Source organism: Rattus rattus, chromosome 7 (assembly GCF_011064425.1).
Source record: "Rattus rattus isolate New Zealand chromosome 7, Rrattus_CSIRO_v1, whole genome shotgun sequence".
Classification (NCBI taxonomy): Eukaryota; Metazoa; Chordata; class Mammalia; order Rodentia; family Muridae; genus Rattus; species Rattus rattus.
Genome location: NC_046160.1, coordinates 129,822,362 through 129,894,450, shown reverse-complemented (window position 1 = coordinate 129,894,450; position 72,089 = coordinate 129,822,362).

Below are 72,089 nucleotides of genomic sequence, written 5' to 3'. Positions count from 1 at the left end.
GGCTGCCAGGGAATCACAGTTCCCCCTGAATAAAGATTTCAGATTCCTCCACCTATCATCAGGACCAATGGTGGCGGCAGCCTCTAAGGACACTGCTGCTATCTTCTGATTGGTGGCTGGGGGTGTGCTTCATCTGCTTCCACTGCCGTGTTCAGAACGAGGAGCTTCTGGAAGGGTCAGTCCCAGTGGGGGAGCCCACCCTGCACAGCGGCCCACAAGACATGAAGCAGATGGTGCATCTGCTGGAGGGCTGTGGCCCTTGGACACCAAGATTCTCAGGAGTAAAACGAGACCTCGGGTAGCCACTGCCAGATGACTCCACGGACGGCTGGCATCTAGGATCCTGGGATAACAGAACTACTCCTCACGCAGGGGTATATCCTAACAGTCTTTCTGTCTTTCTGTCCCCAGTCTTGGAATCCGTGTGACACCTGATTTCCTCAGTCAAACTGCAGGTACTCTGTCCTGCTCCTGAAAACACCTAAAATACATCCCAGAAGAGAAACTGAGGCTCGAGCGGGTAGGCCCTCAAGGGCAAGGCAAGGCCAGATTTTTTTTTTTTTTTTTTTGGTTCTTTTTTTTCGGAGCTGGGGACCGAACCCAGGGCCTTGCGCTTCCTAGGTAAGCGCTCTACCGCTGAGCTAAATCCCCAGCCCCGCAAGGCCAGATTTTACAAAGGCAGAGCCCTCCAGGAGATGTGGCATGAAAAGTGGGCCTGGAAGTCAAGGCTGCCCCCCAGAGCGTTTCCCCTTCCATACCTGGGGTTCCCTTCATGCAGACCAAGATGGCTCTGGGATTGAGTACTGGTTCTGATGCTACCCAAGCCCAAAGCGTCTAGGCTAAAGCCCACCTGAGCCCAGGGACGCACAGGCTGGCTCAGGCAATGTTGCACAGCACAAACTCAGTTGCTATGTAATTAACTCGGAATGTAATGAGCAATAAAAATACAATTATACTCCTGTAATACATTAAGCCTCCGTGCTTTCTTAAACCACTTAAAAGGCCTCGTGCTCACTGCAGAGAGGGAGCACACAAGAGGCGGGGGCGGGGGTGGGGGCAGGGGGAGGGTGCTTCGCAAGGGCTTTCAGACACAGTCTCTATCCAAGAGACCATGGAGGGCCTGAGGGCACCCAGACTGATTCGGAGACTCCGTGGAGGGCCACACTTGCAGAAGAGATGGATTCCCAGGAGTCTGGGGATGCCTCTGAGGGAATTCCTCCTGAGATGAAGCGCAAGGGCTAGGGGCATTGCATAGGCCAGGTAACTAGGCACTCAGAAGCTCACCCACCCACATGCAGAAATGTCCACAGAAGCAGCCAAACGGTGTGACGGCTGGGTCTGGACAGGCTTGGTGAACAAGAAAGATGAGCTGCTCTGTTGTAGAAAGAGCTAGATTGACTGTGAGGGAACTCAGAAACACAGGGTCCTCAGGGTCACACAGCACAAAGCCCATCCACCTGAACGAAGTCCCGATTAGCAGAGTCCCTGGGGCCTGGAATGGTTGGTGGCTGCCAACCCTGTCCTCAGGGTTAGAAGTGACTGCTCTTCAGGGTGACCAAAAAAAAAAAAAAAAAGACAAAAAGACACGAACTGCTCTATGGTGCTGGCTCCCCGTGAGCTTCCCGGGCAGTGTGTACCATGAAGATCTTGCCTGAATGAAACTATCTACAAAATGCTGGAGGATGTGGCTCCTGCAGAGCCAGCCTTCACCTGCCAGGGCCCCTAGTGTCCCTCCTACTGGCCAGACTCCCTCATCCTGCCCGACTCCTTATCATCAAGCAAGCTTACGAGAGGGGGCACAGGACGCTGTTCTTCCTCGCCAAGCCTCAGTTTCCCCAACAGGAAGGGAGGGTCCTGCAGGCTGGTTGTTCAGGCAGAGCCTACTGAGCCATGGCATCATGGTGACGTTGGGATACCATCGTGACAAGGGGCTAGGACCGTACACCATTGCTCCTTACCTGTCCCCAAAATGAGTTCAGACCACTGGAGCGATCGCCCCGCAACTCCTCTGACAAGCTTCCCTGCCCCCTATGAGACTTTAGGGAGACAACCAGACAGATCAGCAGGGGAAGCCGGAGAGCCCAGACTTGATGGGGGCGAGGCGGTGCCCAACTGGGTCACAGAACCTTGGCTGAGAGGGCTCCAGAAGACACGGAGCCTACACTCCATGTGGCCGGTGCCATGAGACACGATATTGATGAAGACAGACACACCAGAAAGCCCCATCCCCAAGGTCATTGCTACAGGCGCATTGTGCCGTGCGGATTTATCGCTGTGTGCAGACAGGATTTTAATTACCACATTTTAAGAGGTGTCATTATCTCTACCACAAGCTCTGCAAAAATACGGAAGCCCATCGACAGGCCTGACGGTGCAGACCCCTGGGACGGAAACCTCATGCATCAACAGGTCTTCTGCCTGTCCAGGCTGCCTGGGGCCTTTCCGCCTCTGTAAGGGAGGAGTGGGAAAAGGAAGCCATCCACTAATGGAAACTTCTGCTTGTATGCTCCTGGCAGTGGGGGGCTCAATGTGACCAGCCTCTGACCACCGGAGCCCTCTGCATCATGCGGGCTGCAGCGTATCTTCCCCTACCTCCTCATCCCCTTCCATCCCAGCCACAGCTAAACATTCTCAGAGAAGGGACCCTTCCCTCCGCTTTTCATCGGGTGAACCTGGGGAGCTCCCCAGTTCTCACCTCCCTTCTCTGAACACACCCTCCTGCCTGCAGGACTTGCCTCCCATGCTCCAGCTCTCCGTTCCTAAGGATTTAGCTGTGGTCTGGGCAGTGGTGGTCTGGGATCTGTGGGAGGCTGAGGGGTAGCTCCTAGACATACAGAAAAAGGAAGTGTGGGAGTGGGACTGAGGTCTGCCCCACATCTCCACCCTTCTCCTGTTAAAGCAGGTCCAGGCAGGTTGACCTCCACAGGGCTGGCCTTCAGATCCCCCCAGCACCACCTCCCATATCTTTTTATTTGCAATTAAAGATTATCCTTGACAAACGTCCCTTGTAAAAAGCTCTCACTAATTTAAAATCCCTTTTTTTTTCTCCCTGAACTTTAACGTTCCAGAGCCTGATGAATTCTGAAAGACACAGGCAGCTCTCAAGAGGAGGGGGACAAAGATGGGAATGGGCTGAGCTCAGGGGTTCTCTCCCAACGCCCTCCCCACTCCCCCAGAACCCCGCTGCCAAGAAAGCACTGCCATGTTTCCTCACCTGACCACCAGCTGGGAAGGATGGAGAACCAGGGGTCCACAGGCCTGCAGCTGGATGGCCAGCTTGGGAAGCATGGGGAAGGAGGTGCTTCCCAAGGAACATCAAGGATCCAGAGAGGATTCTAGGCAGCTCCAGGTCTGCTTCAGCCCTGGTTTATGACCTGAGGCAGGAGCAGGAGCCGAGTTGGGGGAACAGATTTTCACTGTCTTCTGGTTCACACAGCCTCAGGAAATAAACAGCACCCCTCACCAAAACAGAGGTGGCTATGCCACAGGACGGGACAGAGTTGGAGTATTTCTTACCAGAGTGGCCAACCGAGGTAGGCTTCCTCTGCAAATCCTGGGGTCTATAAGCAGGCCCTGGGTTCTCCTCTTGGTCTCTGGGGTTTTGCACACAGTCCTAAGTGAATGTTTCTCTTTGCTGTGATAATGTATTTCTTTTAGTTTAGAAGTTACATTTTATCGCAGAGGAAGCAAAGGCAGAAGCTCGAAACAGTAACCAATGGAGGAATTCTGCTTCCTGGCTTACTTCTAGGTTTACCAGGGGCTACCTTTTTTACACAGCCTAGGCTCACCTGCCTAGGGTGGTACCAGCCACAGTGGGCTGGTCCCTTCTGCAGCTTGGTGCTGCAGGCATGTGGCACTCTGAGTGCACAGAAGGGAAAGGCCAGTTTCTTGGTGTCCCCTATGGGAAGGCATCCACCCCAGTTGACCTTTCCTTAAGCCCAAATACAAAACAAAGTCCTTCTGGGGCAGCAGCCACTACACCAGCTACCCAGCACCACTGTGAAAGAAGCCCAAGTCACTGAGAGAGGGGCACAGAAGGCCCTCAGAAGGCCAAGGATGCCACCCAGACTGGAGAGATGTTCACAGTGTGCCTCATACGTTGGGAGAAGAAAAATACCATGCAGCATCCGGATCTTGGCTCACTTCTTAGCTGAATCCCGATTTACCCAGAGGCCTTGGCACTGTGCTGGCCTCCCCTGGAAAGCAGACTCGTTTGGCATCCTAGAAAGCAACTCAGCCAAAGAAATGTTCGCACCAACCTTAGCCAGCAGGACTGAGAGTGGCAGTGAGGTAGGTCCAGGTCCTGGAGCAGTAGATGGGGTGGAGGAGGCATGCGTGTGCTCAGTGCTGGAGGACAAAGGGACGGGATGGCTCAGGAGCTGTGGTGGGCCACCTGACAGGGCACTGTCACTAGCAGCCCCCACCCCCATGCAGCACAAGCTCTTGGTTCACTGACGATTGATCCAGGAGTTCAGGCGGGGCCTTGGCAAAGGGTCCCGGGATATGGGAGAGGTGCACCCTGGACCCTCAGGCAGCCCGCTTAACTGGGCCTCCGTGTTGACACCTCTCGGGATCAACAGAGACATAGGCCACAGATGCTTCTAAAGGGGTCAAAAGAAGGGGAGCACGATCTCTTGCAGCCACACAGGCGTCTTCTGATTTACAGCCTAGAATGATACCCCACCCCACCACCACCTCCCCATCCCCGCAAGCTAGAGAAACGGAAAGGAGTAGGATCCCAGCCCAGAGAGTATTCATGTTGTAATCTATGACAACTCTTCTCAGACAGCCAGGAAGCTCGGGCCACCTTCCTAAGCAGCAAGAGAATCGGGGCACAAGGGAGGTGAAGATGAGCTAACGTAGAGACCAGGACTTCTCTGATCTGCCCTCTCACCTGGTTTCACAGCGTCCATTTTAGACCCAAGAAACCCAGGCGAGCCCTGTCCCTCCCACCTGAACCCCAAAGAAGACTCACAAAGGCATTCTTCTTTGTGTCTCAGCTACAGAGCCCCAATAGGAGATGTGGGGGACGCCCTGAGCTCTGCCACTGTGATGTCCTTCCTTGGGGTTCTCTGCTCCCAGCAGGAAGGTACTCCAGCCAAGCTTACTGCAACCCTGGTAGGGGGCAGAGCCCAAAAGTGAAGGTGCAGTAGAACATCTCTGACTCCCCAACACTCAGGGCCCAGCAAAGGGCTCCCTGTAGGTTTGTATCCTGGAGCGTGAACACATGTCCCACATCCAGAGCTCCGACATCACACACGGCCAGGCCCTTCCTCCCACATCAAATTTCCCCACTCTGAAAGATGAGTGAACCTTACCTACTTCAGCCTGTCTTCTGTGACTGCCGTAGAGTCCTGTGGTCTGCAAAATGACCAACAGAAGCAGGTCCTGGGTCACCGTCTGAAGCTGTAAGCCCACAGCAGAAGACCATATCCGGTGGTCAGGCACAGAACTCTGGGGAGGGAAGGCAGGGGTGATCTCACCTGTGCTCGATCAAGAGCCCACACAGAGAAAACCAGATACCAGCATTTCTCTGTTTATGAGAACTCTTAGTCACTTCTTAAAGGTCCCCGACCCATCGGCAATTAAATGTAGTGTGAGTTTTGGAGGACTTTCAGTCACGTTGTGCCTTGCTAGCACTTACCTGTCTGGGCTCAGGTGTCTCCATAGCTCCCTCTCCCCTCTCTCCACAAACCCCTGGCAAGTGAGGCATCAGGGGTGCACAGGACAGTGTTGCAACTTGCCCACGGTCACACAGCCTGCAAAAGCAAGGTCTGAGTGCTCTCTAGCCTGACTCTGCCTCTCCATTCCCAATGTCCCACCAGGCTGCATGACCCCACAGTTACATAATGGGGCACTGGTGTATCCCAGAGTCCCCAAGAAATTGTGGAGTGCCTCACTTTTCATTATTACTAAAACTCGTTCCTCATGGGCCATAGCAAGCTGTCTGAGCTTGTCCTGTTGTCCTATTGTCACAGTTTGCCCCATTGAGAGAGAACCATAAAGAATCAGGGTCCCTCTGGCTACCATGTCAGCTGGGTCCCTTCACCAAACCATGGAGTCCCTTTAGCAGACAGCTTCATGTCCTGGGGCAGGGGGAGCTTCCTCAAGCACCCCAGGGCAGAATAGCTCTGTTTCCTCTGCAGCCTCACCAATGTAGGACAGGGTCCAGGGTGCTTGAATCCACCCACCTGTCCCAGAAGGAAGACAAGAGACTAAGACTCAGACCTCATGGCCCTGTGCCTGTCAGAATTAGCTAGATTTCCAGCTAAAAGAAAACATCCAGAGAGAGGAGGGAAGGGGCACATTCCTCCCATAGCTCCCTGCCCCCACACCTCTAGGCTCTCCTTACCTGGGTATCTCTATTACTGACCTTGAAGCCCACCTCCCCTCCTCCTCTGACCTTGAAACCATCTCTACAGGCTATGAGCACTGAACTAGCCATGTGGCTCTGAAAGGACAGGCTGTCCTTGGGCATCCCCAGGGACAGGGCAGGACTCTCAGGCCTGCTGCAGTGGACCCTTGAATAGACTGGAACAGAACAGTTTGCAGAGCTAGCCCACCTCTCCCCTCCCCTCTTCTGCCTTCCTCTTCCTTCTGCTCCACACAGAGCAAGGAGCAGGAAGGGGAAGCCTAGCGGGCACTAGGAGTCCTCAGATAAGGGCCAGCGTCCAGAAGACCGGCTTCACAGCTGGGTACCAGCAGACAGGGCTCACCCTTGAAGAGGCATTGAGGAAAGCAGCATTGGCTATAGAAGCAGAAGAGAGTGCTCGAAGAGGGCTGGTCAGGGCTCTTCTTTGGATCAGGGCACTTTAAACACATCCTAATTTTCCCCTGGGTGGGAGCTAGTTCCCTCGGTCCTATTCCAACCACCAGTGCCCAGAAGAGCCATCCAGGCCTTACCCAGAGCTCCCCAGAAAGCTCCCTATAGTCCCAGTCCTGCCATACCCCTAACCATAAACTTAACAACCCTAACCCAGATCCTGGGCCTCAGTCATCTTAACGTCAAGGGTAAACTAGGGGCAAGCAGGCCATCCTGTATTTTCAAAGTGGCCACACTGTGGACAACCATGCACTGTAGCCCTGATGACCTGGTCCATCCTGCCCGTGACTGGACTCTCCAATGAGAAGCATGATGGGCTGCTACATGGTATAGAATTTTACCTTTCTAGAACATTCTCTCCACATAGAAGAAAGAACCATCCCCAGGTGGACGTGACTCCAGGTAGGGGACAGGCTCTACGTTGTAAGAATCCAGGTTCATTCCATTCCCACTTGGAGGGGTGTATGGTCCAGAGATGAGACACCACCCTCCATCTAGTTTAAAGCAAGGGTTTGTGGGTGACACAGCTCGGCGTGCAAATCCTCTGCTGCAAAGCCATGAGGAACACTCGCACCCACAAACCCTAACACAACAGCACAGGTCTGCGATCCCAGCGCCAGGGAAACGGAGGCAGGAGGATGGCTGGGACTCCCTGGCCAAACAGCCGGGCTGAATGAGAAAGCTTCAGGCGTGGTGAGAGACCCTGTCCCCAAACGTCAGCTGGGAATTAAGATGATGCCCGTGTTGTGCATGTGTATTTACACATACATGCACACATGCAGACAGGTACACACTCACACAGCACATGTCAAGCTCCTACCTCTGACTCCTCACTGTGTCCCAGGCCAGAGGCAGCCACCCCACCCCATGTGAGAGGCCCATCCTTGGGTGTGGGGCCATGGGCCAGGCCAGCTGTCTGAGCCCCTCCACCAGCTCTGTACACTCCCAGACGTCCCTAAGCTCCTTTGTCTGTAGCCAACCTCCTCAGAGGCAGAGAGCATTTTTTTTAATTTGCTTTGCAAATAACCATGAATTAAAAACCATATATATCTATTTTTAAAAACCTTGTCTTTTGCTTCCGTAATTAAATTTCCACAAGATATTTTTCCCTAGGAAAATTCAATTAGGTTTTAATTTTAGTCATCTAAGAAGCACTGGTGCTCTGAGTATTTGATTTTTAATTTAAGCCCTTGATAGGGCATTCCAATTAAAACCCTCAGGCGGGCGCTGTAGCATGACCGAGCCATCGAAGGGCAGGCAGACCCCAGTGGCCAGGCCAGTTGGGATAGATAGCATCTGAGGAAATCAGAATGACCAGTGGCGACTCGGACATGCTGGCCGTGCATGTGGTCCCTTTGCCCAAGTGACCCCACAAACGTCCTGTAGGGCAATAAAAGGCCGGCCAGGTAAGGGGTCTGAGCCAATGACACAATCAGGAAAGTGTTTGCTTTGCTAGCATGCACACACACATGCACGTTTTTAAAACGCTGGAGATGGAACAGGAACTGGAAATGAGTCCTCAGATCCAAGGGCCACAAACCCTGAAGACCAGCATCAATGACCCGCATGCTTTTTATCCTCTGATCCCTTTGTGCTCTGGGGTAGGGCTCGCTGCCTCACCCCTCTGCACTATCAGACATGGAGGAAGAGACTGTGCGGGGCTCTGTCTCCAGGCTTCAGAAGCCTTACCAAGTGGCAGCAGATAACCCCGGCTCTTCTTCCTCTCTTCTTTTCCCAGAGGATGACTTCCTCAGGATGGTCCTAGTATGCCTGGGAAATCTTGTGTGGGACTGAGGTCTGCATGGCTGCCCACACATCTCAGCTGGGATGAAGCTAGGACGGTTGCTACAGTCCCAGGAGGTGGAGGGGATGGATCTGGGACCTGCTCAGACCTGGGCAGGAGCAGGTCAGGGGCAAGGTCAAGGCTGAACCCTGATACAGAAAATGTGGGTAGAGGACTGACCTAGAGAGAGTTCACGCCTGCTCTCAGGGTCCCCAGCACCCTGTTTCTTCTGATGTGTTCTGAAAAGAGGCCGTCTTGACCTATGAGCACACTTCTTCCATGATCAGAGTCCCAGTTCCTTGCTCTTTTTTCCCCCTACAGACGCTCCACCCATCACAGTGTCCCATAGGGACCAAGAAAGGAAGCAGGGAGAACAAGGCAGAGAAGCCAGCTACGGCTGTCAGGGCCCACAGCAGTGTTGTTTCTTTCTGGTTGTTCTCGTTGCGTGTTATTGCGTGACAAATTGAGATTCCTAAGACGTCGGAAGAATAATATTGAGATCCCATGTCCAGAGCTCTCAGGAAACAACTCTCTAGCCCCACCCACCTTCCCCTCTTTAACCCCCATAACTAGAAGTGGTAACTACCAGTCTTTCCACTCGACAGCCAGCTTCAGAAACACAGAGGGGCAGTGTCAGCCCCTGAGGATTGGCTCTGCGATCAGCTGCATTGGGTGGCTTGTTTGGATGGGAAAGCTCACTCCTTACTGCTGAGTTATTCCTCTGCACACACAGCTCCCATAAGCCTGCTGTCCGTCAAAGGTGCACTGAACACCCCGACCTTACAAACCACAGGGAAAGGTCAAAGTGACATCACAACATCAGATGCACTAACATGGAGGACATATTAGCAGGGGACAGTCTAGCTGTAAGCAGACAGCATGGATGCACTGTCATTTACCTAGCCATACCCGTGAAAGACATCTAGCCTGACTAGTTTGGTGTCATGGTGGGCAGACTGTGTACATGAACATGTGTGAACACGGGGGCTTCTTCATCTACCTGGGTGTATGACCAGGAATGTACTTGCTGTGTTCTGGGATAGTTGTGTCCTAGCACACTGTTTTGCAGAGAGGCTGGACCAGCTACACCTCCATAAACCCAGTCCTTAGCATCTTTTTTTCAACATGAGGTATAGACACCTCTTTACGTGGGCCGTCTGATACATTTGTACATTCCCTTGCAGTGACCTCTCTCTCCTTCTCTCCCTCTCCCCCTCCCCCTTCCTTTCTCCCCCTCTCCCTCTCCCTCTCCCTCCCCCCCCTCTCTCTGTGGCTTTCACACATTCCCCCACCTTGTCTGGTTTGGTGTCTACAGAGTGCTGAGTACTCTGTGTACACAAGTCCTTCTGAAGGTCTGTGGTTCCGAATGTCGTCTCCCACTCTGTAGGTTTCCTCTCGTCCCTTTAGAGCAGGGCCTTTCACAAAGCAAACATTTAAAGGTTTAAGTTCAGGGGGTCTCATGGACTCCCTTGGCCAAAGATTTTATCCTGTTGCCTGGAACCATTTGTGTGTGTGTGTGTGTGTGTGTGTGTGTGTGTGTGTGTGTGTGTGTGTTGTTTTTTGTTTTTGTTTATTTAGTTTTAACATCGAACTTGAGTAAATGGTCCGTTTTGACCAACTTTTTGCCTGAGGTATGAACCTGGGGTCAAGGCTTTGCCTGTGGGTATCACGTCCAACTGCCCAGTGCCTTTCAAGGGGCCCTGTCTCCTCCACTGGGCTACTCTTCTTCTATGTCACAAAGATGGCCACACTTGTGAATGTTCTGTTGCACATTCAAAGTAGCATCATGTGTTATCCTCAGCCTGTACCTGTGTCCTGTGTCCCTGTGTGTGTCCTCAGCCAGTACCACAAGACGATGACTGATAACTAATGGGTTGTTGCATCCTGAAGTGGCAATGACTCCTTCATTTTTTGTCTAAAATCATCCCAGACATTCCAGTTCCTTGAGCTTTGCACACAAACTGCATAGTTACCTTGCCAGGGGATTTTTTTTTTCTTTTCTGTACAAACAACGTTTAGAGCTGATGATCACTTCAGGAAGAACAGTGTCTAAGTCTCCCGTCCGTGAACATGGTCCTTGGAGCCTCCATTTCTTTGAGCACTGTGTGATGGGCCAGCACAGTTCTGTGTGTCCCACTGCTTTGTACTTTTCATCGCTGAGTGTTGGTGTGCCGTACCTTGCTTTCATTCAGCATCTATGGATCTTCCTCACCAGGAGAGAGGCAGCAGACGCTTGAATGTTTGTCTTGAGTGCCAAAAGCTTGCCGGGTTGCTGCATTAGTTCCTAGGGTTTTATAGGCTTCTTGAGGTTTCTCCTGTAGACAACCTTGGCTCCTGAAACTAAGAATAATCCTGGTTCTTCTTTCAGACAAATGGCCCCTTTTGATTTCCTTTTCCCCTCTTACTGCACTGATTGGAGTTTAAGACACTGTTAGTAAGCATGACAAAAGCAAGCCCCTCTCTTGTCCCTGATGGTGACATTCTGTGTCAATTACTCGCCCTTTGCATGAGTTAATATTGACGGTCTATCTGAGTGGGTTAATAAACCCCGAGGGTTTTAATGAGGCACACCCACAGGCATGTCCGTGACGGCATTCCAGGGAACTGACAGGAACGAGAAGACCTGAGCTGAGAGTGGGAGCACTGGGGTCCTGGGCTGAGTAAAAGGAAGAGAGGAGAAAAGTGACTGAACAACAGAGTTCCCTGGTGACCACGTCTCCGTCCATGGAGGCAGAAATAAGTGGCCACCACCTGTCCCCTGTGCTATGGACCCACCTGTGGCTATGACTTCCCTGACACGTCAGACCCTATCTCTAAGAATGTGAGCTGAATAACCCTCTCCACATTCAAGTTGCTCCTTGTCAAGTATTTATTTCGCCACAGCAGAGAAGAGCGGCCAATATAAATGCTGAGTTCGGTTTCTCCACTGGTTTTGCAGCTTGCGTGAGGGAGGGAGGATGCTCCCCTCCGTTGTTCGTTACTGAATTTCACCAGATGATTTTTTTCTTTGTGGACTTACGGGACTGTGTGTTTTTTTTTCCCTTAGCTGTTAACGTGGTGGGTGGCAACGGAACGGTCTCTGCTTGTCAGATGATCCTGATAGCCCTGGGAGAAAGTCGTTTGATCACAGTGTTCAGTTACATGTTGTCAACTTCTATTCCTCCTGTTTTGTTAAGCCTTTTGCGCCCGTGTTCATGAGGGATATTAGTTGGCCGTGTTCCGGTTTTGTACTGCGTTTGATGGTTTCTGCTTCCTTCGGGATGTCCTTTCTTGATGCACAGGCTGGACTGTAAAGTGACCGGCTCCTTTCAGTTCAGGATCCCCTCTTACCCTCACTGACCTCTCTGTTGCCTTTGGTGTTTGGGAACACTCCTTGCCGCAGGGCTTTTGTGACAATCGGCACTGCCTAGAGCATCTTCCATCCGCATCTCGGTCCCAAGGTCACCTCCATTTAGGGGTACACCACCCCAAGTCAGTTGGTGCCTCCTGGCTTTATAGAACACGGATTCACAGTGTTAACAGGTAAAAAATTAAAACTACATAACAATCTCAATTTCGATTGAACAGTCGTCTGGGCCAGTGAGACGGCCCAGTGGGTAGGGGTGTTTGCCGCCAAGCCAGAACCCACACCGTGAAGGATAGAACTGAGCCTCACAGGTTGTCTCTGAACTTTCCACACATTGTGGCACATGTGCACCCATACACATGCATATGTGTACATACACAAGTAAGGAATTATAAGGGGGATAAGTCTGCCTGCTGAGGTGCTGTGTGACCTGAGCAGCCCCTGCTGTGCTCAGAGATGACCCTCCCCAGGGAGGCTGCCTGAGCCCAGGCAGGATGGGCATCACAGACACTGGAGCTGTGGAAGCTGATGCCCCCACAAGTATGGTCACTTCCAAGATGCTCACCTACCTATCAGGAGTCAATTTCCCCCTTAGAATCAGGGTAGGATGGAGACCACCCTGATACACAGGGTATCCATGTAAGTGGGCCTTCAAAAGCATGGAGCAGGCAGGACTAATAAGTCAGAATCGTATCTGGGGTCTCAAGAAAATGACCGCACAATTTAAAGTATTTTGGCAAGGCTACACGTTGTACTTCGGCGTAAGGCTGTGCTTGTGGAAGGGTGGGTGTGTGGTACGTTGAGGAGGGTACCACTGGGTTTCTTCATTCCTAAAAAGTGGCAGTTTCCTGTTCCTCCCTCTGAGTAGTGCAGCCGTGGCCTCACATTCTCCTGTGACTGGATAAACTTACTACGGCTAGAGTGGAGCCGTTGGTAGTCAAAGTGCAGCTCTGGGAACAGGATGCAGTCTTGGGCACGCACGCTGCCCTCAGGAAAATGTCGACCGAGGAAGAGACTTTTGCCAGTTGGCATCTTTACCAGTTTCACTTAAGATTTATTGTTTATTTTTAATTATATCTATGTGTGTGCATGCATGTATGTGTTATGTACATGTGGATAGTATGTGTGTATGTGTATGTACGTGTGTATGCGTGTACATGTCTCTGTATGCACCTGTGGATAGTATGTCTGCATCTACATGCATTGGTGTGTATGTGTATGTATGTGGGTATGTGTATGTGTGTGTACATGTATATGCGGGGGTATTGTATTATGTATATGTGTGTACATGTATGTTTGTGTAGAGAGATGGGTAGTATACCTGTGTGTATATATGTATGCATGTATGAATATTTATGTATATATGTGTTCCTATATGTGTATGTATATGTGCATGTGTATGTGTGTATACATGTGTATGTATATGTGCATGCCTGAGTGAGTATGTGTGTACTGTGTGGCTGCATGTGTATGCATGAGTGAATATATGTGTACTTTGTGTGTGTGTGTGTGTGTGTCTGTGTGTGCGCATGCGTGAGTGCTCCGTGGAGCCAGAGGCATCGGATCCCCCCGGAGTTGGAGTCACAGACCGCCGTGGGCTGTCTGATATGGATGCTAGGAACTGAGCTTGGGTCCTTTGCAAGGGCAGTGTCTCTACAGCCCCTACCGATCTCTCTAAAGACGGAATTGTCTTTGTCTCACTTAACCTTTGACAGTAAAGGCAGTGAACTTCATTTACCTTTCCCACAAATGCAGCACGGGAATGCTACCTCAGGAAGCAGGTGACTTCCACGGAGGCAGACATCAGTAGGGTGTGAGGGTGACAAGGAACCCAGGAGGCAGAGCTAGGTGATCATGGCTGGCCCTTCAGGGACATGTGGGCATCAAGGAAGCCTGGGTACCTGTAGGATTCCAGTCCTCCAACCTTGCTTAATCAGTCATGCCCCGCAAAAGCAAGCATGGGCAGGAGGAAGCCTTCCGCCTGGTAGAGAGAAGACGGCATTCCTCTGGTGAGAACAGTGCAATTATTTGAGTGTTCACCCAGCGCTCCCAGCATCAGCCTTTCGATCTAATTTACGGAATTACCAATTAGTGGTGACAGATTCTGCCTCTTCCTCAGGGTGCCTATTTGTGTCACCACCACACAGGTATCCAGGAGGCCATCAGCTGACCCACAGGCCCCGGGACCTGATCTCTTGTCCAGGATTTGGAGCTGTGGGCTAATCAGCTGCTGCTTCCTCTGGGTAAGCAGCAAGATGGGCCCTGAGGTGATCAGTGAGTGCACCCCACCCTGCCACTTTGCCCTAACCAGAGCCTTAGGGCCACTCAATGGTTGCAGAAACCAGGCCTTGGGGAGAACGGGAGACGACACTCTTCAGCTTCAGCGGCTACCCTGTCTGTCCGTCCTCTTCCCCTCACTCCCGTTACGGTGCAGCACGCCCATCTTCGTGCCCTTGAGCGTCTCACTCCTGATCTCTAGGGTGATTGGCGGCTACTTCAGCTTATCTCTGCAGCTCACTCCTCCAGCCCCTGCTGTACAAACAAGCCCAGCCCTGATACCCAAGGCGGGATTGAGGGAGACAGAGGGTTCTGCCAACAAACTATGGAAACAAGAGGTCACCAGGCCAGCACTCTGCTCAGTTAGTGCCCAGGGAAGTTTGAGCACCTGGCCCACCATGCTCTGCACCCAGGAGCTCAGCACCTTATGAGGAGAGGGATTGCCAGCCTCCATGCCCAGAGTTCATCCTACACATGACCCAGCTCCACTCCAACCTCAGGTCTCGGCTAGGGACTGTGCCTTATACTCAGGACCCTGATCACAGCCCATGTCACAGCAGAGTAAGTGGAGGGTCGTTGGTGTACCCAAGGATCCCAGATGGGCGGGCCTAGGCCTGCTCCATGCCAATCTCCACAACTAACTCCAGCTCTATTAAGCCACTTGCCTATCCCAAGGCCTGCATGCTAAGTAGAAGGCCCTGGGCAGTCATGCTCTTAAACACTCCCAGAAGGGATCATGAGCTGAGACCAGGATGGACAGGGTGGCACCGAGGGAGAGGAGACCCACAGAAGTACCTCAGGAAGGCCATCTCTGTTGCCAGGGAACCGACAGGATTACAGAAACCTGACCAATCCCATGTCAGCCCCACATCCCCGCTGCTGGCACCAACCTGGCCTAGGAGGGCAGTGTCCACCTTCTCCTGGGCCATTCCCATCCTCTGAGCTAGCTCTTGTTGGCTCTGTGATGGTGGTGCCTCTGTGGAGGGCTGCCCCAAGTTACTGGAGTCCCAGAGAGACTCAAGGCCCCATCCAAAACGCCTTGGCTTCTGAGTCGGACCGCTCTGAACTGAGATCCTCCCTTCTGGGTGCCTTGAAGTTAGTTATATCCTTGGAGTTCCTGAGAGACCCTTAGGTCGCATCTCTCTGCCCTCTCACCCTCCTGAACCTTCCTCCTGAGCCCCTTGGCACATCTGGAACTCGGTCTGTCTTGACCCAGACTCCACATTGTTCCAAGCACCCCCTTCAGAGGCTGTAAATCACAGCAGAAGCAACCCTGCCCTTCAGATGTTGTACCTTAAGATATAAGCTCTGCCCACGGGCCATTTGAGGGAACCCAAGACCTCCATGCAGGTACAGAAACCTTCAGTGACTTAAACAGCCGGTTTCAGTCTACAGATCAAACCGTGCACCTGCCTGCCTTTGACAGGGAAACTAAGACAAGAGATTTTGGGGACGGTGTTGTCCCTAAGGACGATAAGATGAAATAAACTCTTTTCTTCTGAGGTTTTCTTCCGAGGTCCTGGTGTTTTTCGCGGCAATAGAAAACAAAGTAGACCCTGTGGGGAGGTGTCATTTCATCTGGGGTCTGCGATGCCAGGAGCTGAGGAGCCTGCTGGGTAACAGTGGGGAAATCAGCCAGCAAGTGGCTTTGGCAGGAGGACACAGAGGGCGTCAGAGCACCCTAGCCGGTTAGATGCCACAAACCAGCAGCTGCACTGTGCACTACCAGGCCCTGACTGGATCTGCCCGGCGTTTGTGTTTACAATGGAGACAAGGGAGGTGTCACAGTGGAAACCCACTGAGGCCACAGTCAGTCACAGGCACTTCATAATGGGTACAGCGGAACAGGGGAACTCTCTCAGCATCCCAGGCACGAAGGGTCAGGTCCAAAGGAAGGAGTGACGTTGGCCTCAGGGTCTGTGTGACCTCGAAGCACAGGTCGCAGTGTGGGAGCGCCCTCCTTCCCACCCAACCACAAGGTCCACAAAGCTATGAATCTCAGAGACTTGCGGGGAAATTTCGCATCAGTTGAACGGAATGTAGGGCATCCATTGAAATATCAAATGTCACACCGGTGTGTCTGCAAGGCCATTTCTAGATGAAGCGAACATTTGAATCTATACATTCAAATCTACAGAGTAGAGCAGACTCCCACACGCCCACCCCATCGTAGGCAAAAAAGACAGAAGAGTCAAGGAGGGACAGTGGCACCTCTGCTTGCTGACCTGGGGTGATGGTGTCCCCCACTGCCTTGGCATTTGGTTGGGTCTAAGCAGACCTACCAGAGTCCTTAGCCTCTAGCTGGCCAGTTGCAGGATGTAGGACCTCTTAGCCTCTGTAGCCCCAAGAGACAAGTCCTTGTCATAAACACACATACAAACACGTGAACACACGCACGCACATGCACACCCTCTCTGACTGATTCTCCAGAAAACCCTAACTGATATAGAGGTTTTAGCCTCTGCTAAACCCTGTACAAGACTAGCTGTTCTTGGCGGGACCCAGCATTGCAGTGCATGGAAATGCGGGGAGCTATAGTCCAAGCACCACGGCTGGTGGGCAATACACTACGGGAGTGGGAGGAGTGGGGACTGCAGGACAGTGTCAGGGTCTAGAGGACTCTGTAGAGAGTTTCCTGCAAACCATGCTGCAAAGGGCAGGTATAGTGGACGGTGAGACAGTGGGTGGGACCGGAGGCATCTGTCCTTGCGAGGGATCTGCGTGATGATGCAAGTTCAGGGCATGAGGAACATAAAGATGGGAGCCTGGTGAGGTCCTAAAGAATGAGAGCCTGGCAAACCTTACTGAACGAGTGTGGGAGGCCTCTTCTTCAACATCCAAAAAGGGAGGGACTCATTACCTCCCGGTGAGATTCAGGGCTGTCTCAATGTCAGGAAGAGCCCGGTGGTCTCTATCACAAGTGGGAAAGGGCATCAAAAGGTAGAGGGAAAGGTTAGAGGAGGTTGATGAAGGTGAGGATAAGTCAATGTCCTTACAGGGAAAAAAAAATCAGCTCAAAGTCTGGTTTCAAGGTCGGAGTGGAGGCTGGTGATGCCTCCCACCCAGGGACAGCAGGGAAGAGGGGTGGGAAGAAACAGGATGGTTTCCCACAGGCTAACCTGACTCTCCTCGGAGAGAGCATAAGGCTCCCTTCTCTAAGAGTCAGGGCCAGTGTTGAAGAGGCCCCTGGTGGGAGCTGGCAGACTGTAAATGTTAGGGTGAGGTCAAGAGGAATAGGTGTGTGAGGAGTAAGTGGGGCTACTCAGGAGCCAGGCACAGGTCTTGGGGATGGGGTTTGCCTCCAGTGTCATCTCCCCTGAACCACCGATGAGCACTCTTCCAGCCTCCCAGTCTAAGCGCCACCCTTAGTTGGCTAGCACTAGGCCTTGGCCAGAGCTGTCTTAGCTGTCTTGGCCTCCAGCTGAGCAACCCAAATGGTCCCCCAGCTCAGAGCGGATACAGTGTGAGCCCCAGGAGAGCACCAGTGCTCCCTACCTAGTGACTCCCTTTCCTTCCATTCCTGTCAGCCCGTAGGTTTGTGCTCTCTGGGGGTTATAGGCTGGGTTATTTTGTCGCCCCAATTCCTATGTGAAAGAGTTGGCCTGCCTGGAGGGGTAAGGCCTGTAGGGTAGACAGAGGCCTCCAGGGTTGGGAAAGACAAGAAGCCAGCCGCACAGTGCAGGACTGCACGATGCTTCTGGAGACCCAGCATCCGTATCTTCCTCCACGGCCATGGATTCGCCAATTTCTGCCTGAGCATCTGGAGTCCGGGAACTCTGAGCAGACCGTGCGTTAAATGTCAGAATTATTGAAACTGCCCATTCGTCTGCAATAACGAAATAATGGGAGCCCCCGCTGCGAGCCTGCCAGACACCATCCCGACTCTCCTGTCCCTGTGACCCGCTCACTGACCCGGGGAAGGGGTGTGCTGCCAGGGCCCTACCTCACAAGTGAGCAGGCAGACGCTCCGAGAAGTGAGGCGTCGCATCCGAGGTCACATGGCTACGAAACCGAACAACCGATTGAGTCATGTGGGGTTAGAGTCTTTACTTTCCTCCAGTGGATAATTAGGGGAGGGGCAGCAGCTCCCGTCAGTTTCGGGAAGCTCCATGGGTTCATGAAGACTGTATCCATCAGTGCGATGTCACACAGAGATCCTGGGTTCAATCTTTCCTTTGACACAGACCTCCTGGGGTCTTCCCCATACCAGCTTATGTGTAGCCTGTGCCGGTGACACCAAAGGGCAATCAAGGACATCAGCTGCAGGGACCTGACCTCCCCAGAGCAGACGCCCCACACCAGTGGTAGTCCCTGACATGATGCATTTACAGGTAAGGCAGGACATGCCTAGCTCAGAAGCCCTCTGGACTCCTCTGGACGCTACCATAGGTCTGGGCTCAAGGATCCAGCAGATCCCAGGGGCTCTGGGCTCTGACAATGCGTCTTCGCCGGTGGGACAGTTTGCTTCGGTCACCATATCTGGAGCAAGCACTGCTCCCTGCATCCTAGGCACCTTCTCAACTCACTCCACTCCCTGGCTTTGCCTTGGGTGTCACCTGAGGCCTGGAGACAGTAGCTTGGGGTGGGGTGGAGGACGACCCTGTCCGCATCAGTCTCCATCTCCACGTTCCCTTGCAGTACCAAGGGGCCATTCATTATGGGAAGATGATAAATATTCACAATTCAAATGCAACCCCTGTCAAACCCAGCTGTCCCACCCGCTTTTGGGTGCTGGGTCAGCCATTCAGAGCAAAGGTCAGCACTGCCTCATGGTCGCTTTTTTAATAGGATTCGGGAGCCTGTAGCTTCTGCCAGCGCCCTGGCTGGGGCCTGGGCTTCTCATTAATGCGAATGAACGGAGGGAGATGACATCATTTACATCTAATCGTCTTGTTTATCTGCCTGGCGCTGTGGTTGTTTTAACGAAGGGCAGAGGCAGACAAAAGCTACATTTGCGTCCCAGGAAGGGGAGCCTGACAAGAGCTCTGCTTGTAGACATTTATCGTTTGCAAATGAGATAATGTAGTAACAGGAGCACGGCCCTGCCCTCCAGTCCAGCCAGACCCTACTGGCGCGGTGCAGACCACTAGAGCTAGGCAAAGCCAATGCCCTCCAAGAGGCCCTCGGGCCCTCTTCCTGACACCTGCCCAAGGAGTTCCACGGCAGGGTGCAAGCCAGGAACCTTTAGCACCCATGATTTCTGGGGTGCTGCTGCTACTGGGCACCACAGCCCTGTGGTGAGGAGGAACGAGACTGACGGACGCCTTCCCACCTCACCCAGCACCAGATGCACTTCCAACTGTGGTCCTCTGGCCTCACCTCTGGTCTGATGAGCCTCCCTGAGCAGTGCACCTGTGGGTGTGGTCTGCGACATCCCGGGAGACATCCTGCCTGACTGGGAAACGCCAAAGGTTCGCTTCCAGACCCGGGTTATGAGTCCAGCCAAGAGCATCCTCTGAGTCTGTGGATTTGCCAACCCCAAAGGTCTCTTCAGAGAGTTCCTTCTAGAGGTGGTTTGTGGGGTCTGGGCGTAGTGGCTGCTCCTTAGAACCTGCGTGCGCCAACAACCATAGGCTCAGGTGACCCATGAACTTCCAGGCTTTAAAGGATGGAGAACAAGTGACTTACACTCCTGGTAGCCTCACATCTCTGCCAGGCAACCCAAGAGTCCATGCCCTGTCTGTGCACACTCTGACCCTCCACGTTCTATTCAGACCTTTCTTGCAGACCTTCCTGAGAGACCTACATACCTCGCATAGATTCAGACCCTCCCCCAAAGCCCCAGAAATTCAGCTGGGCTCAGCCTGGAGTGTTAAAGCAGCTAGCAGAAGTTGAAAACTTGGATGTCCCAGAGGGAGGTGGGTGGCGAGGAGACAGGAAGCCACGGCTCTAGCCACGGTTCCACCCCAGAGCCCCAGCTTCAAGGTTTAAGTACTATCACCTCTGGGCCCCTAAAGGTTTAGGTTTGAAGGAAAGGCTTATCGCATTAAGTGCCAGGCCCAAGGGCAGAGAGGGACATGGAGAATGCCTTGTCTATCCCTGCAGGGTGGCAGAGGAACATTCAGTCGGACCCAGCTCTGGGCTCCATAGAACCTCTCACTTCACCTGACCAAGATCCGTGCTGAGTCTGACTGCAAGGTCGAAACAACCTCAAGGGCGGGGCACCCGTTTCTACCTTCCAGCACCCAGGGATCTCCTTATTCCCCTGGGGTTCCCACAGCCTGGAATCCCACAGGAATGGGATTTTCCTGAGATTCTGCAAGGTACAGCTGTAGCCCAGCCTCTCCTGGATGCCAGGGTTAGTTCTCAGAAACAGCTTAGCTCCCCCACCAGCCCAGCAGACGGAACAAGAGTTGTTGTTCCCAGCAGGAACCCAGCAGGTAGGGTCTCTCCAGTGGTCACTAAAAGCACAGAGTCAGGCAGGGGTCCTCACAGGCTAGGAGATGAGGAAGGAGTGTAGACAAAGCCCTAAGCTAGAGCAGTTCCCCCACCCATGTGACTGTCTCCAGCTTCTCTTTGGCCCTCTTCAGCCTCTTTGGCCATGCTGAAGCCCCTGCTGGGTGGCCCAGATGATCAGCCTTGCCAGCACCAGAGATGCCTGCTATCCGTAAAGCATCTGTGAACTGCTCCACCAGTGGCCTGCTCCTGCCTTGAAGCACCTCGTAACAGAGCCTTTGTCTCTAGACGGGAGACAAAGTTGCCCCACCCTAGCGTGTGAAGGAGAAGGGCAACTTGTACTTCTGGAGAGTGCTAAAGGCAGAAGAAATACCATGCAAGTCCTTCTTGCTCACCCAGGGGTCAGGCCCTGGTGACTGCCCTCAACTGTCTAGCCAGGAGCCTTGCCTGCCAGCCAGGCAGCAGGGCAGGATGACGCTATGTCTCCGTTGAAAGGGTCCCGTTTCCCTTGGAGAAGGGGCCACATGTTAATTCACGCAAGGCCAGGGATTAGTCATCGGGCAAATGAGATTAAATGCCCTGGAAATGGAATTAGCATGACGTGGAACTGCAGAATATCGGTTTTGGGTTGGTTTTTTTTTTTTTTCCTTCCCCTGACCGCAGCCCTGGAAGGGACTCTCAGCTTTAACCGTTTCCTGCCCTGTCTCAGCTCCAAGAGAGAGCCTCCAAGATAGGAAGATACGCCACTGAGGCATAACGGGGTGCTCTCTGCAGAAGAGAAGGAAGGAGTCAGCTAAGCTTGCAGGCCCTCTCCCAACAACTCTCGTTCCATCCACTCGGACTTTCCTGCCTTAGCTCATTCCAAGGCTTCTCTAGTGGACCAGCCGGCCCCGAGACCCTGTCTGAAACTCGGGGGCCAAGGGTTCGAATCCATTCAGCGTCACCCATTCTCTTTCGTAGGTTGATACCTACATACAGGTGAGGGCTGGCACAAGTCAGGTCAAGGCCATGATTGGACAGTAAAAAAAAGCAAGGCAGGGACAAAGTTTTTGTAAGGCAGGAGAGGAGGGGAAGGAAAGAAATCAAGATGGAGATAGAGAAGGACAACCCAGATCCCTGTGGTCTTGAATGGCCCTGGGTAGTTATGTGTATTTAAGGGATGGGTTTCTGTAGGCAAATTTACCTTATCTAGATGGGCAATTGACATCCTTATCAATTGGTTGTGAGTTTATTGTGTGGATGTGTTGTGGATTGAGAATTTAACATATAAACTGTAACTGTTAAGTTACAATTTACTGAGTCCTGAGTTCACCAGGTAGTTGGGGTGGAATCCGTAGCAGGGAGCCGCGATAGGCCAGCCGCTGCCGGACTTCTAAAGCCCTGGTTTTAGGTTAGTACCATATGGCCTTCTGGTGCTGGAACTAACTCTAGGGACCAGCGCGTACCAAGGTGCCACGCTAGAACAGCTGGCTCGAGGACCGCCTGGGTCCGAGAGTACGTGGGGGCAGCATGGAGCTGCTGAGATAAAATACCCCTCAGTGCCATGTGGCCCTAAGGTGCCAGCACCAGTGCAGGATAAAAGGTTATCCTTTTTTAATATTTACTGCAACACTCTTTCAGTGGCTATGGGCAGATAGGCACAGGCCACAAATGACTCCCCCTCTGAGCTTACCAACTCCTCTTCCTCCCAGGCCCATCTGGGGATCCAGGAACTCCTTAGAAGCCAGAGAAGGGTGCAAATGTGTGTGCCACCCACAACCTGCCCCTGTCCCCCACCTCCACAGTGGTGTGGATGATGTCCTTATGGGGAAAGGAAACTCTTATTCAGAGTGGACACCATCCACCCTCCACACCTCCACCTGCTTCAGTTTTTTCTTACGCTCCAAACAGTTCCACAGCTTAGTGCCCTGTTACCCCAGGCTATCCCACACATCCTCCAAGTCCTGCCATGGAAACGGTCAGGTCCATACTGGCTGAGGGCAGACACCATCCACCCTCCACCTGCCTCAGTTTCCTCTAATGCCCCAAACAGTTCTTCACAGCCTAGTGCCCTGTTACCCCAGGCTATCCCACGCATCCTCCAAGTCCTGCCATGGAAACAGCCAGGAGGGCAGAAGGCAAGGCTGAGACACACATACCAGCTCCTCTCACAGCACCCCTAAGCTCAGATGCAGGGCTCCCCTCACCCTTCCCGTGCAGGGCCTCATGGCCAGGCACTACCCATTTGGAGAGGAAGTGGTCTTCTCAGTGTCTGGATTCGCTTTCCAGGAGAGAGCAGGGCAGGAAGAGGACTGAAAGCCAGACAAGCAAGTCAAGGCCAGGTCTTCTCAGGCCTCTGAGAGCCTGCATTCCTAGACCTCGACTGTGTTTTGGACACCTGTCCCTCCCTGAAGGATAACAACTTACTGAGAAGTTTCTAAATAACCAGCACTCCAGTCACCGGACCTGACCATGACACTGTTCTTATCCTGGGAGGCCATTAGGACACAAGAAACCGGACTCAAGCCCATCATGGTGTGCAGGTGCATTCCATCCAACCACTGCTCCATCCTGCCTCTATGAAATCCCCATCAGGGGGGAACGTCAGGTTTCCCAGCTCTGCCCTTCTGAAGCTGACCCCCTTCTCTGTCTGTACTTTACTCCCACCTACCAAACCTCACCAATCAGCCAGCCCTTCTGCACTGCCTCTGCTCCCTCAGACATGATCTGGGCTCCAGAATTTCCCTGTGGCTTCCTAGGGGGTCACGACCAGGGAGAGGTGGTCCTGTCTGAGACACGGGCTATGGAAATGAGCCCCTCACACCTGGCCAGAGAACCGAGGTCCAGTCCAACATGCTCGTTCATCGTTAATGGCAGTGGATACCCTCCACTGGCCTGTTCCTCGAATGTTGATGACAATACCATTACTCTGGGTCATCACCTCAACCCTGAGCTGGGAGAGCAAGGGTGTTCAAGGACGAGGTGTGGAGGAAGGTAAAGCCATTAGCAAGACCATGCAAGGCCACTTGGGAACTCATGTGAAGAACACAGAAGCATCAGTGTTTGTGCGGGACTTAAACAGATAACCAAAGTGATTCACATGTGTGCGTGCTGTGCACCGAGATGCTGATTGGAAACGGCCAATCCAAGAAGCATCAGGGGTAGCTGCTACTAGCCAAGGTTGCTGGCACCCTAACGCCTGAAACTCAGACCCTGACATCTGGGGCTAGCCCGGAATGCATCCACACCGCAGGGAGACGATGCTGCTTCCCTGGCCAAAGAACTCCCCAGCAGGGACAATGGCTGCGACTCAGGTGGCTGGGTGGGATTTTATGATACACGGAAGGGAAAATTCTGAGTCAGGAAACCCCCCACAACCTCTGCATGTTGCCAAAAGCTTTCATAGAGTGGTGGAGCTGGGGCGGCTTGTAGCTACTTGTTTGAGGTCTGTTGTAGGCAGAGTGTCTTCTCACAGAGATTCCAGACGTAGCTTTGCCAGTGGATGCTGGGGACAGAGGATTTCTAAGGAAGGCCTCAGAGACGCTGGTTCCCTGGATTCAGAGCCACAGCACTACTGTCTAGTTGAGGGGACAGCTGCTGGCTCAGGGAGGTGACACAGGCTCTTGCATTCCAGGCAGGCTGGACCAAGCCCAGTCCCAACAGAGAAGCTTCCAGAAGCAAACAGCTGTGATTCCAAATCCACAGGCACAAGAGGAGCTGAGTTTCCCTGGCATGGCTGGGCTGGAGCCCCAGACCGTTGGATCCCAGGCCAGGGTAAGGCCTTCCCTGGCCTTCCAAAGCTGTCCCTCACCTTCAGTCCACCTCAACAAAGAAAGCCCCCTGGCAGCAGGGTGAGGGAGGCTGGTAGACTCCCTTTGATGCTCACCAGTCAGTACACACACACACACACACACGCACGCACGCACGCACGCACGCACGCACGCACGCACGCACGCACGCACGCACGCACGCACATAGCTCTGGCACTATACTGTGCCTGGCGGCAACAACTGGCTCCCAAAATAACAGGGACATTCTTGGTGACTTAACAGGCACAATTGAGTTGTAACAGGTGGAAGTTGTCTGTCCCCAGGCAGCTCTCGAGATGCACAAAAGGATGCTGTCAGTAGGAACCGATAAGGGTTCTGAGTCTCATCCCCAAATCTACCCACTCCTCTCACCCAGTGGGCCCAAGCTGCCTGCCTGACACTTAGCCTGTGTCAGGCACTGGAGGGTACCACACAGAGGTAGAGGAAGAGGAGACCTTAGAACTGGGCCTAGCATCCCCCCTTGTAGTCACAGAGGCAGCCAGAAGCCAGGGCCTCACCTCACAGTCTTGAAGAGAAGCAAGCAGCCCCAGGATCTGCTTGTGAAGCCTCCAGTGAACACAATGTATCAGCAGCTGGCGCTAGTACACAGGTGGGAGGGAGGGCGGAGGAGATGCCTCAGTGGGTAGAGTGCTCGCTGTGCAAGCATGAAGCTCAGATTCCCAAGCATCCCCATAAAAAACCAGGCTTGGCGGCATGCATCTATAACAGGAAGCTGGCTGTCTCAGGGATGGAACCCTGGCTCTAGAATTCTCTGCTGTCCTATTGGCAGGGCCTCTGGTTGTCCACAGCCTCCTCTGAGCAGTCGCAGAAAGGATCGGTGTGAGGGGCAGATAATAAGGGGGAAGACCCCATGAATGTCATAGGTGGGGGTGCGTGGAAGGAGGAGTCCACGCCACAATGCCCAGATTCTGTACTAGTGCCTCCTTTCTCGCCCTTTATGGTGTGCAACGTGTTTTTAGATGATGCCGATGATTTGTTTTTTTTTTAATAACCTATTATAAAGATTCAAACCACAAAGGGGAAGTCTCATTTTCTCTTCTTCAACCTACACCTTCACTGCCTTCAAGTAGTTCATGTGTGCCCTTCCAGGAGGTTCCATGTGCATGCGTGTGCACATGCGTAGTACATGCATGTTGCAAGGTAGATAACCCAGCTTGAGCTGCCTTTGTTTAGCTTCCATCTTGTTGTGAGGAAAACTGGGTCCCCCCCCCCTCTCTCTGCCACCACGAGGTCACATATTGAAAAGTGGTCTCTGTGATTGGTGAGATGGCTTGGAGATGGCTACATATCCTGACAACCTGAGTTAGAACTCACATCTCCCACAAGCTGCCTCTGACTTCCACAAACACCATGTGGTACAGACAGACATATGCAGGCACACTCATACACATGGGTACGTGTACACGTACACATACATACACACACACACAGAGAGAGAGAAAGAGACAGAAAGACAGAGACAGAGGAGAGACAGACAGAGATAGAGAATTGTTTTGACTTTTAAAACGTTCTCTGAGCCAGGAAGCTGCCCCCTCCAGACTCTAGCACCTTAATCCTGGCTGTCTGCTCACCCCAGCATCAAGCCTTAAGCACTCTTTGTCCATAATCACCTCCTCTTGTCCTTTCCAAGCCACTGAGTCCACTCAGGTTCCAACGCATCTCACGCCACACCAGAGTCCAAGCGGCCACTACTGCTGGAGAATGACGAGAGGAGTTGTTTCCCCAAATGTGGCTCTTTCGTGGTTTCACGGGTTATGTGCACATTTTTTAAAAATGGAGAGTGGAGAATCATTTGGTATCCTTCATCTGGAGGCAAAGAGCTGCCATTGTCTGGTGAACTTTCCCAACCACACGCACAGGCCACCACATGACAGAGACCGGAGCCTGATGTCAACACTCACCCCATCATGCCCACTCTTACCCACACGCAGACATTAACTGCCCATCTCCTCTCATTTCCGTCTCAGCCTGCACTCCATTAACTGATCCATTTACACAGGCACCTTGCCTCCGGTCTGTGGAGTCTATGTAAGCACCAGGTCTCTGGCCACAGCTCCTGGTCCTGCTTTGGCTCCTAGATCTAAGAGCATCCTGCACGGTGCCCAGTCAGACTTCTGAGTCTTCCAGGTTGTGTAAAAGCCTCTTTCAAGATTGAAACATTCCATCCTGCAGGGAGCTCCTTAAACATGAAGGTAAACAACTCAAATTAGCTTCAGGAAGTCCCTGAAACCGACCAGTTTCACCAGGCCCCTCCCTGACAGAGAAAGCAATAAAAGCTGTGAGTTCCTCTAAGACCCAATGGAGCCAAGTTCAAGGAAGAATCTTGAGACAAGACCATCGACCTGGAAGAGGTTTAGACCAACTGAGGCCCCTGGAAAGATCACTCTCCAACCTGTTGATCTGCCTGCAGCAGACTGTGCACCGTGCTCCTGGTTCCCAGCCTTGTGGGTTTCACCCATGCTGGGGTGAGCATTGGTGACACAGCTGTCTCTGAGTCTTTCTGCTCCCTTAAGTGACCCCTCACCCATATTCCTGTAAGTAACCCTTATAAAACTCATTGGCTAACCATGTCGGACATCAGTGGTAGCTGTTCTTTGGTCCGATCTGGAGTGAGTAGACGTGTGTTACATCTGTCCAGAAAGAGTTTTGTCACACAAGGCAGGTGACTCACTGATGTCAAGCTCTGTGCTTTGGATATGTCACACAATTTACATCTTGATCATCACAAGTGACTTCACATAATGGGGTCCGTTACCATGATCGTGGGAGGGAGGGCTCACTGAGTTACACTCATATAAGGGTCAGATACCACAGCCCTGCCCTCCATGTGAATACAGCAGACTCCAGGCACTCAGGTAAGATAAGGGTTAAAGCTGGGCCTCATTGACCCAGGATGGCCAGACCCTCCAAGGTGGCCACAGGCTTCCCAGAAGGGACCTCATTAAGGGCCTGCCCACTCTCCAGACTCCTGCGATGGGAGACTATGACCTCAGCTCTGATGACTTTGAATGAGTGCCAGCGGTCAGGGGGTGGGGACAGGTCTCACTTCCTGGAGCAGAGTGGCAGACTGCAGACCCAGGTCCTGTTCCTCAGGATAAACAGTCCTGCCCTCTGCTTCACCTCTGGGCATCTGCACTCCATCTGTTCGTGATAGCTGACGCCCTTCAGAGCTGGAGACTGAATGCACCCAGAGCCAGGCGCTCTGTGACTGCACTGTGCTGGGTGCACGTTAGGGAGCCATGCACCTCTGCAACCACCACCACTGCTAGGCTGCTGAGATGTGTCAACAGGTATGGGAACGTTGCTGTGCAAGCCCGTCAACATGAGTTCAAGCTACAGAAGCCACAGGAAGGTGAGAGGAGAGAGTCCATTCCACACATGCACTGTGGCAGACATAGCTACTCATGTATACTCTCGTATACAGCATCGTCCTCGTCCTCGTCAGCAGCATCGTCGCCCTCGTCAGCACCAGCGTCACAGATGAACGGAGTTTTAAAAACAAGACAGCCACCACAGCAAACCCATTGCATAGGTGAGGAAACTGAGGGAAAGGGAGCTAAGGGCTCCAACCAATAGGGAAGGAGTCAGGAGACATGCTAGCTGTCTCGTTTCAGGGAACGCGGCTTGAAACTTCTGATGCTACCAGAACTGCTAACCTGGCCCAAGGCTCAAGTTGGGATTCATTTGCTGAACAGGCCACCTGAGGGTGCTTAGCCATATTTGGTGGTCACAGGGACAAGAGGCCCTCTGAGAAGGCCTTGACGTGGTGGACATGCCTGCCAACTTTAGGGGGTCTGCCTCTCTGCCTGGCTCGATGATTCATGCACACATGTGCACACACACATACACACACACACACACACACACACACACACACACACACACATACACACAGACAAGCGCAGGCACACACACAGAGGGCAGTGGGGTGGTGGTGGAACTTTGAGTCCACAGCTGCCGTGGCCAGAGGGCCCACACATACTGCCCTACGTGTAGGGATCAGGTAGAGCTCACAGACAGACAGCTCACCTGGGCCTGTAGTTGCCCCTTTTAGATCAGCACTGCACCAGGAGCAGCAATATGCCCTCCTTTCCGAGTCTGGCCCCTCTGTTCCCAAGTCAAAGAGTGGAGGTCTAATGCCTTCCCTCTGGTCTGGGTTGAGGCTAAAGTAAGAGTGGCTGACATTTAAAAACATGAAGTCCTGACCTGTCAGAACCCTAGGTGGGATCAGGTGTCACTCTCAGCTCAGCCTCTTCACCTGCAGCAAGGCACCCTGGGGTCCGTAGGGCTAAGGAGCCATGGGGCCACCGGCTTTCACAGCCTCTCTCATTTAAGGAGGGAGAAACACAGCCCCCCTGCCATGTGCCTCACTTACACCCAAGACAATGCAGCAGAGAGGCTCTGACACAACCCAACAGGGCACATGGCATCCCTGTGGACCCAGCATCTGTGGGCTAGTTGGCAACACCGCCTTCTACCAGAAGTCTGGTGCTCGATCTAAAGTGGTTTAGTGCCCACCACTGCCCAGCGTCATTGGTCTCCTGGGGCATATGACCCCAACAAGTAATATCCCCCATGCACCCCAGCCTGGCCATCTCCTGGCCCTCTCGCTGGGCCGGAAGTTCTCCTTCTGCCCTGTTCTATGAAACACCCGGGCAGAGCGGCCACTCAGAAGCACACTGCAGACTGTGGGCACGTCTCGGTCTTTTATGGGGCATTCTGCACCCAAGGAAGCTGAGCGGAACAAATGAGATTGGAATTTTATGATTCTTTTATAGTGTTGCACAGAGGATAGCTTTTTTTAATTAGCTGCTAACTCGACACCTTTGGCAATTCTAAATAATTCACCAGTCCGCCCCCCTCGTCCGCACCAGGTGTGCTGAGCGGCCACGCCCTCACCAGCCCTGATGGGAGGCAATGCCACCTTCAGAAGGGCACAGTTAGGAGGGTGGATGCTGAGTGACCTGTCCTCCAGGTACCTGGACGGTGGGGGACAGTCTTTCCTGAGGTCATTCCTCCCTGGGTGCAGCCACAGGTGTGCCAAGCCACCCCAGCGACCGTCGCTCTCCAGCCTTCTGTTCCAGCAGATGTTCTGACCTCCACACCTCTTGGCTGAAACAGCATCTTTGACCGTCTCTTCTCCCTCAGACAACCACTCCCGAGGCCTGGGCCATCTTCCTGGGGCCTTGCTGGAACACAGTGTTCTAGAAGGACAGTGTTCATTGTCTCCTCCCCTCAGCAGTCCAGAGCAGAATCGGCATAGACTCCGCTCCACAGTAGCACAGGGCCGGGCACCCAAGCCAGGAGCGAGAACAATCCCTGGACCACCTTCAGAGGGGCCAGTCCCCCTGGAGCTCAGGCTGGCCAGCCAGACTGAGAGGCCAATGCTGCCGGAAACCCAGAGACCACAACTCTTGGGCCCATCCCTGTGGCTGGTCAGGGGTGGGAGTCCCTGCCCCCAACCTGCCCCTAAGAGGCCTATAGAAGAAACTCAAGCCTGGCCCCTCTGGAGAGGCCTTGAGGACAAGAGCCCATAAACGTAAGCTTCATCGGCTCCTGCATTTAACGGCTCCGTCAAGGACTCTGCCCAGATTCAATTACCTCCACAGGTTTTATAAGACAGGCCCGTTCACCGTGCTGAGACAGGGATGCAGCGCGGGCCAGCTGGCACACCTCCCTCCTCTTCTGTGAATGCTAGGAGGCTGGGTAGGGCCAGAGGCCAAGGTTACCTCCAGATCCCTTTCCCACAGTCCCAGAGCCTGGCACCAGTGCTGCCTCCTGCCCCACACCGGGAGTCAGATAGAGAGGCTCTGGGACTCAGGATTCTGAGTGAGTGGTCTGCCCTGGGGAGCCAGCCCCCTGCACATGTAATAAAAACCCTTGCTGGGCCTACCAGACCCACATTCCTCTCCAACAGTGTTCCTACTCTGGGGTAATAGAGCCCTGGGTAGTGACTTCCTGCCCCATAACGTCCTTTGTTGTTGTCCCTCAAGCTATGGCTGCAGCGGACTGTCCCATCAAGACCCACACGGGCTCCAGAAGACCCACAGACCATCTCGCTCGAGTGCTGCAGGAAGGCTGGTCTCCGGTACAGATCTGGCCACCCACAGACATAGAGGCAAGTAGGTCTGCCCAGTGCTGCCAGCCCTTGAAGTGTTATAGCCCCTCCCTCTGTAGACCTCATCCTGAGGTCCAGGGAAGTTGACCAGGTACGACACAACTTAGCTCGCTGCCTTGAGTCCCTCCGGAGAGGTTTTCTGGAGTAAGGACCATCTGGAACTGGAAGACTCAGACCCTGCCAGGGCCACCCTGCTGCTGGCTCTGGCCAGCTAGTTACCAGCACACAACACGCATTATTTGAGCACTGAGGTTCAGAGCCTGCCCCCAGGGCACAGAGTCAGGCAGTCAAGCCTCACAGGCAGGCCTCTGTGCATCCCCTCCCTCACCTCCCAGCCCTCGGCTGATTCCCTACCCAGCATCCTGCTCCCATCCAACCAATCCTGTGATCCCAGACAGGGATGTCAGGTGCTTCAGGACTCTGGGCCCCTACCCCAAAGGGCCACCTCTGCCCACCAACTGCAGTTCTAGAGCAGGGCAAAGGCTCCACTCTCGAATGGTGCCATTATTCACACACCCCAGCCAGCCTTCACCCCAGTTCCCCCTGCCCCGGACTTTCCCTACCTACACTGGCTGGAAGTCACATCTTGCTCTGCCTGCCTAATTCCATGCCGAGCAGGACCCTCCCACCTCATTTGTTTCCTGGGAACTCCAGCACCTGGACCGAAGCCTGCGCTTCACAGGTGCACGGTAAATATTTGCGAGACATCAGAGTGGAGCACCTGCTGCATGCCAGACACCACCGAAGCTCACACCTCCATACATAAACAGCATCCACTAATAGGATGCAATTAATCCCAAAACCGTCTGGAATGTAGCTGCCGGGACTGTCCCGTTTTCCCGGAACAGGAATAAGGCTCAGAGAGGTTGAGTCACCTATCCAAGGTCACACAGCACTGATGTAGAGCCAGGTGTCTGCTCTGGGTCCTGACTCTTAACGTCTCATGGTCTGTGCTGACACTGGTCTCCCATGTGGGTTTGTATAATGTGTGATTCTGCCCGTTTTACGAACTGCCTACACAACCTGAGGTTGCAGGCCTACGTCCAGCTTATGTGAGGTGGGAGCTGCCGGCACTGGACCGGCCCCCGTCTTCCCGCTCTGGAGGGGAGGGGCCGCTTTGGTTGGGACTCCTCCCTGAAGGCACACAGCCATGCATGCCCCTCCTCTACATGACTTTTAAGAAATATCACCTAATTAACCGATGGTGGGCTGTCGACACTGCCAGATTCCCCCGCCCTGCTGTGTCTGGCCGTAGCCTGGGTGCTCACATATGCCGGTGAGCCATGCCAGGCAGAGCTGGCTCCGGTTGCTGCTTGGCATGGCTGCCAGCCCCTCTGGCTCAGCACCTAAGCTGCCGCTCCCATCCCGGTCCACTCCAGCGCGTGGCTGTTCTGCCTGGTCGCGGACCTGGACAAGCTGCCTAGGGCCAGATTGGGTCCTTTTCCCCCCCGCCCAGGGTCACCTCCTGCTAGGCCCCACCTCCCCACCCAGCACAGCACCTTCGGGCACCGTGGCAGAAACACCCAGTTCTGCATCAGTAAGCCAGGCATCCTCATCTCTTAATTATTGAAGAACAGATTTTCCCCCAAATAATTAGGCAATTGAAATCATACAATCTTTCTCTGAGAACTATATTTAACCCTGATTTGAATGTAATTTGCACATTGCCGTTCCCCCGAAGCCGCTCTGGAAGCCAAAACATGGATCAAATATTTTTTAAATGTCAAATGCTGCTTAATTGTGGATTGCACTGAATTTATTTGTACAGATAAGCATTCAAGCTTCTACCGACATCTCCTCAAGTAATTTCTCCTTAATCTATACAACACCCCAATTTCCCTGATAGCTAGAGGATTGGAATAACACGCGAGAGGGCCTCCATTTTGCAAAGTGCTTTAAGACATGCATATTCAAGTCGAAATCCCTCCAGAGGCTTTAAGCAACTCACTGAGGCCAAAGGAGTTTCAGTGTAAGAGCAGCCACTCAGGGGTGCTGGGGCTGGGGCTGATATGTCTGGAACATACTACCTCCAACCAGGTCAGACTCCAGGCCAGCTTGGATAGGGTCTCTCCCAGCTTCTACATCCACATGTGAGCCCATTACAATAAGGGAGAGATCTGCTAGGAGCCCAGAGCAGGTTGGGGCGAGCCAGAGAGAGCCTGTGTCCTCACCAATGGCCTGAGCAGGAGGAAGTCTCTGCTGGAGAATGCAGTGGAGTTGTGTGTAATGCTGTACACCAGCACCAGGAAGTCCTGTAAACCAGCACCGGGGAGTCCTGTAAACCAGCACCGGGGAGTCCTGTGCACCAGCACCGGGAAGTCCTGTGCACCAGCACCGGGAAGTCCTGTGCACCAGCACCGGGAAGTCCTGTACACCAGCACCGGGAAGTCCTGTGCACCAGCACGGGGGAGTCCTGTGCACCAGCACGGGGAGTCCTGTGCACCAGCACACGGGAGTCCTGTGCACCAGCACGGGAGTCCTGTGCACCAGCACCGGGGAGTCCTGTGCACCAGCACCGGGGAGTCCTGTGCACCAGCACCGGGGAGTCCTGTGCACCAGCACCGGGGAGTCCTGTGCACCAGCACCGGGGAGTCCTGTGCACCAGCACCGGGGAGTCCTGTGCACCAGCACCGGGAAGTCCTGTGCACCAGCACCGGGGAGTCCTGTGCACCAGCACCGGGGAGTCCTGTGCACCAGCACCGGGGAGTCCTGTGCACCAGCACCGGGGAGTCCTGTGCACCAGCACCGGGGAGCACCGGGGAGTCCTGTGCACCAGCACCGGGGAGTCCTGTGCACCAGCACCGGGGAGTCCTGTGCACCAGCACCGGGGAGTCCTGTGCACCAGCACCGGGAAGTCCTGTGCACCAGCACCGGGGAGTCCTGTGCACCAGCACCGGGGAGTCCTGTACACCAGCACCGGGAACTCCTGTGCACCAGCACCCGGGAGTCCTGTACACCAGAACCCGGAAGTCCTGTGCACCAGCACCGGGAAGTCCTATACACCAGCACCGGGAAGTCCTGTGCACCAGCACCGGGAAGTCCTGTGCACCAGCACCGGGGAGTCCTGTGCACCAGCAGATTCCACCAGCACCGGGAAGTCCTGTGCACCAGCACCGGGGAGTCCTGTGCACCAGCACCGGGGAGTCCTGTGCACCAGCACCGGGGAGTCCTGTGCACCAGCACCGGGGAGTCCTGTGCACCAGCACCGGGGAGTCCTGTGCACCAGCACCGGGGAGTCCTGTGCACCAGCACCGGGGAGTCCCAGGCGAGAGGATCTTTCTTAGGTTCAACATAGTCACATCCTGTCTCTGAAAAGCAAAAGAAAGAGAAAAAAAAATAAAGAAAAGGAGAGAGAGAGGGACTTAAGGAGGGAGGAAGGGAGGGAGGGAGAATGAGGGAGGGAGAGAGGTACAGAGGGAGGTGGAGGGAGGGAGGGAGAGGCTGGGAGGGAGGAAGGGAAAGAGGGGGGGGAGGGACTGAGGGGGGGAGGGAGGGAGAGGAGGGAATGACAGAGGGACCGAGGGAGGGGAAACGGGAAGGAAGAGAGGGTACAAGGGTATCGCTGATGCACATTCTGCTGTGGTGACACACATGCCAGTAACTCAGTGACTTGGAGCACACAGCGTCTCACAGGCAGACACGTGGGACAGCCTTAGAGTGTGGCTCCACACCCATCCTCTTCCCCCAGCATGGCACCCAGCTCAGGGCCCAGATTCCTTCTCCTTTTCATTCGTTCCATGAGACAGTCTCGCTCTGCCTTCCGGGTTGGCTCCTCGCCCTCCTTACCATCCTCCTGCCTCAGCCTCCCAAGTGGGGAGCATGGGCCCCCATATCCAACTAAAACTCCAAGTTCTGATGAAAGATCTGGAGACTGGAAAGCTGAAAGTCACTGGAGCCTCAGAGGGGCAGGGACACGGTAGATGGACAAACTCCCTCCCTCTTGAAGAAAGCAAGGGGACAAGTGTCCAGCAGCCACCTCTTCGCTCAACCCTACGGTCTACAGGTGACATCTCTGGGTCCCCCAGCCTTCGTCCTGTAGAACCATCCACCCTGGCTTCCCTGGTACTTGGAAGCGAGACTTTCACCATCAAAGCCGAGAGTGTCCGAGCTAGCAAGAACGGGGACTCGCCCGCCTGATTCACCGCTGCTCCCTGGGATGCACAGGGTCTGCCCTCTCAGCTCTAAGCTCTGCCCCCTGGGAGCATCGTCCCTTTCAGCCATGTCTCTAGTGGAGGAAAGTCTATTCCTGCCCCAAGCCTCTCTCTCTTCCTCTTGGAAGTTCAAACCTCACCATGTCACTGTAAACCGAGGACCTTCAAGCCACTCTTGATTCCAGTTTGACATTCAACTCTTGACCTTAGCTACGTCCTCTCCGCTGCTTCTTCCCAGCCTCCTGTGTCCATCCATGGCCACTTTTGCGGTCGTGCTTAGACATCCTGGGGCGGCCATACGTCCAGGCTGTCTCTCAGCAGAATTGTACCTGGCAAGAGGAGCTTCAAGACACAGCACCATGGTGCGATGGTAACCTCCCTTCATGATGCTCTCCCTTGACTCCGGTCTAACGGGCGCGCCTCCCGTCAGCCATTGTTGACCAGTGGGTTTTTGTTTTCCTTACGTGTAAGATCCGTCTCTCTGGGCCGTTTCAAACCACGCAACTGGTACCCGGGCTCATCTCTGCTGGTAGCGCCTTACCTAATGTTTCCAACAGCTTACACTGGTGACGTGGCCACAAAGCACAGCCTCCCAGGGGATCTCGAAGGATGGGTTTACTCAGTGCCTCTCTGCCACGCAGAAGCATGGCTGCTGATACCTGATCGCAGCTTCTTCACTCTGCCCTGCCCGTGACACAGATTTGGGGGCTTATTCACGAAAGTGGCCCCGTTCTAGGTCCCAGTTCCCACAGCACTCCGGAGGTGTCAGGTTGCCATGTGGCCTCAGCAGCCTCAAGATCTGGCCTGTGACACTTGGCCTCCCCACTTGGGTTGCGTTGTTTTAGCCTGCAGACATTGTGAGCGCAGTACCCTGCAGGCCGCACGGTCCCCCAGGCCGCTCCATGCTCATGGAGAAAGCCCATCTCCCCAAGGTTTTGCCATTACTTACGCCATCCTCAAAAGGCTTGACCCAAGGCTAGATCAAGCATCTAAGAGAAGAAGGAGTCAAGCCCCATGATGTGGGGAACGGGGACTTGGAGAGAATGAATATACTCCATAGGCAGTTTCACTGAAGCAATCAGTTTCCCTGTCAGCTAGGGGACCACACAGCCCTGGGTGGACCACACACCATACTCGTTAGCCCATCTCCAGTCTGTGCCTTAGCTGACCCATCCCCATCTTTCTAAACGAGCTCAGAGTTTGTAAGCAAAAGCTGGCGGAGCGGTTGAGAAGCAATGAGCCCTCTGCTCCAGTCAGAGTCATCATCCATGGGCATAGGAAGCATTGTCTGTCAGCTTGACCCATGCATGGGTGTTTCCAGAATACGACATCCAGCACGGCAGAGAATGAATTCCTCTCAAGTTCACAGGGAGCAATCACCAGCGTGGGCCCCTCACAGGCCTACAGATCATGCCAGGGAACAGATACACACCACACATGTTCTTATCCCTGTGCGGTGAACCTGGAACTCGGCCAGAGAGAGCCGGAAATTCCTCAAATGTCTGGAGATTAAGCAGCTCACGTCAGAGGCAAAGTCTCAAGAGAAGTAGATGAGCGTCCAACTTAGACCGGCTGGCTTGCAGTGGCCGCTCCACTCGACAGCCATTTACAGCATTAAGACACATGATAGATAAGAGGAAAGTTCCAAAGTAAGTAGCCCGGGCCGCCATCTCAGGAAACCAGAGAGAGAACAATTTAAGATGATAGGGAGAAGGAAGATAAAAAGGGAAAAAAATTAGAGCAGAAATCACTGAACTTAAAGGGGGTGGGGGAAGCATTAGGGAAAAAAAAATCAATAAAACCCAAAGCTTGTTCTTTGAAAGGGTCTATCAAAGTGAGAGAACGCCAGCGAGGCTGAGACGTACATCAGAAATGAGAGCCGGAAGCCATGCCTGTCCAGAAACGAGAACACTGATAAAGTACAGCCAGCCGGCAACTCTGCTCCTACAGATTTAAAATTTTAAGAGGAAACGGTACAAAACTCCACAAGGAGGAGTAACTAAATGGGCTGTGTGGGTTTGTCTTGAGGATCAGTTTGGTAAATCAGGTCTTCTAGAGACAACTAGATTGTGAAGAAAGGGAAGGGAGAGGAGGGGAAGGGAGTAGATTAATCTATTGATAGGTTTAAAATCTGAATGTGGTTAAGCATAGATATCCCTGGTAGAGCACCTGTGTCAGGATAGGCATACATCACCAGCAACACACTCATACACAAATACCACATACACACACACACACACACACACACACTCCCCCACACATACCATATACACACACACACACAAATACTCCCCCCACACATACCACATACACACCACACACACACACACAAACCACATATTTCACACACACACCACACACACATATTTCACACATGCACACATCACACCCACATACACATATATCATACACACATACCACACACACACACAAACATACCACATACACACACACATCTCACACATACACATACCACATACACACACCGTACACACATATTTCATACACACACACATCACACACCCGCCACACAAACATCTCACACACAAACATACCACATACACACACCACACACACATATTTCACACACACACATCACATTCCCACCACCACACACACACACATATCACACATACATCACATATCACATCCACACCAACCACACATATCACATGCATGTCACACACTCGCATCACATGTCACACACACACACACACACACACACACACACACACACACACACACACAGAGCAAAGGAGCCAGCTATGGACTGAAACCTTAGAGCTCTGAGCCAAAATTAAATCCTTCTTTCTTCAGACTGTTTCTCCCAGTTCTTGTCCCAGCAATGCAAGGTCTGCTTTTACAACTGGGACAACCAGCGACCACCTTCAGAAGACAGCAGCTCCAGGCCCACCCTCCCAGGGAGTCCTAAGAATTATGTAAGGGATAGCTGCGGTCTCGACAATCTCTCACACGATAGAGACACAGACACTCCCTACCTTACCTTGAAAGACTACGGATGTTCTGATACCAAAGCCAGGTAAGGACATCACAAGAAAGGTGCGGAGGTGCAAAACCCACCAGGAAATTAGCAAATGGAAACGTCATTAGATACCAAGCGAGATTTATTCCAGATAAAATCTCCACATTTGGGGGCTGGGGATTTAGCTCAGCGGTAGAGTGCTTACCTAGGAAGCGCAAGGCCCTGGGTTCGGTCCCCAGCTCCGAAAAAAAAAAGAACCAAAAAAAAAAAAAAAAAATCTCCACATTTGAAATCGACTTATGAATTGAGTGAGTGAGTGAGTGAGTGAATGAATGAATGAATGAATGAATGAATCTGTCTCCTGGAATAAATGAGTACAGCAAGGTTGCAAGACGCCTGGTTCACATATAAAAGTCCAATGCTGGGGTTGGGGATTTAGCTCAGTGGTAGAGTGCTTGCCTAGGAAGCGCAAGGCCCTGGGTTCGGTCCCCAGCTCCGGAAAAAAAAGAACCAAAAAAAAAAAAAAAAGTCCAATGCTTTCTGCTCACCAGCAACAAACCACTGGAATCTGGAGTAAAAACAAAATGCTAGTTCCAACACCAACCCCTAATGTGAAATGCCTAAATGCCGAAGCCTGCACAGGAGCTGCAATCTGTGTGACGAGAGCTGTACAACTCAGAGAAAGGTCAACAAATGCCCAACTGAGGGAAACCTGTCCCCAGGTCAAGCGGAAAGATCAAACTATGCTGCTGTTGTTCTGCAGGGGCTGTGCAGTTGTCACAGGGAGTGGACCTGTTTGAAAAAGATCTACAGAGTAACTCCAGTCTGTGTCATCTGGAAATCGGCAGTCCAGTTCCAGGTCAGCAGCGGCTTGATCCACTCACAAACACTTCACGGATGCACCAGCAGCCCAGTTCAGCAGAGTCAGGATAGCAAACAGGAATCAGCAGCGGTGGCCCTGCCCAGCAGAGACAGCCAGGCCTCAGCCTGGGCACAAGTCAGCAGGAGAGACCCAGAGGGACGAGGGACACCAGGAGGAGTTCTCAGCTGGGCCTCACTCAGTGAAGGGAAGATGTGAGACCCACAGCGTTGCACATCTAGCTGTACCAGCAAGCCAAGCTCTGTCTCCGTCACTGTCCGTCGAGTCCTATTTTGTCCTCCAAGGGGCTTGCCTCAGCTGAGGTCACTCTTCCAATCAGACAAAGTCACCACCAGAAGATTTCGGCTGGTTTCTCTCTACGGAGTCCTGATAAGTGCAGCTCAACTATTAAACGTAAGGCGGGCCAATGCGTGCGTGTTGTTAGCAAAGAGTCTTTCACCATGTGTCCTTTCACGTGCTTGCTTTAGCAGAACATCCCCTCTCCTGTGTCTGCTTCAGCACAATGTTCCTTCACAAGTGTGCCTCAGCCTTCCACCCGTGTCCACTTCAGGAAAACTCTCCTTCACGTGTTTGCCCCAGCACAGTGTTTCCATTTCAGGGATCAGTGGAGAAATCAAAGCAGGAAATGCATGAGATGGGCCCAGAGCTTCCTATATCGCCAAGAAAGAGGAATATGCACAAAGGCTGGGAGAGCCAGAGAACACAGGAGCCAGACAGAAAGCCCATAGGAACCAGAGCTGGTGTGGCTGGAGCAACAGCACGATGTTATGGCTGCTCCAATACCCACAGCTTCCTTCTGACCAGGGAGGAAACAGCAGGCATTGCCAGGGGGGTCGGAGGTGGCTTACACGCCACCTAACAGTTCTCCCCAAAGCTGTCAAGGTCTTCAGAAACATTAATATCAGACGTATCATAACAACATGAGATGCAAGTTACGGGAGTCTATGAGAAGTGTCAATACTGTCTTGAATTCTTCGAAACTCTGGAAACCTAAAACGATCTGTAAAACAGAGTTTACAATTTACTTATTTATAACTAGTGTGTGTGCACACTTGTCCATGCATATGTGGAGGTCAGAGGGCACCTTTTAGGAGTCAGCTCTCTCCATCCACCATGGGGGTTCTGGGATTGAACTCAAGACAGCATTAGCTTTACTGCACCACCCTACCTCTGGCCCAAGTTTGCCTTGTTAAAAAAGCATGTATTTTATGGCCTGTAAACTATTCCTCAATAAAATTGGTTTTAAACATTACAGGGTAAAACGTGGCCTTCTGCTGTTTGGAAGTGAATCTTATGAAAGAGGAAAAAATAATAAAGAGTGAATTGAGGCATCTATAATCACGGGTTATGAATTTCAATCTGAATTAAACTAAGAGGGAGTTGTAAGGAAACTGAGGTGGGCAGTTCGCTCAGCTATAGGAAAGAGCTAGGCTAGCACCGGGGATCACAGACAGCCGGCTTTGATGGTCACCGCCCACCTGGACACCAGGCTCCAATGCATGCATGCACCTGTGGGGAAGGGAGCCCACATAATTATATGGTGCTGCTCCCGGGGATGTGCAGCCCTAGAGCCAGACAGAATCAGTGTGGGAGTCAAGAGCATTTTCTTTACTTGGAGAAAGACAGAAGGTCCCAGCATGGAGATTAAGCTTGCTGGGCACTGGGCCGTGCTCAGAGGCTGTGAACGAGGCAATTACTGCTCCCATTTAATCCAGTGTCGGGGAAAAGGGCCCGGTAGCCAGGCTGGAACCGCACTCCTCTATGCAAGGAGCCCGAGGCCCCAGCCCTGCGCCTTCTGCCTCCAAAACGCACTCTGCACTAAGTGTAATGGGTTTTAGGGAATTTATTTTGCCAATTTTAGAACCTACCATAAAGAAGAAATATGAGAGAATTTTATGAGGTGTACTGTATATCTTTAATACTCGTATTTTTTCCCCCGAAATGCTGAGAATATCAATTACGTTTATGGCTGCACGAGGGGCTGCCCAAGCCCACTGCTGGCAAAGCAGTCCTGGCAAAGAACAAACAATGGGGGACTCAGGGGTCCCAGGGCCTGTGGGTTCAGAGGGCCCAGGCGGCATCTACGAAGCTGCCCGGTATGGAAGCACACATGTGTGTGCCCATCTACTAATCCTCTACATGTCTATATACTACACACATGTGCGTGTTCCGATGTGTGTGAGCGTGTGTTTACAGCTGCTAGAGGACCAGGAGACAGCCTGGGGAGGGAAAGAGGTTTTGGAAGGATACCTTAGAAATGGGAGAAGCCACCCAATACCTTGTGAGAACAGAGGTGGCACCAGACCTACCATGTGCGCTCTAGGCTGGTAGCCCAATAGGAGACACCCACAGGCCTCCAGTCCAGCCTCTTCCAGGACTCAGAACTCAGGACCTCTGCTCCGGCCACAGAATTCTTCACGCCACCTTCCTCAGCTAGAGCAGGTATTGGGCACTATTGGACTGAGTGATCTGGGGGTTCTAGGTCAAGGCAGCAGAGCCACAGTCCTTGAAGAACAGACTTTGGATCGATATAGGCTGAGAACCACCCCACCCCACCCCCCGCCGACATTGTACCCATCCTGCAGAAAGGTACCCCAAGACCCAAAGAGCAACTGTCTGGGGGGTGCACATCTAAGCTGGGCTGGGGAGTCCACAGGCTCACATGGTACGTACATGCACACATGTGAACACACATGTATAACCTTATTCACACATATGTAAACACGTGAGCACGTTGGCTTCGGTGGGATCCTCTACAACTAAAAAGCTACAAGTCCCACTCTTTAAAGGGACCCTTCTGAAGGAAGCAGAACCCGCCCCCCACCCCAGGGCTGCCGCTGTGCTTCTGGGGTGGCCTGCGGGAGGAACGCCTCCCCCCCAGTACTGCTTAAGGTTATTTATGGCTCCAACGTGCACGTTTGTTTAAAATCTGCTGCAGAATTCATCCTCTCTGCCACTTACTCAACCATTATCGGCCATCGCAAAAGTGCCGAAGAGAGAGTCATAAATGGCTGTGATTTACGAGGCAGCAAGAACACAGGACGAATGAGAGAAAATTAGATCCTTTACCTGTGAGATTATTTACGAGCTCAGTGGATGTGCGGGACCACGCTGGGTGAACCATGGTCTGGGGCCCGTGCTCCGTGCCTGTCCTCTGCCGGACCCACGGTCTAGCAACAGAGGCAGTGTTCCTGCGGGAGGCCATTTTAGCGCAGCTCCTTCTCAGGGATGACGTGGGGTGGGACCAATCCACGACCCACTTTGTCCCAGTACACCTCCAAACAGCCGTGAGACCTTAGATAGCCACCCATCTCCGGGCTTGTTTACCTCTGTGAACTAGAGGCTCACTCTCCCCCATCCCATTCCCACCAAACATCACGGCTTGTATTCCAGCCTAGCTTCCTGCCTGGCTGGTCCTTGGCTTTCTTTACTTCTATGATACTGGGGAGCCAAGTCCTATGTCAAAGAAGAAAAGCCCTCCGTCCTGCTCTTTAGAAAGCCTCTTCCTTCCTGCCCATTGTCCTCCCCAGCCCCCTGGAAGCCCAGAGCGCCCTCTCTGCTGTTAACCTTGCAGGTGGATGAGTGTAAGTTTCCCAGTTGGATCTCACCCTGAGGCCTTCTAGGAACAAGGGGCCCAGACCTTTCTGCTCTCTTTCCCTCTGGCCTGGTGCTGGAAACTCCCGGGGCAGGAGAAAAGATCACCCCACAGCATGGGTGTGCTAGAGGAATGCAAGCCAGCATCTGGGCTCTGGATCATATAAGGACAGTTGTCTCCAGGGAGGTACAGCAGCCTCCTGCCTTGAGCTGCACCCGGCCCAACGCTGGGAAGAAGGGTCAGGTCCACTAGGTCCCCAGACCTCCCTGTGTTGCTTCAGAAGGTCAGCCTTCTTGTAAGGGGAAGGGGAGCTCTGCCCTCAAGTGGGAGGGAGGGTAGGTCACCTAAACCATCTCACTGGAAGCCAGATGAGCAGCGACTGGAGTGGGTGGCCCTGATCCCCTTCTGCCTGATGCCACACACTCTCCACTGTCGCTGGCACCGAGGTGTCTCATGGTCGTCTCGTGCAGCAGGACACCTGGCTCGGGAAGCATCACCCACGTCGCCTGATACCCAGAACTCCTTTGCCACAGCTGTTCTAATGAGTGTGTGATTCATTTTGCACACGTTCCACTTCTTTAAAGAAGAAAAACCACCGGGGACTGTAACTGCTACCGTGCTCTACATGCCTTCGAGGGAGCAGAGCCTTCCATTCTGAGCAGATAAGGACGTGATTTTTCCAATTAAAGTCCGGCCTAGGTTGAGCCTCAGAGAAGCATTTGTTTTGCCAGCAGCTTGGTGGCAGCGCCACCTGCAACTAGGACTGTCCCCAACCCCCAGCTGCTCCCTCCAGCGACCCTGTGGGGCACCACCCTGGTGAGTTGGCCCTCTGGCTCAAGGCTTAGCTTACCAGGATCCCCCTTGCACCCCAGTTCTCAAGTCGGCTTAGCCTGGTTCTGGTAGCTTCACAACACCTGGAAGGCTCAGGGAGCCATGTCTTGGGCAGGGGGAGGTGGCAAGGATGGGGTAGCACAGGCAACCATAGCCTCCACTCTGGTCAAACACCCAGGACTCTGGAACCCGGTCACAGAGCCCATCATCATTCCAGCTTTATAGTTCCCACCCGTCACCCTGTCCTCACCCTCCGGCGGGCAGCTGGCTTTGCTTTGAAACCTCGTCTTCAACCTGTTGGAAAGTAGAGACTCACCAGACCCACCCAAGGGAGATGACAATGCAAAGGAGGAGCAGGAATAGAGGGGCCCAAAGGACCCCAAAGAAGGGGAGACATTGGTCAAGGCTGAAATGTCAGAAGTGGGTAGAGATGAGGTCACAGTAGCCCCAACACAGGACCAGGGAACAGGGGGCCATGGAGGAGGCAGACTTGCTGAGCCTTCGGTCCTAACCTGGGCTACACTGACTGACTGCCCTTGCAGGCTCTGGATGCTCTGCCAGATCCTCAGGCCCTAGCTTTTCCTGATCAGATCCTAACCCAGACCAGAACACCAGCCTTGAGTCCTGAGCTCTGATTCATTTCTGCTCCACATGGGCAAGGCCCTTCCCCAGCGTGGCTCAGTTTCCCCAGAAGCACAAAGGCTGTACGTCTAATGGCGTGTGTGAGATTGTGAGGCCCTGGATGGTGACCTGCTCAAGGTCCCTGTCTGAGGCCAGGTCTCCCGGGCTGCCTGGGGTTAGTTACGGCTGTAAATGCCGCAGCCGGCTCTGCTCAGCCACTCCGGAGTGAGCACAATCCTTCCATCTCGTTCTTGTTTTCTTCCCAACGTAATTGAAAAATCAATATGTTGCAGAATTTCTGTGCAAACCACAAATACAATCATTTCCAATCACAAAGGGGGATGATCCCACCGCACCGCAGCTGCGCCCATGAGGACCCGGCACGGCGTGCTCTGCTGGGGACCGCCAGGCCCTGCCAAGATACACCCTAGGCCACCCCTCCTGCCCAGGGAGGGGCACCTCACCCCACCTTCCCTTCCACAGCTTCTGGTCACTCCATGCCAAGATTCATAAGTAATGGCCCTAAATGACCGCCACAGAAAGTCGATTAATCGTGAGCGTAGTTACACATGGCCACGCCACACCTGTCAGCAAAGAACTCTCGTGTTGGAACTTATTACATTTTTATCAACTTGGCAGCGCGCGTCACGATGCCATTCGGGCCTCGCGTCGTCCTCGGCAATCAGAGTCATTGGCTTTTATGGGTTTGCTCAATTTCGCCCAGGGGACAGATAGCACAGAAGAAGGAGAAAACACCTCATCCTTCCAAGCAGAGGACAACCAAGGCCAGGCCACCGGCTTGGGAGAAATGTCATCAGCCTCTCTGTGTACCCAGGCTGACACACCAGACACAGAGCTCCACCACCCCCGGGCAAATCCTGCTACCCCTGTGTCTGACTCCCAGGGCTCAGGAAATGTTCGCCCACAGGTGAGGCCCAAAGGAGACTTCTCCTGCCTGGGTGTCCACGCCCAGGATAAGCCTAGTGTCTTTGTGTCCTCAGCCACAGACCAGCCCACAGGTTAGCTGCATTCCTCCCCTGTGGGGCTGGGACAGGCTTTATCAGTCACCTCAGCTGCCCCCTGCCGAGGTCCAGTGGCTAAGTGATGATTGGTCCTGCACTACTGCTTGACCCCTAGAGCTGGTCACCCTTGAGGGGACTGATGGGACACAAGAACCCAGTTCCTTAGAGCCTCTGCCCAGGGCTCAGCCACTTTCCCCTATGTATTAATGTCCTAAGATGTGGCCAAGAGGGAGGAAAGGATGGGAGATCAATTGGCACTGGGGGCCTTGAGTGCTCCTCAGGGCAGCTCCCCTTGACCCTGACATCTGTTTCCGTTCTCCATAAGCCAGTCTGACTCACTTGCCAGGTGATCCCAGAAACCCCTCCCTACAGCCCCACAGGGGCACAGGACCAAGGGTGTCAACAGATCAACACCTGCCTCCTGGTCCATACTGCCCAAGCCAGACTCTGGAGCAACCGTACCCACCTCTCCCAGCCCCACAGAGGTTCTCCATCCCCATGGCTTTAACTCACAGCAGCGTAGACCTCTCAACAGCATCCACTTGACACTTGGGGGCCTGCTTGGGGGTTACCAGCACCTCTGCCTTGGCTGTCACGGAGATGGGAAGGATCTTTTCCCACCGGGGTCACCCAAGGTGGTATGGACACAGCTATGGTCAGCAGTACCAGCATCTGTCGAGGTCTTCACATCCCCTTTGCTGGTGTTCTCAGGATGTTCACCCACGGCAAGGTATCTGTGGCGTGTTCTTCCTCTAGACTAACACCGTCCATAGGTACGCACGTTGGCCACCTGTGCTGTGCAGCAGGCTTGCCGTGGCCAATGAGCATTTGCTATTTGACTAAATAAAGAACTAGAGCTTTACCCTTCCGGTCATTAGCTTTATCACCGTGGAGTAAACTGCGCGCACTTGAAGCACATGGTTCTTAACATACCCATTGCCCCGGTTAGTTTGTAATCATCAATTTCACCCAAACTACAGTCACCTGAGAAGAGAGAACCTCAGTTAAGGAACTGCCCAGATCAGATTGAACTGTGTACGTGTCTGTGAGGCACTTTCCTGATTGCTGACGGACATAGGAAGGTCTCGCCCACTGCGGGCAGTGTCATTCCCTAGGCAGACCTGGCCTGTATTTCCAAAGCTAGCTGAGCGTGATCCCATGAGCAGCCTTCTTCTGTGGGCTCTGCTTAAGTTCCTGGCCTGGCTTGCCTCTGTGATGGATTGTGAACTGGAAGTTTAACCCAAACAGATTTTTTTCCTCACCAAGTCTCTTTTGGTCCTGCTGTTCATCACAGCAAAAGAAAACAAACTGGGACATTTATATATGCCCAGTGCAACAGGGAAGGCAAGAATGTGCCCGGTGCACAGAGGAGTCATCTGTCCCCTCCCCTCTCCTCCTCTTTGCCCCAGACTCCAGGTAGCTCAGGAAATCTAAAATCTATGTCCTGTCACTTCCGATTAGTGTGCATTTTCTAGAAGTTTATATCAATTATTTTATAGAATCATAAATTATCTTCCTTGTGTCAAGCTTCTCTTATGTGGGGCCATTTGCCACTTGTCCCTGTGACGATGTGTCCATTACCTTCTGCTGCTGAGGAAGACCTGAGGGGTAGACACATCACCCTATACCTATTCACAGAGCTATTGAGTCAGCCACATCTGTGCTCTTTGTAGACAAGGGCTGCTGCAAGCATTCAGATGCTCTTCTGTGGTCATGGCCCCCTACCCCCAAAGGCTCCTCTATGGGAAGCTTAGTTCTGAACAGTGTGTCCAGAGTTGGGGATCTGTAGAAGTGATTGACTTATGACAGTTCAGTGGCATTGTTGTAAGGTGATGGGAACTTACAGAAGTGGGGCCTGGGTGGAGGGAGTAAGACACTGGGTACCAACCTAAAGGACTCTAGGGGCTTTGCAGCCTTACACCCACCGCCTTAGGTCAAGGCTAGGCCAAGTACCAGCTTCCTGCCTTGGGTGAAGTCTAGGCCAAGTACCAGCCTCCCGTCTCTAGTCAAGGCTAGTTCTATTTTCCACCCACTGTTCTCAGGAGGAGCAGGAACATTCTTGGAAAGCCGCAGAATGTACTGACTGATGGCCACCTGACCCTCTGGTCCCAGATAGAGTTCGAATGCATGTCATATGCTTGCTAATCAAGAGATTCAAAGATCAATGTGCTTAGCCAGTAACTTTAAACTATAACCTTGCTGATGTAACTTGTACCCCTAAAAGTATAAAAACTGTTTTTTTAGCCATTCGGAGTTGCCTTCTAGTCACTCGCCACGAGGGGCTGATTGAGGGTCGACCCCAACGCGATGGAAAATAAACCTCTTGGGTTTGCATGAAACTCCATTCTCTGGTTTCACTTGGGGTGGTGTCCCACCAGTTAAGACTCACTTCCAACCTTACAAGCCCACCGGAAGCACCTTGTTCTATCCCTTCTTCTCAGTCTCTCTGTCTGTCTCTGTCTGTCACTCTGTCTCTGTCTGTCTCTCTGTCTCTGTCTGTCTCTGTCTGTCTGTCTGTCTGTCTGTCTCTATCTCTCTCTCTCTCTCTCTCTCTCTCTCTGTGTGTGTGTGTGTGTGTGTGTGTGTGTGTGTGTGTGTGCTGTGATGTTTTCTGCCTTACCATGGACCTAAAAGCTACAAAGTCAGTCCATCACAGACTAAAACCTCTTCCCTTCAACTTGTTTTTCCCAGGCATTTGATCACAGCAACAAAAAACTGGCTGGCCTAGCATGTGCCTTTGTTTCTCCTTGTACAGAATGAGTGGACCCCCATGGGAGGTGGGTATGTGATAAATTAGGAAACAGCCAGGCTATTTTCCAAGGGCTGGACCATGATACATACCCACCAGTGGCCTGAACCCTCCCGCTCCCCTGGGTCCTCTCTGTTAGCTTTGCTGATGGCTGTGAGCTTTCCTGTGGTAACTTTAGTTCTTATTTCCCCGTTGACAGACAATGTTGAAATGTTTCTGTATTTGATGCCATCTGAAGATCGTGCCTGGGTGGTAGCTTTTTTTCTTCCTTGATATCTGGTGCGATCCTCGGGAAGCACTGAGCCTGAAGCTTCCTTCCCAGGAAGTTTCAGGGCCACAAGTCTGAACCAGGCTTCCGTGTGCCTGGAAAACGCCGGTCTTTCAAGGAATGCAGACGTTTTCTCTGAGTAGCTAAACTTGTTGCCACAGAGCCACTTTTCCTGAATCGGTGTAGTCAGAAGGCAACTCCTGTAATGCCTTGTCTGATTGATTATCTGGAAGAACTAACTGGCTTTGGGGACTCAGACTCAGGAAGCCACGCCCCTGCCCGCTCCTTTGGCTCCAGGGACTCAGAAAGCCACGCCCCTGCCCGCTCCTTTGGCTCCAGGGACTCAGGAAGCCACGCCCCTGCCCACTCCTTTGGCTCCAGGGACTCAGAAAGCCACGCCCCTGCCCACTCCTTTGGCTCCAGGGACTCAGGAAGCCACGCCCCCCGCTCCTATTGCCTTTCGTTTAAGTCGGTTTCTTCTGATTTCTGCATCTCGAGGTGCAAACTGTGGTCATTGATTTAAAATACTCAGGTACGGTGCTATAGATAAACCCACAGATTTGGTATTTTCCTTTTGATTCTGTTTAAACTGCTTTCTAACTTTGATTCTTTCTTTGGTCTATAAATTACTGTCCTAGTTTGATTGCTGTCGCTGTGAGCAAACACCATGACCCAAAGCACGTTGAAAAGGAAATGGTTTACTTCATCGTACAGCTTACGGTCCATCATCATCCAGGGAGGCTAAGGCAGAATTCGAGGCAGGGAAAGAGGGACAGAAAACCAGAGACTAATACAACCCAGGGCCTCCTGCCCAGGAGTGGCGCTGTCCAGAGTGGGTCAGTCCCTCCTCCACCAATTAGGAACCAAGAAGTTGACAGCCAAGATTAGCCATCGCAGTTGTCACTGCAGGATGAACCTTTCTGGTGCTCTCCCAGTTAAAGCCTATTTTGCCTGCCTGAGAACTCTGTATGTCTTCGGATTTCTTTAATAACCTAGAATATCGTCTGTATTGGTGTTCTGTGTATGCCAGGAAAGAAACGGACGCTCTGTGGTTATGGGGGGGACGTGTCTCTTGAAAGTCAATTCTCCCTTTGATCTTTCTCTGCCTTTTTTGCACTAACTCAACGCTGATTGGCTGTAGATATTTTGTGACTTACCAGTGGCTTTGCGGTTTACAGCGTACACGGGTGACTTCACTTGTCCCCCTTCAAGTTAGATGATGGCACTTCATAGGCACACTGCTATGGCCGGGGCACCTCCCCCTCTGCATCCTACGCTGCCTCTGTCGAGCGTCACTCTGCCTATGTGTGGTCAACCCCACACTGATTGTCAAAACGACCACGAGAAGGTGCATGGTGTCTCCAGCTATAGGGTCAGACACACCCAAAAGCATAATGAAATGATGTCACTTCACACCCGCTAGAATGCCATAGGGTGTGAGGGACCACAGCCCTTACATCCTGCTGGAGGGAATGTGACACGGTGTGACCTGTGTCCAGTACTGAAGGTGAAGTGGGGGACGCAACTGAAGGGCAGCCACATGTCCACAGAACTGAAAATGGTGTCTGAAAGACACATTCACGGCAAAACCACCCACAGGAGACAAGCAGGCGATGGCAGGAACCTGACTAGGCAGGACTGCCTAGTGGTCAAGTCCAGCCCACGGTGAAGTAACAGGACACTACAGCCCTGTAACCCAGGGGTACCTTGGGAAAATGGAGCTGGTGAAATGCGGTGGGATAGCGACCGCTGTGAGGTTCCTGGGCTGTCAAAGCCACAGGAAAGTCAGAAGGACACACATCTCTGGGGCAGGGGAGGGAAAGGGAGCATTAGTGTTTAACAGGATGGAGCGGTTCTGACGAAGGAGTTTCAGGGGTGGGGGTGGCCACGACCCTGCAGCATGGTGAGGGCACTTAACGTTGCGGTTGACGTGAACTGTGTGTTTCACTGTGAGCAACCGGCTGGTAACCTGCTAGGCATGGTCTGGACAAGGTCAGGGTCAGGCATCACTGTTCAGAAAGTCTGAAACACTTGCAGATGGGAAGGGAATCTTGAACGTCCTTGGACTCGCAGACTCAGGGTATGCGTCCTCTCCAAGCCCCATGCTCCCACAGTAGGTAGAAGCAAAGATTACCCAAAGCTAGTGTTTAACACCCGTACTCCAGAGGGGTGAGCTGAGGCACACTCCTGGGGGTAGGGGCAGCATAGAGTCTCCTAGCACCCTTTCCTCCATGACTGATTTTGACTTCAGATGATTTGAAAACAGCCCAACCACTGAGCCTCACGATCATGATTTCCTGCCTTCCTCTGTCTCCCCGCCTTGACTCAGCCAGGGGTTCCCTCCTATGTCATTGAGGGTGGTTTTCTCCCTGGAGCCTCCAGTTTTAAGCTCGCTGACCCCTCACCTCACACCCACAGAAACAACATGACAGCCTGAGGCTGGCCAGTGGCCCTGCTGACCACTGACAGCCCCCCGAAGCTGCTCCCACATTCCCAAGACACACAGGGACAGATGAGTGACGCCTCACATGGGGGCACACACAGGAGCTATGTACACAATCACCATTCATCACACACACACACACACACACATACACACACACACAGAGAGACACACACACACATAGACCGACGCATATAGACATACACTGACACACAGACACACCCTTGGAGACAGAGACACACTGATTCTCACAGGCCCTCAGACACACAGAGACAGGAACAGATCACATACACTGACTCGCACAAGCACACAGGATAACGCTCTAACTCCCATGATCACCCATAGACCCTGTACATAGAGCTAGCGGACACATGCACAGGCATATGACATAGATCCACACACTGACACTCACGCACACAGACCCTTGCACAGAGCTAACACAGATATCTACACCACACACACAGACACACACAGACACACACAGACACACACAGACACACACAGACACACAGAGACACAGACACAGACACACACACACACACACAGACACACACAGACACAGACACAGACACACACACACACACACACACACACAGACACACACACAGACACACACACACACAGACACACACACACACACACACACACACACACACACAGACACACACACACACACGGAAACACAGCATTCAAGTGCTTTCCAGAGTGAGGACTGTGTCTGGATCCACACGCACACCCCCAGAAGGGGCTGTTCTGGGTCCCACAGGCCCCAGCCTGATAAGCTAGGGCTGAGATGTGCAAGCACAGCCCTACCCACCCCTCTCCCCACCACAGATGGCCACGGTGTTTCCTCCTCTGCATGCGGCTGTGGGGATTAAGGCTGAAATTGCCTCTGTGTGAGCTCTGTGACAGACAGGCCCCCACCACTTGAGGGGTTCCAGCCACCGTGGCCAGGCCCGACTCCTCAGGTCACTGAGCCTAGCAGTGAGGCCTAGCATGGACCCAGCATGGATTTCCACACATGCGTGTTCACAATCCCAAAGATGGCTCTTCGTTGTTTGAGGAGTCTCTGACACCACATCACTGCTGCCTCCCTCACCCCTGCACTCCATCTTCCTCAGTGTCCTGCCTCAGTGTCCCCTCCCCTCCCCCCTTCCCCGCCTTGGTGTCCTGGTTTAAAACACAAGGAGCTTTCAGGCAGCCTTCCACATGGTGTCAGATCTCAGCCTCCCTTGAAGCACTGGCCTGAGGGGCTCTGCACAGGTGACAGCCCTGATGGACAGAGCAGGGCTGGGGCAGCTGTCCTTCCACCACTGTCTGCCACCTGTGAGGGGGACCTTCCACTCCAGTTGTCCCACTGAATGCCAAGCTTGGGGACCCAGAGTCCAGGTCACCTGCTGCATCGAGAGGTCACGGTGTCAAATGTGAAGGGGCCTCGGGAGTGGAGCAGGAGAGCCCACAGCAGAGGGACAGGTCCGAGCTGGCAAAAACCGGCAGAAGCAGCTGGGGCTGTGGCTGAGAAGAGCTCAGGAGTCATAGCCTGTACCGAGGGCTGTAAGAGGTGGGAAGGAACAGCCTGGGCTTCGGAAGACATTTTGTCTACTGGCTCGCCCGTGACAGAAACTCTGGGGCTCAGAGACATTCTCTCCCACTACCGTGCTGTGCTGTGGGTAGAACCCATAGCCTGTTGCGTGTGGAGTGAACACTCCCATTGAGCTACGCTCCCTGCAGAAGACATTACACTTGCCAATTTATATCCACTGGTAGGTGGCAGCGCTGGGGTGAGTGCAGGTGGGTGACCCTGAAAGCCACCGTAAGCAGGTTAGCCTCGAGCCCCTCCTGAACTCAAGGCGGGAGGAGCCATGGGGCTGGAGATCGGTTTTATATTGGAGACAAAGCCTCACCAGTTCCCGGATGTGCAGAGCTCCCACCCACCTCCCTCTCTGTTGCTGTGGAATGGCAGGCGGGGCTGGTGCCCAGGTCTCCCATGACCAGCCCAGCCCAGCCCGGGCCAATAGCTGTGTGAGCCAGCCACTGGCAATGCATCAGAGCATGGTCCAGCAGGGGCAGTAAATTTTGCATGGGTGGGCATCTACATCACTACTCCCGGAGCCAGAGAGAACCCCCCAGGCAGTCCCAGAGCCTGGGACTGGCTCCCAAAGGACCTTCTGGTTTCTCCAGAGCTGGAATTCTGTGTTCAGGGCACACTCTATTTGCACCAAGCAGAGACGTTAGAGTCACACTGTGCTATTCAGAGGCACGCTGGCATCCTCCCTTCCCCAACTGGGCTTAACATCTTATGGGCAGCCAACAGGCCAGACAAAGGGCTGTCTGCAAATTGAGGTCAGGACCGACATGAGAGACAGGCCTGCTGTGAGGGCGATAATTGAGTCAGCTCTAAGGTGTTGGGGTTGGGGCCAGCATTAATTAGAGAAAGACAGGAGTGGTGGCTAGGAAGGGGGTGGGGGGAGCAAGGCAGCAGCGAGGAATGCAGTGAACAATGGGTTAACCAAGGAGCCTGAATACCAGGTCAACTCTGAGAGTAGCTGGAGAGACATGGACCACCGAGCCAGTCCAGGCACACTGCTGCTGGCCTCTCCCCGGCCAGGTCCCGGTCAGTAGGTGAATTCTGGAGTATTCTGAACCACCGGCCCTCAGGACCTCAGAGGGGGCCCTCCGTCCACATCTCCCCTCCCCTCCCCCACAGCATCCTCCTAATGCAGAATTCCAGCCTGCCCCCACCCCTCGATCTCTGCCCTTCCACACTGTTACCCCCAGATCCCTCAGCCATCCTCCCTTAAAGAGCACCCTACACCTCTGTGGGACCACACAGGACACAGACCCCTATGCCAACATGGAGATTTTAGGAAGAGAGAGATCACCCCATTGCCTACCCTGGCCACCACCTGCAGACTCTAACAGTCCTGGCCTCCCCCACAGGCTCTAACTATCCCACGTCTAATCTCTTTCTGCTACCACAGATCCTGGTCCTTCCATCCCTGCCCGGGGTGCTCTACCCACTAAATCCATGACCACAGCCTCCTCCATGGAAAGCCAAACGAACCACACCCAACTCTACCTCTGCCATGATGGTCATCATGTCTGGGAGTTGCCTTCCCACCTCTGAGCCTCAGTTTCCCCTTTGAAAGTTCAAGTAACCGTTCTTCCACTGGGGTCCTATGAGATGTCAGGCAAGTACGACAAAGAGCTTGTCCCACTTCCAGCACCTTCCATCACTCCCCTAAAGCTGCCTGGTTAGGGCAGGAGCCCTGAGGAGCAGACCCCATGGTGAGCCTCACCTCCAGCTCTCTGGCCCCTCCAGGGGGAGCGCCTGTGAACACAAATCCCTAAAACAGCCTCTTGAGCTGAGCACATGGGCGATTTGTCTTTGCTTAGGAGAGAAAGTAGCTTTAGCAAAACACACTTTTACATCTAGTTAACTTGCTGTTGGGACAAGGTCCCCGTCTGGTCTGCCCCTTTGCTGGTGACAGGAGAGCCATTTAGTCATGAATTCATTTTCTTTGCTTCTCCTACCTGCTGGCAAGGTCAGGGTTCTCTAGAGTCACAGAATTTAAGGGTAGTCTCTATATAGTAAGAGACTTGGTCCCTAGCCTTTCTCCACGAGGTCAACCTCAGCTATGTCATAGAGCATGGCTTGTGTCCCCTATAACAGGGTCCAGACTCAGCCTGAGGCTCTGGAGCTGGATTCCAACCCAGGGCTCCATTAGCTGAGGTGACAATGACAGCTGGAGGTGGGAGTGGATATCAGAAGCCCTCTGGGGAACAATTGGTAGAACATCAGAGGTCTTTGGGGCAACTATTGGGCAGCCCTTCATAGTCACAGAACTTTGTGGGGCTGGAGGCAGAAGTAGACCTCCCAGGCATGCTGCCGGGCCAGCTTAGTCAGGCCCCAACCCACAAACCTGCAGAAACACCAGTGCTTCACCCATCTGACTTCTTGCCTTTGAGGGTTGAATCAAGTCCCCCAAGATGACTGCACTACGGCCCTACCTGCCTTCACGGTGTGCCTAAACTTGGAACCTTTAAAGAGTGGTCATGGTTAACCAGAGAACCATGGTAAGCCCGGTCCATTGTCCCTGGTATCCTTACAAGAGGATTGGGACACATTCAGGGGGTGGCCGTGAGAGGGCAGAGAAAGCAAGAAAAGCCTCAGAAGGAGACAGCCAAGCCTTGGCCTCAGACATCAGGTCTCAGGACTGTGAGAAAAGAAACATCATCATGTGTGTCCATGGTCTGTAGATCCTCACATGGAACTGAGCTATGCCGCCTTTGCCCAGTGGACACCCAGGACCCTGGCACAGGTTTCCCATCCAACTCATAAGAGGAACACAGACCTGGTCACCAGTCCCCAAAGGGCTCCACTCTCCTGGGTCCTCTGAGAGCTGACAGCCAAGGACGGTGCAAAGCTTTTGCAGCTGGTGTCTCCAGGAGTCCCCAGGTCCCCACCAGAATGGGACCTTGTCCCACTTTCTGCCAGTGTGCCTGCCACAAATACTGCGGGTTCCATTTGCTAGGTGGAGTGAGTATCTCCAGGGGCAATGCCAGTGGACGACTCTCCTCACTGCTGGAGAACCGGGGAATGAGCGCTCCCAGGTATCAACACCCCTTAACCACTACCTCCCCAGCTTTGTCCCCAGGAAGGGCCTGGCTGCTCCTGCTTACATCATAGGCTTAACCAGCTTGGGGTCTGAGCCATGAAGTCCTCTATACCCTCAGACCCAGCCTCAGGTCCTCAGAGGGGGGCTGCATCCAGTGCCTGTCTGATCAGTAGATTTTAACGATGGCCAAATTTCACAGCAGGGCCACTGAGCTTCAGACAACACCAACCTAAGAAGAGAAAGTGGCTATCGATTCTCCCTGCCTCACGCTGCCTGCTGCCTTGTGCTGTCCTCTCCCTTGAAGGCTTTTAAGAGGGGTGGGGTTTCCACAAAGGAATGAATTACATTTGCAAATCAGGCTGTTGAGACGCCCCACTCTCCTCCCCACTCTCAAGAAGAGCTGTGTGGCTGGGAAAGCCCTCTCCCATGCAGCTGGGAGCCCAGATGAATCCTCCTCACACCTCCTACCCTTGCCCTGCCCAGCCCAGGGGCTTGGGCTGCCCCTAGTCTGAGAACCCTTTTCCTACTTCTTTTTGGGCACCTGAGCCCCTTGCCACTCTCACTCCCAAATTCTCCAACCTGCCATCCCTCAGGCCCCCACAGAGCACTTCCCCTACCTTTCTCTTCTCTCCAGCCAGTTTCTCCTACCTGGGCTTAGGGCTGGGAATCAGGGGCACAGTAAGGACTGGGGTCTCTCATCCCCTAGACACACAGCCCCAGAGCCAGAGAGAGATACAGGAAGTGGCCACACCTAGGTCCCGTTGAGGATGAGACCTTACCAGTGACCTGAGCTCTACTGGGCTGTGCAGCCTCAGTCCGCAGTTCCCAGAGTCCCAGAACTGATCCTCCCTCGGACATCTGCCCATTTCTGGAACATTCACACTCAGCTCACACTCATACCCGGCCGACGGGTGGCACGCAGACCCCTGTCAGAACACAAACAGCCACAGATTTCTGCAGGCGCTGTCGGCTTAGTTGGGTACCTAGAGCGGCCATGTCTCCTTGTGCCCTGTCGTGTGACCGGATGTGAGCCGCAAACAGGAACAAGCCCAGGAAGGCGGCCTTCATCACAAGTACCCACACTCACTGAGTAGTGAAGAGAACAGAGATGGCCCATTGTCCAACATTCCACCTGCTGCCTCTGCATAGCTGGGGCCACCTCTGAGCCATGTGGCCGTGCTCAGAACCGACTCTGCAATCAGCTGTGACTATGACTGCTGCCCACACTGTTGCTATGTCCAGAGTGACTCTGTCTGGCAACCCAGACTAGGAAAGGCTGTGTATGGGAGACTATGAGGCATTCTTCATCCATAGCCATTGTCAGCTAAGGGAAGGAGGGGACCTAGGGGAACGAGGAGGAAATCTGGTGACACACTCTCCTGGGCCCACCTTGGAGCCTGCATTCCAGAACACAGTGGACAATGCCCCTCACTTGCCTGGTGCTGAGATTAGGGTCAGTGTCCCCTTGGCATTGTTTCTTCACACACACACACACACACACACACACACACACACACACCCCTCAGCCTCCTGATAATGTGTGTCCTCTATGCCTCATGTGACCACAAAGAGGGCCATACCATGCCGCATCCCTGTGACCCGGAAGGCATCCTCGGTCACCAGGGACACGCTTCTCAGTGACCCTCTCTTCTGGACTGAATAGAAAGCCCAGGGCATGGGACTATGGGAACTCTGTGCTCTCCTCACCTCACTCCTCCTACCCTTGGGTGATCATCCCAAGTCAGCAGAGAGGACCTGGAGAAGCAGCTCAAATGCCCCTCCCCCCAAGCCCCACAGAGTCTGCTGTTTCCAGATCACACAAAGCTGGCCCTCCCCCTCCCAGCTGCTCTCCCGATGTCCCCCCCCCAACCCCTTTCTCTCACCTGCTGTGGCCTTGGAGAAGCTGAAGGGCATAGACTCAGGGAACCACAGCGCTGGGGGGGCCACACATGTTTCTGGCCCAAGCAAGAATCCAGGAGCAGGGGAGAGGACTAATTATGGCCCAAGGATAAAATCGGCAGCCAAGCAGCTGCACGGGGTGGAAGGAATGCTCCCCTCAGAGAGACATTTTCCAATTCCTGGGCTGCCGAGAATGCATTCTTTGACATTTATGAGGCCCGGGCTCCCCATAAACCTAGATTCCAAAGAGGCTGACAGCTGGCCGGACCCCTGGAACCCGGGATTGCGGGACTGTCCTTTACGATGGGCGATGGGCGCAGCTGCATCTGCAGTGCCCGGAGGAGCCTCGAAACCTAGAGGCAACTCTGAGCTCACTCAGCTCCCCTCGGCAGCTGGGGAAAGTGGGGCTCGGGTCCTTTGACAGATGGAGTTTGGAGGTTCAGAGAGGCTGAGCTACTTCTCAAAACTGTGAACCAGAGCGACGGTCTGGTGTCTGTGGCCACGCTGTGCCCACTTGGTTCATAGCACTGGCTATCAGGTTTATATAAAAAAGTAAGGCGGAGGGGGAATCCCCCAACAGGAACAGAGCACTCATCGGGAAGCAGCACGCTCGAGGACGACTCCCCCCTTTTCTTTTCTATGCCATCAGCTTTTACTGCTATGTAGGCTGTGTAGTCACAGCAGGAAATAGGACAGGTGTGTGGGTTTATGCAGGATGGCGGACCAGGAGGCCACAGGAGACTGCCACCAAAGCTGGACCCAGAGCGCCAACCAGCTTTAACACACTAAGAAACAAGTCTGACTTTGATGCTAGGCCCAGAACTCAGGGGAGCCACAGCCTAAGAGAAACCCAACACCCAGGGCTCCTTGTGCCTGGCCAACGACTGTCCCACTCATCAGACCATGTACTTGGCAGGTAAGGCTGAAACCTCATGGCTGGAGCTCACAGCTCCCAGGAGCTGCTGTTGGCGTCTCTCTCCAGTGCTGGCTTGTGACACACTAGAAGCTCGGGCATTTGCCCAGAGGATAGATCCCTCATTATATGTCAGAAGCAAACCAGTCCCTGTACCAACAATAGCAGCCTACATGGAAACTTCCTGGTCTGAACTTCGCTTGTCCGTGTTCTACACAGGGACAGCCTGGATCTAGGCCCCAGATGCCTGGGGAAAAAAGCAACCCACCACGAGTTCTAGGAAGAAATTCTGTGTATGTGTTGGGTGTAGTGTCCCTTCCATAACTCAAACAGAGGGTTGATCCTCTAGGTGACGTATTTGTGCTCCTGGAAGCCTAAGAAGGAAGTAGGCCAGAGGAGGTGGATCTCCCCATCTCGCTGCTTCCTTTCTCTGTGAGATGAACACTTCCTTCACCGCTGCCGTGTTCTGCTGCCCTGGGCTGAACTCTCCAACGGTGAGCCAAAATTGATAATTCGTCCCCTTAAGCTGCTTTTCTCAGGCATGTGGTCATACTGACACAGAGGTCACCAAGGCAGATATTGTCACCCTTAAGCCCAGATCATTCTAACAAGTACTTTGTCAAAAACAATGTCTAGCGTGGACAGATAACCACACACAGAGAAAACAAATTCTTTAATTGAGAACCAGGAAAGACGAAGGAGGAGGAGGGAGAGGAGGAAGAAAAATGAAAGGAAGGAAGGAAGGAAGAAAGAGAAAGAAAGGAAGGACAGTAGGAACAGATGTACAATGAAAAGATTTGGGAGACCCCAATAGACAAAATATAATCATGATACTCACTAAATTTAAAGGATAAAACATTCAAAAGTATCTGCAGGAGACTGAGAACCTATAAAATGTGTCAGAGAAGACTTGAAAATGAATCAAGTAGAAATGTCTGAGGTTGGAGCGGAGGTGCAGCACGGCGGGTAGAATGTTCACCTATCAAACACGAGGTCCTGGGTCACACAAACAAGGTGTGGTGGTGCACACTTGGGGTCCCAGCACTCAGAAGGTAGAAGCAGGAGGATCATCCCAAGGTCAAGCCAATCTGATCCACACATCGAGTTCAAGGCCAGCCTGGGCTACATTGTGAGACCGTATCTGTGCCGTCCCCCGTCAATGTGGTCACATATTAGAAGACAGGATGTTGGGGGGGGATGCTCTTTCTCCCCAGGTTGCTTCAGTTCGAGACACTTCCAACAAAAATCCCACGGGGGCTTGTCCCTGTGTCAACAGGGAGCTGAATAAACCAATCCTTAATTATCCAAGGAATCACTTGGCGCCTCAGGCCTCAGCATCGCAAAGATGCATAGTGGGGACAATGCGGACTGAGACCTTATTTTAAAGCCATTTGGAAGGTGACGCTGACATGAGACAGGCAGAGACTTGGAAACTGTAGCCCCTCCCTCTGTGACTGTGGCAGCCGACACCCAGGGCACACACCCTCCTTTCAACAATAACCACTGACTATCCCTGGGGGGCAGGCTCAGCTCACACCTCCACCAGCCGATCATTCAAGGAGCTATGCAGCAGGCAAGGTACAGAGATGCTGGAAGACCAGAGCTGGGCGGACACCATGACCCCGGTGGGGGGTGGGTTTTTAAATAAGTCACTAAAAAGGAAAAGGTCAATGAATTCAGCAGCGTCAATGGAAGAGAGCTCTGTTCCCAGGAAGTCCCCATTATACGTGTAAAAAATGCCATAGAGTGGTGAAGGCCCAGCCAGCAAAGACCTGGGATGGAGGAAGCACACGGCGCAGTCAGTACACACACATAAGCTTAAAATAATAACAATGGGGATGACGGCGATGATGGTGATGATGATGACGACGACGACGACGACGATGACGGTGGTGGCTCCAATGAGCTATGATGTGCATTATCTTGGTAAACTGCTACCTGCTCTTTGAGCTCTCTCAAAAGCTCGCTCTGGATGTGGATTTGGCATCCCCATCTCAGACCTAAGTATGTTTCTTAGTCCTCCGAGGCCTCTTCTCCAGGCACGGACTTCCCCGCCTAAGTCTGTGTCAGTCAGGGAGGAAAGGGCACCAAACTGCTCAAGAGGAAAAACATTGTGCCTCTGAAACAGCTAGAAAGTGACCCATCTGCAGCGGGGGTCACTTCTCTTTATCCTGTGGAGCAAAACTGTCTGCAGTGGGAAGGAGAAGCCAGAAACTCAGCCACAGAGAGACGTCCCTCCCCTGGCCAGAACGGCAGCACGGCTGTTTTCCTGGTCCGTCCCTGCTGGATTCTGTGAGTGCAGGTTCAATGTGTTTCGCCATCAGCTCCTTCTCTCTATGTTGTTTTGCATTTGCTTGTTAGGTACGTAATGAACACCATTCAGACCTCGAAGCATGGCTCCTGAAGGTCATTCCCCAGACATCACCAAGGAGAGATGCACACGCCAGACATATAACGCATCCAACCTCACTCCGAGTCAAGGTAACACACAAGAAACCCACGATGACCTTCTCCGACACGCCCATCGCCCATCGAGTTGGCAAAAGGCCTGAATTCTGGTGCATCAGGAAGATGCATCCAGGCTGAAATGGGGCGCTCACCAGAGAACACCTCTCAGACACACCGTCGAGTCCATTGAAAGTCTTTATTTCAGCCAACGAGGACCACATCCAAGTGTTTCAGGACCCTGGTATATCCCTGCGTGTCTGGAACACAGGGCTTTTAAAGGCAGAAACTGCATCCTGGCGTCTCTCCCTACAGCTGCAGGGGGCGGCGCTCTGCAAAAGTAAGCGGTTTTAACAGAAGCTAAAATAAGCGGTTAGCTGGAGGGGTTCCGCACAAATCTGCAGTTTTAACAGAAGCTAAGTTAGCTAGGACGCCCTGACCTTTGGTTCCTAAAATAGAGTTGGGTATTCTTCCGTGGGATTCTCCGTCAAGGAGATCAGATTCTAGTCAAACCCAGAATAGCCTCAGAAGAACACAAGATGGAGGAGCGTCTGCACTGTCTTGCCCTGCGACGGTGCCTGCTAAGCCTGACCACCTGGGCTGGCTGACTGGAGCCCACACAGTAAGAAATCAGAACCGACTTCTGCAAGCCATCCTCTGGCCTTCACATGGGCACGATGGCATGAATTAATGTAAAGTTTTAGTCATTAATTAATTTCTGATGCCGAAGAGCAAACAGGGTGGACCGCGTAATCTTTCAGGGCTGTGGGGCACATCCTGTGTGATACAGAGTGCATTTGTTAAACCCGTAGACTGCTACAGACAAAGAGTCAAGCCCTTTGTGAGCCACAGGAAATAGAGTTAGCGACTCCATCTGATAGCAGGTCCACAGGCAAACAGGAGCTCTGTGCTTCCTCCTCCTTTCTTCTGTAAACATTTGCTAAAGCCGCTATGAAAAACAAAACAACACCCCTGTCATCGTTTGAATATGCTTGGCCCAGGGCGTGGCACTATTTGGGGATGTGGCCTTGTTGGAGGTGTGTCACTGTGAGTGTGGGCTTTAAGACTCTCATCCTAGCTGCCTGGAAGCCAGTTTTATTCTAGAGCCTTCAGATGAAGATGTAGAACTCTCAGCTCCTCCTGCTCCATGCCTGCCTGGATGTTCCATGTTCCCGCCTTGATGATAATGGACTGAACCTCTGAACCTGTAAGCCAGCCCCCATTAAATGCTGTCCTTTATGAGTTGCCTTGGTCATGGTATCTGTTCACAGCAGTAAAACCCTAAGACAAACCCCCACCCCGCAAAACACCACTAGACTGGCATTATCTAAAAGGAGTAAAGACACAGACCCCTAATGGTCCAGTAACTGGGCTCCTAAGAAGGGACCTTGGAAGCTGTGACACAGATTCAACTGTGATCCCTCATGTGTGTGTTCAGAGAAGGCCTGGTGACACCACCCTGGACTAGAGAATGTCCCAGCATTATCAGCTGTGGAAGGGACAGATAAACTGTGCTGTCTTTGCGTAATATATCACCATGCGGCTGGGCAAGCCCATGGAAGATCACTGGAGATCACGGCCAACCCAGACGTCATCCAAGCCAGTGGCCTGGAAGACACAGCTAGAAGGTTGGCTGAGCACCATGACAAAAAGCCAGTAAAAGGAACAAGAGAGGTGACTGTAGTCAGCTTAATTCCAGCAGACCAATGCTTACACATACAGGACTGCTCAAAGCCAGTGCTGGGGGGTGGGGGGAGGCTGAGTGATGGACTCAAGAGAAATGAATCAACCAGAAGGGACTGGGGCTGGAGTGGTGTAGTGGTCCATCTTGAGCATCAACTTGACCGGGGTATAGGATCACCCAGGAGACACACTTGTGGAATTCCTTAACCTGAGGGGTTACTCTGCCCTCAGAGCGAACGGTGCTTTCCATCAGGCAGCTTAGACATACAGAGGTCTGAGGAAAGAGCAGCATACACATGCGTGCCTTCAGATCTTCTTCCTGTGTGACTGTCTACTGCTGCTGCTGCTGCTACTGCTGCTGCTGCTGCTGCTGCTGCTGCTGCTGCTGCTGCTGCTGCTGCTGCTGCTGCTTTCTACTAACATCTTGGGCCTTCTACTGTGAGCCGACTCTCCAGAGACCCTCAGTCTTTAGCCCTGGATCAGGACTGCCGAGGCACCAGGCTTTGTACCCCGTGCAGCTACCGGTTCTCAACCTTCCCACAAACCCACAGCCACTACTGTGCTCCCCAGCCCCTGGTGTGTACGCCGCTCTAATAAGTCCACTCCAACAGTACAGACATACACCCTACTGGTTCTGCTCCTCTAGAAAAACCTCGCCTGATGTAAGTGATTTGAGCGCCGGCCTCATAGATGCGGGCTTTATCACTCCTGGGCGTACTGCACATTAATGATTTAGGTGCAATTCCTCATGTGCATTGTATCTTAACAATAAAATAAGCACTAAAAATGAGGAAAGTGGACTTCGTTCTGTTATTTGGTTTTTTCTGCTTAAAGTGGAAGCCCCTGAGTCCTAGCTTCTCCATTCCTGCCTCAGCTTTGCAGCAGCTTGAGGCCCCAAACCCTGTCCTCGGGGAGGCTTGGGGACCCAGAACCCTGTCCTCGCAGAGGCTCGGGGACCAGAACACTGTCCTCGCAGCGGCTTGGGCGCCTGAACCCTGACTAAGAAAGATGAGGTAGTGGAGTAAGGGCAAGCACTAGAAAAACAACAGTCACATGGACACAGAAAATCTGGGATCCTGTGGTCTAGGGTCTCTGATGCTGAAAAGCCACAGCACGAGGCTTTACTATGTGGCAGTAGAACAGGGCTGCGTGATCATTCTATACACACAAAAAGGAGGCAGGGTTACTACACACAGTGGAACAAGGAGTCAGGCTTAGCTAATCTCAGTAGGTGCAGTCTCTGGAGGAGAACAGTCTTCAGGCAGTAAAGATGGCGGTGGGTGGAGAACCTGTGGGGACATTTTCTGCTCACACTGTTAGCATTTGCTCTGGAACCTGAGGGAGGCATTGCCATCCCTCTGAGCCTCGCCAGGGAAAGGATTTGGCACTGCAGTGGGGCTGTAGCATTGGTCCTTGACACAATGCTGTGCCCATGTCAAACATCGACTCGGGACATCACACATCCCCTACACACCCACACTTACACCCTGGCAGTCACTCACCCAGAAATGGCTGCTTGTGTCTAAGGTTGGCACAACCAACACCATGTGTCATGGGGATCCTGCGGCTTTGTTTGTATAGGACCAGCCCCTCCACGCACTCCAGCGGTTCATAGATGGGGTAGGTGTTGGGGTAGATGTTGGGGTAGGTGTTGGGGTAGATGTTGGGGTAGGTGTTGGGGTAGGTGTTGGGGTAGGTGTTGAGGTAAATGTTGGGGTAGGTGTTGGGGTAGGTGTTGGGATAGATGTTGGGGTAGATGTTGGGGTAGATATTGGGGTAGATGTTGGGGTAGATGTTGGGGTAGATGTTGGGGTAGGTGTTGGGGTAGATGTTGGGGTAGGTGTTGGGATAGGTGTTGGGTTAGGTGTTGGGGTAGGTGTTGGGGTAGGTGTTGGGATAGGTGTTGGGGTAGGTGTTGGGGTAGGTGTTGTGGTAGATGTTGGGTTAGGTGTTGGGGTAGATGTTGGGGTAGATGTTGAGTTGATGTTGGGGTAGATGTTGGGGTAGATGGATGTTGGGTTTGGTGTTGGGGTAGATGTTGGGGTAGTTGTTGGGGTAGATGTTGGGGTAGATGCTGGGGTAGATGTTGGGGTAGATGTTGGGGTAGATGTTGAGTTGATGTTGGGGTAGACGTTGGGGTAGATGTTGGGGTAGGTGTTGGGGTAGGCCAATTCAAAGTTTTGGATCTGTGCTTGGGTGATAGCTGCGTTGGTCAGTCTGCCACCTCTCCTGCACCCGCATCACCAGTGCCAGCTCTACCATGCTGCCCAGGCGAAGGCTAGGGCCAGCTAAATCAGACCTACAGGCCTCTGGGTCCAGAAGCATCCCATTTTACAGAAGGAAGTGAGTTCTTGAAGGTCTTGGTAACTCCACAGAGCTCCTTCAGCAAAGAGCCCAGGTCTTAGGACAATATCAAGTCCCAGAGTTCTAGAGAGACAGCCAGTCCCTCCCCCACAACTTGACGCCTTCCTGTTGTATAAGAGCTCACCTTCCATATAGGAGGACAAGGAGATGAAGGCCAGATCTCCCAAAGGCTGGACAGGCCTGTTGGTTCTGACCCTGGTGACCTTAGTCACATAGTTCCTATCTGAGCTCTCTGCTCTGTATGGTTCCCAACCCCCTTCTCCACAGAGAGAAGAGAGAGAGAGAGAGAGAGAGAGAGAGAGAGACAGACAGACAGACAGACAGACAGACAGACAGAGACAGAGAGACAGAGAGACAGAGACAGAGAGACAGAGACAGAGACACAGAAAGACAGAGACACAGAGAGAGACACAGAGAGACAGAGACACAGAGAGACAGAGACACAGAGAGACAGAGACACAGAAGCATACAGAGACAGAGACACAGAGACATGACACACACACATTCACAGAGACAGACAGAGAAACAGAGACATGGACACAGACACACACACTGAGACACACAGACACACACACAGAGACATACGTCTGGAAACTGCAGACTGGGTACAGAAGGCCCATGTAAGAGCGGGAGACCGGTAGTCAGTTCACGCCTCATCTTAACTGGCTTCAAGCACAAGCACCGAAGCGGTTAAAGCCTCCCAGCCAGTCTGATCAATTCATTATCATTTCTAATACAGATCAATACTCACTAGCACCCATCTGACAAAGCCTACAGCCTTCAGACCCAAAACATGAAAGGCTTCCTAAGCTGTTGCCGGCCCCTCCCCTGCCTCATCCCATTGTGTTCCGATCGCTGCGCTGGAGGGATGCAAATCAATACCTGGCATTGATCACCTCCCTCGGGCAGCAGCAGACACGTGCCCCACCCCTCCCCCACAGCCCCCTGGCTAAGCGAATCTCTGCCTCCCACATAAAGGGGGGGGGTTAAAAAAGCCTTGATTGCTCTGCCACCCCAAGGTCCGCTGCCTTGAGGGCGCTACCCCCGACACGGGCTGTGCATTCCAGCTTTGTCTCCAGGATTTGACTTCCACTTCAGCCCTATGTCTAATTTATCAGGCCAGGTGCAGCCAATCTGCCTCCTGGTTGCTGGCTGGGCTTGGGGGATAGAGGTGGGTGTGAGAGCTCGGCTGTCAGTGGTCCCTGCTTCTCTGCACAACCACACAAAGGACAGGACAGGGAGAGGAAAAGATGGACGGGTGGGGTGAGGGACGAAAAGAGGGGGGGAGAAGGGAAGGAAGAAGGAAGAGAGGAAAGGGGAACTGAGGGGAGGAGGAGAGGAGAGGAGAGGAGAGGAGGGGAGGGGAGGGGAGGGGAGGGGAAGGGAAGGGAAGGGAAGGGAAGGGAAGGGAAGAGAAGAGAAGAGAAGAGAAGAGAAGAGAAGAGAAGAGAAGAGAAGAGAAGAGAAGAGAAGAGAAGAGAAGAGAAGGAGGAAGAAGCACGGGGAGAAAAGAAGGCGGGAAGGAAAGGGGTATGATCCCTGGCTCATTACTGGCTGGTCCTCTTCCAATGGAGCAGCAGAAGCTGCCTTGTGGTGTCCCCAGAGGGATCACTTTAGCACTGTCCCTGCTGCCATCCTGGTCATTTCTCACTGAGAGTCTGACCTTACAAAGCTACTCTGAACACTCAGGGAAAGCAGGGACAAAGGTCTGATACTGAGACCCACAAGAGGTACTCACTCAATAAAGGTCAGTTCCAGCGGCTACCTTTAACAGCATCATTGTACTGGTCACGCTGTGACGGTTGTCACCAACCTTGTGACATTGCACCCATTCATGCAGAAGATGTAGGGCACGATCAGTAGGCTGTATTCACCTTGACTGTCCCCTAAAGATGCCCCCTGGACACCAGGTGTCAACATCCCTTTTCAGGTGGCAGGGCTGCCACATGGAATCTGATGCCAGCACGTGGGTTGTCCCCAGGGGCACTGCACACATCCCAGTAAATGCTCCTGGACAGGCAAAAGCTAAAGCCAATCAAACACTGTAAATACTATGTGTCCAGGGCTGCAACTATGTTACATGCTGTAAGTAAATAACAGGCCTAGCTGCTACTCTCTCGGCCAGCCTCCTGACCCCAGGCTGCTCCCTCTTGGCACTAAATGACAGCCAGGTTCCCAGAGACAGGGTGCACAGCAGGATGTGCACCTGTCTGTCTGGCCCAGGCATCACTGGAGACAGGCCTTCCCCTAAAGGAATGGTGGTGGGCTGGGTGGTTCCTGTCTTTTTCAACATGCCTGGTTCTCTCAGGTTTGCGGGCATTAAAGGCCCCGGGGTGGGGCATTACATAGAAGCCACTCAATGGAGCACAGCAAGACCAGTGGGAGGTAAGTTCACCCACCCAGCCTCAGTTTACTCCTCTGTAAAAGAGACATGTTAGCATCTGCCTGGAGGGAGTGGGTTCAAGTGCCTGCCCCGGGATTACACCCTGGAATTGCCACGTGAGCCCCCATGGCCAGCTCCTCCAGTCAGGCCCATCTGTGCTGTGTGAGAGCCCAGCCCCACACACCGCCATTACAACAATACAAGAAGGACCATGTGACACCCCGTGCAGCTGTCTGTGGCACCACACTGCTTCTGCACTGAAATCCAAGGCAGGCAGGCCCCTTGGGGTCTGTGCTAACCAGGTTATGTCAACTTGACACAGGCTAGAGGGGAAGAAAGAGCATCAGTTGAGAAAGCCCCCACCAGGTTGGCCCGTGAGTAAGCTGAGGGTGCCTTTTCTTAATTAGCAATTGATGTGGTAGGGATTGTGTCACGCCCGGACAGTTGGTCCTGAGTTGAATGAGAGACATCCAGGTTGAGCAGAATGAGGGCCACGGGGAAGGAACCAGGAATCCGCACTCCTCTGTGGTCTCTGCTTCAGTTCCTGCCTCCGGTTCCTGCCTTGCGCTCCTGCCCTGACTTCCCTCTTGTAAGCCATGGTGGCACAACCCCTCTAGTGCCTAAGCTGCTCTTGATCATGGGGTTTCATCGCAGCAACAGAAACCCCGACTCCATGCCATGACTGGCTTTCTTCCCGTTCTCTCCAACCTTTCCCGCCACCACGACTTGGCGAACCATTCCCTGTTCCCGACACCTCTGCATCTCCATATCTCTCCCCATAAGCTGCCTCATTCTCGCTCTGGCTAGTGAACTCCTATATCACTGCAAGACCCAGCTGGACCGCTTCTCCTTTCTTGATGAGGCTGTCCACTGTTCTCCAAGAGGAGGGGAGGGCAGCCACACCTTTCTCCCTAGGCTCCAGCAGCATCCTAGACAAGGTCAGAACACACTATGCTATCACTGGTCCACTGGAGACCAGCACTGTTTCTCGCCTCACAAACAGTGTTGAGTTGCCGTGTTCTCTCTGCCCAGAGCCCAGCTGTGTGACCCCGGAAGAGTCACCACAGTTCACATGGCCAACAGAGACCTTGCTGAGAAGTGAAAATGAAGTTAGCCTCTCTGAGGAGAGGTCTGACCGGCAGTGTGTGAAGTTTATGGTCCTCCTGCCCCGTGTTTCTCACATGTAGAACAAGTCCAGGAGAGGCCTGGTCAGTGACCAGCGGTCCCACAGCTCCCAAGAGAAGGGGACCAAGAGGTCTAGCCAGCAGTCAGCAGCCTAATGGCTTCCAGGAGAAATGGGCCCTGAGGCCCAGCTTCTACTCACCTTCTGTGGAGCCCCACAGCTCTTCAGGTCTCTCCAGCAAAGCAGTTGGCTCTGAGCTGTGGTTTCTGCCACCCAGCACTCTTGCCCCAGGAAACAATGTTGCCTTCCCGTGCTAAAAGCCCTTGGAGAATTGTAGGATGATGTCATTACGCAGGTGAGGGCTGGCACAAGTTAGGTCAAGGCCATGATTGGACAGTTAAAAAAAAAAAAAAAAGCTTTTTTAAGGTGGGAGAGGAGGGAGAGGAGGAAGAGAATCAAGATGGAGACGGAGAAGGATGACCCAGATCCGGGTGGTCTTGAATTGCCAAGGAGGCTGGGATGGATTTCTGTAGGCAAATTTATCTCATCTAGGTGGACGGTTTAGATCCTTATCAATTGGTTGTGAGTTCATTGTGAGGATGTATTGTGGATTGAGAACGTAACACATAAATCTGATTGATAAATTACAGTTTATTGAGCCGTGATGTCACTGGGTTGTTGGGAGTGTGGGCAGAGTCCGTGGCAGGGAGCTGTGATAAGCCAGCCCATGCTGGATTTCTAGAGCCCTGATTTTACCGGGTAGCTGGAACCAGAGAGTTCGAGGCTAGCAGAGAGCCGCTAGGAGAGATACTAACCAGAGATAAATTATGGTTCATTCCATGTGGCCCCATGGGTGCCAGAACTAACACTAGAGACCGTTGTGGCAAGATGCCATGCTAGAACAGCCCACAGACCGCCTGGGTCAAAGAGTACTTGGGGACAGCATGGAGCCACTGAGATAAAGATACCCCGCAGTGCCATGTGGCCCCACGGGTGCCCGCACTAGCGCAGGATAAGAGGTCACCAGCTTTTAATATTTACCACAACAGAGAGTTCTCTCAGGCCTAACAGAGGTGTGTACGCATGTCCCTTGCTTGCACAAGAGCTAATTTGGTGTCTCTGTTTTTAATCCTTTTTTCCTTAAGAGTCTACCCGTAGTTGTAGTGGCTACTACAACTCTCATGCTCCAGACAGGTTTCATCCGCCTGTCTCCCAACTTGACCCAGCACTCGGGAAACACACTGGAAAGTGGGGTCACACTGGCTCACACCTCAGCTTAAGGCCTCTTGGCTCTAGACCCCTCTTTTTCACAGGCCCACAAGGCTGCCTATGCAGGTTACCAGGTGGCCTTCCCACGGTGGGCCAAGTCTCCTGGGGGATCATAGCAGTGGCAAGAGAATCCACTGAGGTCACCCGTGCTGGATGTATGGCTCTGTCACTACGTGGGCCACAAGGTGACCTGGTGACTCAACTTGCAGTCTGGAGGGCTGCATGTGTCTCTGCAGTCACCTCCAGGGTGTGAATGGTGTGTTCCTTTTCCAAGAACTGTCTTAGACCATATTCCCCATGTCTAGCCTGTCTTCATCCACCTTCTCTACACACACACACACACACACACACACACACACACACACACACACCACATACACTCACACACACACTCATACTCACACACATTCACACACACCACACACACACTCACACACACACACATGCACACACACACTCACACACACCAAACACCACACATACACACACATATACACACCACACATACACATACACTCACACGCACATTCATACTCACACACATTCACACACACACTCACACACACACTCATACACACATACATTCACTCACACACATACACACACACACTCATACACCTATACTCACACACCCATATACACATACACTCACATACATATACACATACTCACACATATACATATACATACACACACACACACACACACACACACACACACACACACACACACACGGAAGGGAGAGGGGGAGATCTGGCCTTGAGCCTCTTTCTAATCCCAGCCCTCCTCAGGCCTACTGCTGAGCAGGGGTACTCTGTGAAACTCTCTGGAGCTGTTCCCCATGGCAGACATCACAGCCTCGGTGGGGAGGAACTCTAGGGGAAGAAACAGGAAAGGTCCGAGGGGCAGGCGTGAAAATTCAGACAGACAACAGAGGCTGACAAAGGCTCTTCACGGGCAGAGGGTGGAGGCTTGGCAGCCCAGGGCGGCCATGGACATCGCTGCCTAGAGGCCCTGGTTAGTAATCCAATAATGAGAAGTCTCCATGTTTAACAATCATATTGACCTCAGCTCCTGCCTATGCTAAGGAGATATGAGGATAGGGGACACCGTTTCCTGGCAGGGTGGGTCCCTAGGCTGGTATGTGCCGTGCCACGTTCCTGCAGCCTCTCCAACTTGGCAGTGTTTTGTTTTGTTTTTTTGTTTCAAAGCCAAAGCCAGTTCTACTGGGCTCAGCTGCTGCTGCCTCTGGGCAAGTTTAACATCACAGACAAATGCAGGAGAGAAGCCCCTGTGTGCCCCACAGTCAGGATGAGCACCTCTCCACCCCAGGGATCTGCACCAATGAGTACAGCGGGTGTCTGGGCAACTCACCCTCATCGAGGCCACCAGGTCTCCAGAGCAACCATCCCCAGGACACCCAGCCGGGGAGAGAGAAGAAGAGAGAAACAGCTGCAGTCAGGTGAGCAGTTCCGGGTCAGGGATGGGCCCTCTGCCCCCGCTCTCCTTGGCTGTTGAACGAGTGGCTCAGAGCAGCAATTCAGCTCACCAAGAAGAGCTGAGAGTACAGCCACCTAGCAGGCTGCACCAGATTTGTGGTCATGGCTACAGCCACCACCAGGCCAAAGGAAGCATCCGCTGGGAGGAGCAGGGACCAACCAGACCTTGGGTCAAAGGAGAGAAGAGACCTCTGTGTCCTGATGACAGAGGCCAGATCTCAGAGGGTCAAGAGAAGCTACTGTTCTGTGTGAGACCCCAGCTTGGACCTCTAAGATTCTCTGCACCATGCCCTTAGGTCAGCGTAGTGCTGTTGCCCAAGCTGGCTCCACCCACAAGGTCTGGACCCCAGACGGGCACTGCAGGAGGCAGTCAACAGCATAGAACTGTATGCAGGCCTCCCAGGCTACGACTGCCATCCCCTGGCCCATCCACTTCAGGGAGCCCAAAGGGGAGGGCTAACCACATACTCGTTGTCCTCAGATGGCCTGAGTGAGAAACCAGGGTTGGCACAACTTGTCACCCCGGGCAGAATGGAAGGTGTGTAGGCGTGGGCCGGGCCTTGCTATGTGGGGACTGACTTAGATGCTCCACTTTGGTAGCATTCCGCATTCAGCTGTCGTGTCAAGCCCTTGCACACAGGCACCCTCCCATCCCCACTCAGCCATCTGAGGTTCTGCCCGCCGCGTACCCCCAGGGTGAGTATTGAACGGCCATGACCCTGAGAGAATTCACTGGGTGGGGGTGTCGACACTTCAGAGACTGGCCCGGGCCGTAAATTGATTATGTAGTTTGGGATCTTGAGAGATGGCCAACCAGCGTGCAGCGGTATGACGGGCCTCATGTGGAAGCATCAACATGTGCCTCTAAACGGTTGCGGGCCCTTAACCTACCTCCTCTGGGTCAGTGCGTCCCACCAAACATCTCTTGAAGCTTCCTGCACGCTGAGCTACGGACCCAGGAGCTACGTGATGGATGGGGTAGTCCGAGGCTCACAGAGAGTCCCTCGGAGCATGGGACAGCGTGCTCGGCAAACCCCTCGGAAGTTCCAATTATGAGGCAAGACGGTGGGGCTCCCACTTCCCAATCCAGAACTCAGTGGACATGGAACAAGCATCCCCAGCCTGTGTCGTGCCACTAGCATCCAAACAAGTCCATTGAGCTGTGCCGACATGAAGGCATGGCCAGGAGAACAGGTCTTTGACCTGCAGCATGCCGGTGCAATCCGGAAGATCTTTTTCCAATTACCCAAACACGGGAGTCTGGTTTTCCATGTCAGAGAACAAGCGTTCCATCATTTTTATCTTCCCTGTCAAGCCCAGAGGAGCTGCTCTCTGCAGTCTGGTGAAGGGCTCTGTGTAAAGTGATCAGGGCTGGGCTCCGCTGCCAGCGGATCATAGAGCTTCAGGGTAAGATGTTGCCTGGCTCCTGGCCCAAGAAGTCAGGTCATCCACTGGCCTTGCCCAAGCCCAAAGGATTTATGTGCCACCCTGGTAGCCACTACCCAAGGGCTTTCCATACCTGACCCTGGTATGTGGCCCTCAGCTGGGGCCTCACACGCAGCCTCCCCGAAAAGCACAAGGGAAGCTCTCTTCTCTACATGGTGCCCTGAGGTCCAGCTTTCCAATGCTCACCCTGCCTGGCAAGCTGCTCCTGGTGCCCCTCAGAGCCTGGCACGTCGCTGTGGCTCAGAGAACACAAGAACCTCTGTAAAGGGATGGGAACTTCAAGGACCTGGGGCCCTCAACTGTCACACAAGGAGCTTCGAATAGCCTGCTGTGTGCCCTGAGGCTGTTACC